Source organism: Armigeres subalbatus, unplaced genomic scaffold (assembly GCF_024139115.2).
Source record: "Armigeres subalbatus isolate Guangzhou_Male unplaced genomic scaffold, GZ_Asu_2 Contig937, whole genome shotgun sequence".
NCBI classification, from domain to species: Eukaryota; Metazoa; Arthropoda; class Insecta; order Diptera; family Culicidae; genus Armigeres; species Armigeres subalbatus.
In genome coordinates this window covers 1,062,629-1,123,084 of record NW_026943741.1, presented here as the reverse complement: position 1 = coordinate 1,123,084, position 60,456 = coordinate 1,062,629, and the positions used below count along the sequence as shown (strand labels likewise).

Sequence of the window (60,456 nt, the reverse complement as noted above, 5' to 3'; positions counted from 1 at the left end):
ATTATGCTCTTGTGCTCAAAAATTTGTTGAAAACATTTTTGAATTTCATGACAGTTATATGAAAATTTATTATTTTGCCACATTTTTGACAACTATAATGCAATATTTCAAATTTAATCTATTTTATAAATCTAGTGAATTTGATAAATAAAAAAACAAAATAAATTCATACATTTTGCAAACTTTGCATTAATCTGCAGTGAGTTACAGCGCCCTAATGGTAGCGTGCCGAAGGATTCATTTATGCCCACGTCCTGTGTAGCAGAGGAATCGGTATTTTGGTTAGACAACGTTTTCTTGAAAAAATCCCCCCAAACTTATTCTAATTGCATATTTTCTATGATATCATTCTCCGAAATACGCTCCGAAATTCACACCAACAGAGCGAAGCATACCAACGACGACGATCTACAAGGACTAGGCGTTCTCCGCTTTTCCGGAGGGGTACTTGTAGCTAGTCGTGTCGGCAAACCTCGGCTCATTTCAAAATAACGTCTGTTGCCGTTCGGTCGTGGAAACATTTTGCACTTCTGCTACTTAGTATTGCCAGCAACTAATTGCTTCATGACGAGTTTGGTTTGCGGTTTTGAGGAGCAGTAAACCGCGGTCAAATCGGTCTTTCATCGCGTACTACCGTCGGAGTGAGTTAATCAGTCGAGGGAACCGCACATTGAGGTGTGCAATTTTGGTGCCACTGCAGCCGTCCAATTAGTGTTTCCTCTCGTTAACAGGGAACGGATCAAGGCTATTTATTCGACGTTCTGAAGCCTTCAACGCTAAATACCTCAAGAAGTGGAATAAGTGAGCAAAAATGGGTGCCTTGAAGAAAATGACACGCTGTGGAAGTATAAGTACACTGTTCGCGGTTCTGATAGTGCTCTTTGGCGTCAGCTCATCAGCTCTGACTACTTTCGGCAAGTCCAACACACAGAATCAGGCTCCGCTGACAACGCGGGCACCAGGTTGGTTTAGTTATTATCGTCGGACTTCTATTTTTACCTATGAATTTATTTAGCAGAAACATTCTAAGTTGGTTGGAAGAATTTTTGGTCGACGGTTGAAACTTATAACTAAAAATAACTTCAGAATAAATTAATATTCATAAAACAGTCCAAAAATGCTAATTATTTCAAACTTTACATGCCTAATTGCTTTGACGCTGATTACATCACATGGGAATGCTTATAACGGCCATATGGTAGGCCACCGATTGCAATTTCATCGAGATTGTAGATCATGTTGATTTGTACGTTTCACGCCAAGGTGTCGTTTCGAATTTCTGGGAGCTAAAACGTTAAATATGCGTTGCATTAAATTAATTTGAACAGTTATTTTACAGCATGCGATGCTCGAAAAACACGTAGAAAATGTTTGCAAAAATCGTATGTCTCGCCGAACAATCTGACGCTTGATTTGGACCTTTCAAGCGTTACACGAATCAGCCAGATCATCTTTGTTGGAAGCTATGTGTTCTAGCTTGAACAGCATTGCTAGCATTGTGTGCATCAGTTCGTTCTGTTTCACTGAGTCGTACGCTGTCTGAAAGTCTTAAAGTGTTATGAATTTGTCATATAGTAAATAAGTTTTCCGATAAAGATGTCCACCAACTGGTGCAGTCTGCTAAACCGAATTCGACAGAATACCTTGTACGCGGTATCGAAGAGTGCTATAATACCTCGATAGTTACCACAATCGAGTTTGTGTATTTTTCTTTATCTTAGCATTGTCCGAATTATTCGCAATAGGTTCCTATCGACAGGAAAACCTGTCCAATTGTTTGCTATTGAAAATTGGCTAGATCGGACTTATGGGATCAGAAGTTATGGCAAAATACGCTTATAAACACTCTTTCATATTTTTATTTTCATTTCCATTTAATTAGCATTCATCTTCAGTTTGTTTCCTCATTTATTCCCTTCGCACGCATACCAGGAATGACAGTATTATTGAACTGTGATGAACCTCTGGTCTGTTTTCACAGGATTCTAGTAATAATTCTCCTCTTTCAGAAAATCGAGCGATCAAAATATTCTATCGGTTAACTTTGAGTAAATTAGGATTTATTTTTCCCTTTACATAAAGGCTACATCTACACCGCAAAAACAAACTTTTTAAAGGAGGCCCGAAGGCCCAGTTGTAAAAAGTTCGACTCAGCTTCTAGAATTGAGGTTATGAATGTGTGTGTGTCTGTATGTGTGTATATGCGCAAAAGTCAAGCTGTTTTTGGCACTTATCTTCAACCGATTTTCTGACAATAAAGAATTCGCATTCGAAAGGGAATCTTGTCCTATTATTTTCTATTATGGGCTTATGGGCTTAAAATTTATAAAATCAAAATACTATTCTTATAATATACAATAAAGAAACATTTACGCTAGGTGGATTTATCAGGGCATTTCAAAGTAATTTATTTAAACGAATGTGTTCTTTTTTCAGTATATTCTTTAATGATAGTTGTTAATCTATTTTGTCAAAATTCAATGATGTTTGAAAGGTTACAATTTTGTTAAATGCATTAAATATGGCTACTATTATACGCGACTAAAGCATTCAAAAGTTTGGTTTTATATTTCAAATGAATTATTGCACCTTGTAGTTTTTCCAAATTGCTGCGAAATCACTGTGAATGGCTTCGATTGTTTGTTCAGATGATCGTGCCAAGCCTTCGCCTGTAATTTTACAATGTTCAGTAATAGGGGAACAGGTGGTAAAATGAACACGTTAAGGACTTGCGTTGAATTCAATCATAAAACGAGGATAATTTGCTTGTTTCAGCAATTTAACTCATATTCTTATTGCACTGAAAATTTTTTTCGCTAATAAACATTATTTTATATTATTTTATTTTAACATCGAAATTTCGTATGTACAAAAATAGTGCAGGTAAAATGAACACTGCCTGGTGGTAAAATGAACATCGCTTCTTAAACCCTTTTGAAACATTTAATTTTCTTTTTTTACTTTGGCACTGTACATACAACTAATTGAAATTACGAGACCCTTTTGAAAAATCTGGTACAACTTTTGAAAAGCTTTTATTTATCAAATAAAAAGAAGGAAAAAAGTTTTAAAATATCAATTATTTTTGAATTTAATTTACATATTCAAAGTTTTATCTTGGTTATTTGATATGGTTTGTTTCTTGAACTTCCGCTTCACAATCGCACAACTTTTATCATAAATTTGTGAAAGTTTGATACAAGTGTTCATTTTACCCCCATACGTGCCTTGTGATAAATAACTCTTCCTCTAACTATGCAAACCAATAATTTTACTATTTACCCCTGCAACATCTTTGTGAAGGCTGTCCTATTTGCCGCTGTGGTTAGAACAGGTTTGAATCAATGTTATTATGAATTTGTTAAGAATTAAAGCTTGCGGAAAAATTGTTAAAAATTACATCAGACCCTATTTTTACGGCCTCGTTTGATATTTTGGATAGTAATAGCTATTCGTTCGGTCTCAAAACCAAAATATTAGCTCAGGCACCTTATTTTATTTCGAGGAAAACGTGTGCATGATGAACATACGCCTAAATAGTGTTTTAATATAAATATAGCCAACTGTTCATTTTACCACCTCTTCCCCTATGAAACTTCATTATGTCAAGATTATGTGCAATTTTGGTGTGATATGTAAATTTTCTGATTCCCAGCTGTCACAAGACTTATCATTAGAAATTTGATGTCCTTCGAACAGATTATTGTCAAAACATGCATCCAACACTTCTTGCAAGTTTCCCAAAATACCATAGTAGGACAGCAGGCCTTCGTTTTTCAGAATTATACGGTTTGCAATTAAGCAGCGACAGTGACGTCCGGTGAATCCGAATTGTGTCTGTCGCGAAGCACTCGCTGCCGCCCAAACTTCAGCCAATTTTGGATGACGTGCAGCAACGTATAAACCATTCATCAAACCCAACAACAAGTGAAGCGATGCTGGTGGACATCCTTGACAATTTCTGCACTATCCTCACCACAGAGAACTGGATGATGAACACAGTTGAAGAATTTCTTCGCATTTTTATCTTTTCCTCCTGATGATAACCATTCCTCAGCATGTCTCTCAAACAGTTCTTATGTACGGTACAATACGCACACGGATGAGATTCACTATTCGCCATAACTTCTGCCAATATTTTGATAACTTTCATGGAGTTTCAAATGATTAACCCGTATTTCGTGAATATTCTCATAATTTTCTTGAACATTCTGTGCCAAAGCAATCACGAATACGATGAACACCTTCGTGGTTTCTCGTGGTCTTAAATTGAAGTTCATCAACCAAGAAATTGAAAAATGAACTTGATACGTCAATCTACACACTTAACTCAATTCACCGTATTCGGTAAATTTTACCGAATTCTCAACAGCAGAACTGTTCGGTAATTATTTTACAGATTTTTTGTAATTTTTTCCATTGTTCAACTGTCAAAATCACCGAAAATCAGTAAAATTATTTACCGAACAGTTCTGCCGTTGAGATTATTTCGCTAAAATTTTACCGAATTCGGCGATTTATTTTAAGTGAGTATGAAAACAACCGTTTCCAAGGAGTTTTCAAAACTATTAAGACGCCTGCTTTGTGAATGATATGCTAACTATCATTTGAGAGTGAAATTTGCTACCGTCGCCTACTTATATTACTAAAAATTTACAAATAAATGTCTTTTTATACTCTTATTATATAGTAAAGGTGCATATAGTAACTGCGGTTCAAACAACACGTGTTTTACGAAGTTGATTGGGCAATTTTAACTGAAATTTATTAAAATTCCTAATTCCTAATTTTCTTAAAATTTCACCCTTAGAATATTTTGACCGCATGATTTCCAGAAAGGGGAGTATTTGTATTAGAACCCTGTGAAAACAGATCGGAGGTTCATCCCACACAGCAAAAACTTATGAAATTTAAACGTCATGTAAACGACATCACAATACATGAATGTAAAGGCATTTCCTAATTTAATATTAAGTTAAAGATCATGCACATGATAAAAACATGTATAAAGACATACATTTACACCGCTTTTCAATTATTTTTACGCTGGCTATATTTATGTAACAATCAATTAAATGCAACGTGATTTTACACGAATAGGACTAAACATTTACATGTCCGATTATCAACTACCATTGACAGTGATAAACAAAGCCTCTCCGGATTCATAGTTGCCAAAAGCTCAATATAATACAAACTGCTCAATTTTGGTAGGTATTTATTTTAATTATCAACACAAATATCTACATGTACTCGTTATTTTTTCACCTAAAACGGATCTTAGTTAACGGGTTGATGATTACAGTGCCATCCATTTATAAAGCACTTTAACATCCAAATTCGATGTCAAAATTACTTCGAGATTTCAACATTTCAAATTTCATGATGTAATTGATACATTATTTAGTTTTGTAGAGCATTGAGTACCTTCTTCTATGGATCATATTCTTCTTTTGAGAGGGTTTCTCTCATAATTTGTTAATAATCGGGGTTATGCTACGTTTAAACAGAGCAAGTGAATTGAACAAGTCGCTGAACGTCTACACATCTTTGTTCAATTCACTTGAATGAAATGAAAGCTTCCCTTTTATTCACGAAAAGGGATTGTCTAAACGATTATTTTTTTAAATCATTTAAACTCATATTTTTTGAGTGATGTTATTCGGAGTATTCTCCATTGTACATCGTGTTTACAATTGCACAATTGAGTTTTGGCTATAAATATTGATCTGTATTGAAGGAATCAAAATATTCGGTGCCAATTTGTTGTTTGTTTTTTCTTGTTTTCTCGGAAATCGTGTAAAATAAATAAATACATTTTCTCGAGCATACGATCCAATTGTGTATCAACAAGTTATTTTTTTTATTTCGATATGCAATTCTATGGGTTGACATGAATAATCATACCTTATTTCGATAGCCAAAATAATGTTACTACAAAGTCTTAAACTAACTGCATAGTTTCATATTTTTGAATAAAAAGAAAGGAAAAAGCAAATACTAGAATATGATTTGTGGTTTTGAGCTGACATGTAGTTAAACCACCGACAAACCGACGGGCCTCTCTGATTCCAAAATTGGCAAAAAATAATACAATCGTTTTACTCCGAGTGTAGTAACTCGTTCTGTCATTACTAACATTAACGTTCATTTGATAGAAAAAGTCCAGAAGAAGAAAAAGCAAAATGCGCGCAATTCACCAGCTGTTCGACGTCAACAATATATGCACGTTTCAAACAATCTACACAGCGATGTAGATAAAAATAATCAAGTAATAAAAAATCTTTTTTGATGCTTAAATCGACGTTGAAGACTTTACGATCATTACACACATTTTCGAAAGTCGAATGTTTTTCATTTGGCGAACGAATCCTATCATAAAATTCTCGATATTTATAATATCTAATATTGATTATTATGTGGGAGCTGATGCAATAAATTAAAGAGTGCATGACCAAGTTTGACCGCACACTTGTGAGAGTTGTTGTGAAAACCATCACACAGATGGAGCTAGGTAATGAAAGGAGAGTAATTGCCAAGAAATTTGAAGAACTGTATATGGGAAGGCACGTCGGTTTGTCGGTGGTTAAACTACAAGAAACTGTCAAACATAAAAAAAACTCATGATTTTAAGATCACAAATATTTTTCTTCATTCATTCAGTTCCATTCATAGTAGAAGTAAATGTGAGAAGAATATTTGAAATATTATAATTATAAACTGTATTTTTGGGTGTAGCATTCATGCCTATTCAAAACTGTTCTGTACTTACACGAATTGATATCAATATTTTTTATCTTCATCCAGATTTTTGTTTGGCAACCCTTATAGCTACATTCGTTGTTCGGTGCTTGTTACCGTTTTGTTACAACTTTACTGAATCCAAAAGTTCGTGCGGTGTTTACTTATTAAATAATTCTGGAATGAAATTGACCAGATTAAATAAAAAAGAACCTTTGTTGCAGAGGCTTGAACAAAATAAGGTAAGTGAAACATTTTCAGTAGATATACATTCGTATCTAACTGTATTTCGTTTGCCTCTAGACGATGGACACACACATCATGACGAAGCAACATTTGCAGGCTGAACAGAAATGATACGTGGATTCCGAAAAAGATTTTGAAAAAACGATTTATAATATATTGAAATGAGTGGAAATATATAGCATTAGAAGTAAATTAGTCCTTTATATTGTTTCTTATTATTTTAATTGACATCCGTGAGCAAGCAACAAGAAGCAAAGCATACAATTTCAACGACGAGTAATTTTCAACTATGACCATCGAGATGGCAGAATTTAAGCGAAGTGTAAATTTACACGAGCAAAATTTCAATCCAGTGGTGTTTATTTTTCAATTTATATTCATGTTCCAAATATGTGCATGAAAATGAATTGAAAATTACATTATAATTTTAACTGTGTAGTCTACAATTATTTTACCAAAAATGTCATTCGGTCAAACAGTTCCTTTGGCTGAAAAACAATTTCGTGACGGTCTCAGATTTGAATCTACAGAATGACCTCCTATCTTCCCCTGGACGTAATCCTACGTTAAAACAGTTGGCTGAATTGCTCAATTGACAGAAAGGGTGATTTGGCCGAAATTCGTTCGAAAGTATCGTTCGGCTGAATTGAAAATTTTGTCAAAAAAAGTCGTTTAGCTGGATATGTCATTTGATATAAAATGCCATTTGACTGGCTAAATGTGCCTTTCTGTCAAACGACCATTTCTCCCAAATGGCATTTTCGGCTAAACGATCTATTCGATCAAATGACTTTTTCGGCCAAATGGAATTTTCAGCCAAATAGCGGGCTTGGTAGTCATATGGCTACTGCTTCTGCCTCATACGCAGGAGGTCGTGGGTTCAATCCCAGGTCCGTTCCATTCCCCTACTTTGTATCTTTCTCTTTATTTCTCATGTTCTAGCAATCGCTAGAACTGGAAATGGACTTCCATACCGTTTCCATTACTATTCCTATACCTTCAACTTGAGTATTCTAACAGTAATCTGCTAGAATTGGAAATGAACTATAGAGCTCGTTTCCTACATCCAATTAGAAATTCCATCAGTTACCTTCTCCTACCTATCACATTGGCAGCTCGTTAACCAAGACGGACCTCTGCCTCTCCAACCTAACCCAGAAATTCCAACAAATTCCGCATGAACTCGTGGCAAGTGCAGAGGTATATTCGGCTTGCAGTGGGCGAGTGATTGCATCATCATTGACTTGACTTGACATTGACTTGCATTCTGACGTGGCAGGCGCCAGTATGACCTAACAAATGAGATCACCAGTACTTGTACATTGAAGATGTGTGCTAGTCCCAAGCAAACATCTGTTGGTTCCCTGTGCAAGAACAGCTGATCTGGTCATAATGGAGTAGCAACTACGAGCAGTCAATCAAGCTCAAGCTCAAGCTCAAAGCAAACGACCATTTCGGCTAAATGACATTTTCAACAAAAAAAAACTGTCAGGGCAAACAACTTTTTCGGTCAAATTACCAATTCGGCCGAATGAACCTTTCGGCTGTTTGCCGCTTTCCGCCAAATGTTATTTTCGATCGAACCATTTTCGACATAATACCGTTCCGGACAAATGTTTAATTCTGTCTAATGGAGTTTGCCTACATGTTACTGCAGACAAACGATGTGTGAAAGAATAGTGCCAATTCATTCGGATGTCTCTTTGACCAAACTGCGTTCCGTTTGCCGCATAACCGTTTTGCCTCAACCAGGCCTGTCATAACTTTTTAAAAGTTATGCAATCAACAGCTTTCATCTTGGTCATACAACAGCCCACTATTCAAATTAATTCAACACTCAACTGTTATCTTCACATTTTCAAAATAACAGGCATTTTTCCCAGAATGGCTAAGAATTCTTTAGCCAAAAACTGAACACGATTTGGTTTAGATTAAACTTTTTCTTCATATTTCTTTTTTTTTTTATTTTATGAAGAACTTGGAATTCTAAGGAGTTTTTCATACAGGCGTAAGCGATTTTGACATGGGCGTAGCCAAGATGGGGCAGGGGGGCCGTCGCCCTCCCCCCCCATAAATTGTGGAAAGATTGAACGAATACTGAAATGAATTCCCTGAAACATGTGCACTTTACGATCCAATCATATACAGAAATAGGTGGTTGAAATTCAAAAGATTCCCAAAACTTATTAGGGCATCCAGGATCCATAATATATGAAAGTTCAAAACAACTCGAAACATTTCGGACTCAAAAATTCTCCTTGAAATCCTTCTAGAAGCTCCCCTGGGAACTTCTGAATTCCTCCGGAAAGTTATCCACAAATTCCTCTGAAAATCGTTCGAAAATCCTTCTCATGTAATTGTAATTCCTCCTTATCTAGAAACCCCCACTAATTTTTTTTTAGGAAATTCACGAGGAAATTCCTTGAAGATTTATTTTCTTCTCTCCAAGATTTACTTCTAGATATTTCTTCGGTTATTCTCTCTTCAGGAAAAATCCGGCATTTCCTTCAGGCATGCATTCGAGAGTTCCGTCAAGAATACATACGGAATTTCTTCCCAAAATTCTACCAGAAGTTTCTTCAAAAATTTATGACGGAAATCCTCCGATTTAGCTCCATAATTTCACTTGTAAATCTATAAGAAATTCTTTCAGAAATTCTTCTAGGGACTTCTTCGGGCATTCCTCTCGGAACTCTTCCTTTAATTCCTCCGGGATTACTTCCAGGAAATTTTCCGGGAATACCTCCAAACATTCAATAGCGAAATCATCTAGCATTCCAATCTGGAATTCTTTTCGCAATTACTTCAGAATATCCTTCAAGAAATCCTCTAGAAATATCTTCATGAATTTCTCCTGGAATTCGTTCAAGTATTTCCCCAGAAATTCTTACAGGTATTTTTTCGGGAGTTTCTTCAGGTACTTCTCCAGGAATTCCTTCAGGAATTTTCCAGGGAGATTATCGGCGGAAGTGTACTAGAATTCCTTCCGGACTTCACTCGGAATTTACTTGGATATCTGCCAAGAGCTCTTCCAGAAATTTCTTCGGAACAGTCCGCAGGGATTTTCTTCAGCAATTCATCTTTCAGGATTTTCAGGATTTCATCTGGGAATTTCTGCATTAATTCCTCCTGGTATTTTTCTGGGAATTTCTTCAGATATTTTTTCGGAAATTCCTTTAGGAAGTTCTCTAAGAATTATTTCAGGGAATTCCTCCGGAAGTGCTTGTGGGAGTTCCTCCGGGAGTTCTTAAAGGAGTTTTTCCAAGAAATTCTCCGGTAATACCTCCAGGAACATTACAGGGAATTCCTGGACGATAATTGGCAGGAATTTCACGGGAAATGGGATTTCGGAAGTTCCTTCAGAAATATTTCTTCTCTTCCTCTAGGGTATTCCACCGGATATTCCTCTGAAGTTCCATCAGTAGTTTAGCAATTCTTTAGGCATTTATCTACAAATTCCTCCAGAAGTTGCTCGGAAAATTTCTCTGGGAGTTCTTACGGGAATTCCTCCGGGAGGTTCTTTTAAGAATTCTTCCAGGAGTTCCTCCTGGAATTCTTACGGAAGTTCCTTTGGGAGTTCTTCCTAGAATTCTTACGAGAGTTCCTTCAGGATTTTCTTCCTGTAGTTCTTCAATAAATTCCTCCAGAAGTTCCACCGGCAAAATGGGAAATCCGAAATGGAAATCCGAAATGGGATTTCGGAAGTTCCTTCAGAAATATTTCTTCTCTTCCTCTAGGGTATTCCACCGGATATTCCTCTGAAGTTCCACCAGTAGTTTAGGAATTCTTAAGGCATTTATCTACAAATTCCTCCAGAAGTTGCTCGGAGAATTTCTCTGGGAGTTCTTACGGGAATTCCTCCGGGAGGTTCTTTTAAGAATTCTTCCAGGAGTTCCTCCTGGAATTCTTACGGAAGTTCCTTTGGGAGTTCTTCCTAGAATTCTTACGAGAGTTCCTCCAGGATTTTCTTCCTGTAGTTCTTCAATAAATTCCTCCAGAAGTTCCACCGGCAGTTCCTCCGAGAATTCCTCTGATAATTTCTCCGGAAATTCCTGTAGAAAATCCACGGAGTTCCTCCGGAAATTACTCTGCAAGTTCCTCCGAGAGTTCCTTTTCAGAGAAACACCCGGAGAAACTGCCGGTGAGACTCTGGAGGATTCTCGTAGAATCTGCTGGTGGATCTCCGGAGGAATTCCTGAAGGAACTGCGTGAGGAGCTCCCGTAAGAACTCCCGGAGGAATCTCAGGAGGAACTCCTAGAAGAATTCCTAGAGGACCTCCCGGATGAGCTCCCAGAGAAACTATCGGAGATTTCCAGCTTAATTTCTGAAGAAAGCCTAAATGATTTCCTGAAAAAAGCCTGAATAATTTCCTGGAATAGCTTCTGGTGGAACTCCCGGAAGAATTTCCGGAGAAACTCCCGGATGAATTGCTGGTGGAATTCCCGGAGGAACTCTCGAAGGAATTCTCTGGAAGGATTTCTTAAGACATTTCTGCCGTGAATTTTCAAAGGCATCCTGGGGAAACTACCAGAAGCATTCTCGGAAACAAGAGAATTCATCTTATAGACAAATCTCGTCTAGCTGAAACCTTTGTTGGGGTTTGTAGCTGGACCATCATCATCATCAGAGGACCTCCCGGAGAATTCCCTGAGGAGCTCGCAGAGAAATTCTCAGAGGAGCTTCTGGTGGAAAATCTATATAAATTCCTGAAGAAGCCTAAATAAATTCCAATTCTGCCGAAATTCCCGGAAGAATTTTCAGAGGAACTGCCGATACTGCCGATAACTACCGGAATTATTTCTCGAAGGAAATCCTAGAGAAATTGGAAATGCCGGTGGAACTCCTGGAGGAATTCCAGGAGGAATTTTCGGAGAAACTCCTGGAGGATCTCCCATTGGAAATCTTGAAGTTTCACCGGAATTCTTTCAGGATTTCATTGCGAATTAATCTAGGAATTCCTCCGAAAATTCCATTGTTGATTTCATTTTCGGTATAATTTCTATATAAATTTCCGGTGGAATTCCTGGAGAAATTCTTTGAAATTTTCACAAGAAATTATTCGAAACAATTCACGGAAAATTTTATGGAATTTACACAAGAAATTCGAAGATTTTTTGTGAAATTCTCAGGAATGTTTACTGGAAATTCTGCGGCATTTCCTCAGAATATTCTTATTCTTAAAAAATATGGGAAACAGCACGAAATTATTTGAATTATTGCAGAGAATTCTGCAGAACTTATAAAGAAGTTCGTGAAGATTTTCTTGGAGTAAATAATGGTGGAATTTTCGGATCAATTCCCGGCAAAATTTATGGTGGAATTCCTGAAGACACTGCCGAATAAGTTGCTGGAGGCATTCCTAAATAATCCCTGATAGAATTTCGGATAGAATGCCAGGAGCAATTGTCGAAGGAATTCCTGGAGAAAGCTTGCATATTGATTTTTCTGCCTATTTTATAATAAATATTATTTCAGAGAGGATTTGTTTAGAAATTCAGATGTATGGTTCTAGTTTTCTTAAACTTATGGAAGAATGCATAAGACAAGACTTATTGAAGAATGCAGGATTTTTAGAATAATTGTTATAGCCGATTTTATATTCTTTCTGAATACTAAGTTCGTTAATATTTTTCTCACTTTATTTAAAAATATCTGATGAGCAATAAATCACGCATTTTTAAATCCATTATTGTTTTAATCATTATTGTTTCGATTTGGTTTGGATTTGGTTTCATGTGTTAATATTCATGTGTTTTTATAAAACTACTATAAAACTACGATTTAGAAAAAAGTTGCGCCCCCCCCTCTCGAAATCCTGGCTACGCCCATGGATTTTGACACAATCGGTTACCGAGATTCGCAAGCAGGGTTCGCAGTTTCCAACAGATAATAAATAATAAGTTAATAACGTAATAACGATGTTTCTTTCTTGAAACATTTCAGGTACATTATTCGCATCAGTAAACGGTGTTGAGAAAATGGAAACTACTTACTGTGTTCAGGAAAATCAGCGAATAGGCTTGATTTTTTTTATTGAAGGGCTCGATTTTACCAGTATATTTAACAGATTTGCAGGAACTGTTTTCAACATACAGCAAATTTCCGTATTCTTCGAAAAAAAACATGACTTGAAATTGAAGATGATTGGATTCCCTGCGTTAATAAAATTGGTTGTATTAATAATAAGCATCAATACTTCTGGAGTATTGAACGTTTACGTACGTTAAGTTTCTTGGTACATAATGCAATATACAGGGAAGTATCGCCATAACCCCTGTGATTGCTTTTCCATTCTTAGAAGTGTTTCAACGTCTGTGTTCTTTTCCATCATTGACGGTGATCCATCAGTTGTAAGGCCACTCAAGTTTTCAAATAAGAGTCCAAGCTCCTTCAAACATGTCCGTCAGGTATTTTCCGGTAGTCGTTCCCTTCATTTGGAATGAAAGCTGCCAATTCCTCCGTGATTCAAAATAGATCATAAGTTTGAATACAGCTACCTGGGCCTTGTTTTTGACATCAGTATTTTCATCGATTGCGAGCAAGTAGAATTTGAAGCAGGTGACTTATTCACGTAGCGCAGTTTTCAAATCTTTTGAAAAACTTGGTCAAAGCATTTACTTTTCACTAATACTACTGACTTTTTCCATAGGGCACACTATGTCCACATTAGCCGATATGCATTCCTTAACAATTTCCCCGCCCTGGAAAGGTTTCATCCGTATTGCTCACTTACTAATTCCACCCATAATTTGAATCAATAATGGCGTTTCAATTAAATGAACGCCTTGTCTTTGAAGATCTTTCAATTTTTGTTTTCGTTCTAATTCAGGTAAGGGAGCATCCATAAACTACGTAACACTCAGAGGGAGGAGGGGGGTTGCTGGAAGTGTGACAATCCATACAAAAATTTTCAATGATTCATACAAAAAATGTAACATAGGAGGGAGGGGGGTTGAAAATGGTCAATTTTTGCGTTACGTAATTGATGGATCTTCCCTAATATCATTTTTCGTAGAATGCTTGATCTCGTAATGCTGTTTCGGATAATATGTCGTAACCTACGGCAATTAATTACAAATAATATAATAAAATATAAAAGGAACTTATCGAGCCTGACAGAAAAGCTTGCGGGCCGGTTTTGAAGAAATGTTTCAAACATGCCGCGGGTCAATAAAAATTGAGCCGAGGGCTGCACCTAGAGGTGTGCGACGACGACGATTTTGCATCGGCGCGCCGCTGTCAAAATTTTGTCACGCCGCTGATTTGTTATTTTCCACGCCGATTCAAATTTGTAGAAGTCCGCAGAATTTTCAGAGCAAATTCCGAAGATCCAGTGTAGTTTTCGTAAAATTTCCTGATTGATATCCTTACAACATAACGTTGAAACTCCAAAGATTTTTTTTCGAAAATTCTAAAGAATTTCCTGTTGAAATTTCGAAAAGCTCTCCGTAAAAACGAAGAAAAACTTCGAGTGGAAATACCGAAGGATTTTCCGGAAGACTTCCCGTTGAAACCCGAAAAAGTTCTCGTTGAAATATAATTTTTGAACGCCGAAAACCACGAGGCCGAAGGTTGTTTGACCGAGTACGCCATTTGACTGAACAAATCATTTGGTCGAAAAGGACATCCGGCCGGGAGAACAGTTCCTCTGGTTGACAAAGTCGTTTGGCCGGAAATGCCATCGTTGGTAGACTGATCATTTGGCCGAAACGGATATTCGGACGAAAGTGTCATTCGGTCATTTTATCGAAAAAGTCGTTTGGTTGAAATGGTTATTCGGCAGAAAGGACATATTCGTGCCAGATGGCTCTTTCTGCCAAACTACCATTTCTATCAAACATCTTTTTCGACCAAATGATCTATTCGATCAAACGCCATTTTCGATTATTCGGTCACTTCGGCAAAACGGCATTTACAGACAAAGGACCTGTTAGTGCTAATAACTTTTTCGACCAAATTACCAATTCAGCTCCATGTCCCTTTCGGCTGTATGTCGCTTTCGGCCAAATAAAATGTTCGGCCAAACCATTTTCGACCTAACAACCGTTTCGGACAAACGTTCAATTTGGCCAAGTGGAATTAAAAAAATGGTTTTCCTCAGAATGACTTTCGGTAAAACGACGGGCAGACCCGTTTGGCCGTAGACCACAAGGCCGAAATTTTTGGCCGAATATGTAGTTTGGTCGGAAATGTCATTTAGACGAAATGAACATACGGCCGTAAATTTCATTCGGCCAAATTGATCATATGGCCGAAAAAGTAACTTGTCTAAATAAGTCATTTAACCGAAAATCCCGTTTGCCGAAATGGTCGTTTGGGTAATTTTTTTATCTTTACTTCCGTGAATTTTGAAATGACTTCAGTCCACCACCGTTGGCTTAAAATTTCATTTGGGCATACGGCCGAAAATGTCGTTCGGCCGAACTGATCCTATGTTCGAAAAAGTCGTTTGACAGAAAGGAAATTTGATCGAAAATGTTGTGCCAGATGGCTCTTTCCGCCAAACTACCATTTCTATCAAACATCTTCTTCGACCAAATGATCTATTCGATCAAACGATATTTCCGATCATACGGCCACTTCGGCAAAACGGCATTTTCAGACAAAGGACCTGTTAGTGCTAATAACTTTTTTGACCAAATTCCCGTTACTTTTGTCATTTGGCCAAACGGATCGACATTTTTGATCATACACAATCAGTTTTTATTTCTGGAAAATCCACACAGCCGTGTGCCCAACAATCAAACAGATATCTTAGCATATAATAAGTGGCTTTCGGTTTGACAGATATCTCAACAAAAAAAATGTTTGCTGGGGATCGGCTGTGTGGATCTCGGTAAAAGTTTAACAAATTGCTAAGATCTATCGTGGCACCTTCCGCAAAATGGAATTTTCAACCAAATGACCTATTCGCCGAAACGACCTGTTGGGCAGAAGGCTTCTTCGCTTTCGGTCAAATGAAATTAACGGTTTTCGAATCAATAATCGTTTCGCTAAAATATTAATTTCGGCCAAATGGAATTCGGCTAGATGATTTTCAGCGTAACTTATTTTTCGGCCAAATAGCTGTCCGTCGAGTGATTCTCGGTCAAACGACCCTTCCTCTTTTTGCATTATTTCCCGTGAAATTCTTAAGGGCAATATAAAAGTATTTCCGGTGAAATCTTAAGAAACTCCCTTAATTTTCCAAAACAAATATGAAAGAATCCCGTGGGACTTCCAAAGAATGTCTCATGGAAAATCCAAACAATTTTCCTTTAAAATCCAAAAAAAATATTAAACCCACTTTTTGAACAGTTTTCTGTGGAAATTCGTAAAAAATTCAGGGAGTTTCTCATGAAAAGTTCTAAGAGTTTCCCGCGGATATTTCGAAGAATTTTCTGTGAAAATATTCAACAGAATTTTCGAAGAGTTTTACCAGGCTATTTTGAATAATTTTCTGTAGAAATTTGGAACAATTTCCCGTGACAATTCTGAATAATGTTTCATGATTATTCCGTAGAATTTTCTGCTATATTTTTTGAATTCCAAAAACTACATTCTACAGGAGGAAACTTTAAACTAGTTCCCGTGGAAAATTAGAAAATAGATTCCATATGAATATTTTGAAGAAAAAACTTTATCTGGGGACGTATATATTAGGGTTCTTTCACAAATTACGTAATGCTAATTTTGCCGATTTTGAACCCCCATGCTCCCCTCGTAACAACTTTTGTATGGAAGCTTTTTTTTGTATGAACCGTAACGCTTGGCCTGACTCCACCCTCCCCTTATACGTTACGCAATTTGTGAACAGCCCCTTAGATTGTTCCGACGATATTCAAAAGATTCTCCCGTAGATATCTTGAAAATGTCTCGGAAAAATTAAATAAAAATCGAATGCAATAAAAAAAACGCCACGCCGATCCATTTAGACGCACACCTCTCTGAGGAAATTCCGAAGAATGTCTTATGGACAATACAAAGAATTCTCTGTAGAAATCCAAAGAAATTCTTTCGAAATTCCGATATTTTTCGTTGAAATACCGAACAGATTTCTGTTTAAAAAAATCACGTAGAAGTTCTGAACAATTTTGGTTAAAACACAGACAAACAGACATAACAGATTGAACATTTACTTATCAAATTCATCGTTATTCAAACACTAACGACATTTATTGTTTTTACTTAGTTAGGCAAATCGGTGATAGTGAGCAAATGTAAAACTAGAGCAAATCTGATGCGCGCGCCACTTGTGACCGATTGGCCAATTAATGATTTTTTAAATTAGAACGATCATGAGTAACATGATTAACATTGGGAATTCCGAAGCATTTTCCATAGAAAATTAAAAAAAAAAACGTGCGAATTCCATTGAATTTGCTATGAAAATCTCAAACAGTTTGCTGTTAAAATCGATTTTTAGTCGATGTCCACTTTTTGAACAATCTCCAGCGAAAATCTGAAGTATTTTCTGTGTAAATTTCGAAGAATACTCAATAGAAATTTTCCGTGGATTTTCCGAATATTTTCCTGCAGAAACTTTTCTTGGAAATTCCAAAGTGCTTACTTGGGCACTTCAAAGAATTCTCAAATCTTCAAGGATATTCGAAAATAGTTTTCAAATAAATAGGATAAAGTGCCCAATAGTGGACCCTCGATCCATTTTTGCATTATTACAGCACAATTTTACTGTGAAATCCCATCGGGAGCACCTACCTCACATTCCTATGATTTGATTACATGCATTAGAAATGCTATGGAAAGTAAAATTAGCTAATTTTTTACAATTCTATGAAAAATAATCACGAAAGTGTCCATTTTAGGAATATTTTTGGGGGTCCATAATAGGGAAAAAGAACGTCCCGAAACGGAACATAAAAATTAAATGAAGTGTCGACTATTGGGAAGCAATTTTCTATTATGGATGCCCAAAGGGTTTACTATAGGGCGAATTCAATCAGACTTTAAAATATTAATTTTAACGAATCATGAAAAAATGCAGAAAAAATCTTTAAGAAATGAACATAAAAAATCCGGCTAAAATGGCTTCCGGCGTGACGCCGAAAACGGCGCCGCCGCCGACCAAAATTCTGACAAACGCCACCACCGCTGGTTTCCGGACCGGCACACACCTCTAATTCTTAGTGCAATCAATTGATGAAGATTGTCATGTTTTTTTGAACTTAGTAACTACTATCTACTAAGCTATTTGTATATTTTGATTATAATCAAGGATTTTCGTAAGTGGCTCTACTACGTTGACACTAAAAGCTACAACCGTACAGTCGAGCACGCACGCTGTTGTATTTTGCATAATATTGTCGAAAAATCTCGCTTGTTGTACACAGCTAGAGTGAGTTGGCTTTAGGAACTCCAATTTAAAAATAGATCAGAATGGCCGGCTGACATTTACGATAGAATTTTAAGCAGCCTTACACTGTTGTCTTTTACTCGTTTGTTAAGATTTGTGTTACTGCAATAGGCAGAGCTTTTCTCGCAGTTTTCTATGTAACCGATTGTCGACAACAAAATCCTATTACAAATACAAAATTAATACTTGAGTCAATATAACTTTACTCGTGACACAAAACGATCCTCCATATACAATCATATTTGTAAACACCCCACACCAATTCTCATGAAATTACGCGACTTTGACCCATTTGCGGAACTTCCGCACACCAATGTCGCAGACTAAACATGAATTTCCCCTCCTCATCGTTCGAAAAAGCACGTGCTTTCCGTTTATGAAGCACAGCTACAATGCAAGAACCGAAAGAGAACGAAAAAAAAGTCTGGAATCACGCAAAACTGCTGACCTCCTTACCACACTCACCTGAGGAACCAAGAAGAGTCTAACCTTTGGTTGCTGACTTGCCGAGTTATTTTTATGCTAATTTTTAATGTATACGCCTTTTTATTTTATTTTCAAAAGGCCGTTAATTAAACCTGCTGTGGATTATAGCGGAAGGAGTGTGCCCGTGCAGCACCATTCATGAAAAATCGTTGCAATCGTCGTCGTCCACGCCTGGAAAACCTACTCAACCGCGTGCAAGTTCAGCCTTCTTCGTCCGAGTGGGCTCGATTCGTTTATGTTGATAAGACACTCGCAAGGCACCTCGCCGGGCAAGTGCATTCGCTAGTCAATGGTCACATCGATCCTCGGCCCACTCAGTTGCACTTGTAGCTTAGTAGCAACAGGAAGTGCACTAATGGGAAAGTCGGAAAACTGCCGATGGGGAATACAAATTGGCATTCGATTCTCGTGACCGGTCGGATGGTAATTTTCAAAGTAAGCAAGGTATAAGGTCACCGGCACGAATGAGATTTGCTTATAATAAATGCAATAGTCTATAAAATTGAAATGGTTTCAATGCGGTCAATTCTGGAGGTTTCAACTTTGAATCTTCTAACGAAGGAAAGCAAACACGCACAACGTTCTGGTTATGATTTATTATACGTGTATTCGAGAATGTTTACACTAAGTTGTGCCACTTATAACTTCATGAATTAGCCCAAAATCTTAATGAACTTGCTCCACGTGCCACAAGTTGTCACATCATTATAATTGATTATGCGTATACAGACCGCGAAATAATTGCGATCCGAACCTAGTCATTAGCCCTCTGTCTGCTCGCTCGAGGCAATGAAACCCCATCCGCTTGAAGAATACATATTTAAGGTGAAACTGCCCAGAATCCAAATAAATTCCAAACAATCCCAAAACCTCCCGTAGCACCTATGAGAGGTCGTAGAGTTCTCTGCATCTTTCTCAAGTAGGTGTCCAACCAACCATCCTTCCCGTTCTTCAGCATTCGCAAAGACGTGGCCAGGACAGATCTCGACTATTGGATAGTGCATTGCTCCCATCTAATACATAGTGATTAGTCCCAAATGATTATCTGTGGTAACGGATGAAAGTGATGCTACTCTTATACGATAGTATAGGCTTGTACCACCTACGAATTTGTGCGAATTGCTCAATGCTAATTTTCTATAAATAATGTTTCTAATATGAGTGGGCCAAAATATGCCCTTAGTATTTGTAATGAAGTCACGAGAGATTTGAAAACGTCTCAACGTTTGAAAACGTCTCAATCGGTAACCATTATTAAATTATTCTATAATTCTGGTTTTATCTTTTTGAAATACTCATCAAAATATTGAACATAATCAGTGATTATTATTAATCACTTTATCATCGAATCTGATTCATCGTTTTCTATACGAAAGCTGAGAATCAGGAATACAATGTTTGCTATTACACGCATTAGAAAATCAAAACACGCCAAGGGTTAACCGAATAAATCCAACTGATTGAACCCACCCTTTTGAAATGAATGAGCGTGACGAACGATTAATAATTATTCAACCACAAATCGGTACGGGCGAAGGTGGTGGACATTTGAATTTAGTTCCTGTGCAGACCAAATGAAACACTGGCGAAGGTAGAGTAGAGAGAGACGGTAAGATTGGTCGGATGTACAGTTAAAAGCATAATAGAGGCCAATATCGGTGCGACAAATATGGTAAACGCTTATAAATAATGGGCGGCGCCAAGGGACTTGTATCTTCCTGCTATTTATGATCGTCGAAGTTGTTTTTCCAACATTTGGGTTGCATATTGAACCATTTGTTTGCTCTACGAACAGTTTGACAATGCATTCTCCGGTATGGTGATCAGAAACCCTGTTTACGAGATCAGCCCAAACTCGGCCAGTAAATCAACAAGGAAGGGCAGAAGATCAAATTAGAAAAGGATAAGGTCTTCTGGAAAGCAAATCAGAACTTTCGACGAAGCCATTTGAAATTTTAAAACAAACCTGTAGCCAAAATCGCGTTGCTCGAAACATTTCTGTCGCAATTTCGAGCAAGTGTTTGTACCCGAGGTCAAGTAAAATTGTATCTCGAATGATTTTAACTGCCGTAGGACTCCGAAGCATGTGTGTACAATACATACATTACCTCAACGTCATGAATCTTAGTTGTTCATATACAGTTCCTCAAGAAGCAGAAGACGCTGATAAAACGAAATACTACAGTTTTTGGGAGGGTTATAGACAAAAGGTCAAAGGGACGAAATGTCGGAAGGCAAAAAGTTGGAAGGCAAAAGGTCCAAATGTCAAAACGTCGTTGTTAAAAAGTTGAAAGGGAAAAAACGTCGAATGAGACACTCCTTCTATTTTCTTCCTTCCATTCTGTCTACTTTTATCATCCATATATTTTTTTTCTTTCTTCCTTTTCTTCTACTTCCCTTCTTTCTGTTTTCTCGTTTCCTTTTTTCTTACTTCTTTCTCCTTTATTCTTCCTTTTTCCTATTTCCTTTTTCTTTCTTCCTTTCTCTTTCTTCCTTTTTCTTTCTTTCCTCTTCCTGTTTTTTTCATCCTTCTTTTTCCTTCATCTTTAATTATTCTTCCTTCTTCCTTAATTTTTCTTCATTTTTTCTTCTCTCTTTCTTCTTCCTTTTTCCTACTTTCTCCTCCATTTTCTCTTTTACCTTCTTTATTTTTCTTGGATGTTCGCTTTAGTCTTGACCTGGGCCCAGGTCAGATTCCTGTCGACTGCCTTTTTTTTGAGGCTACGTCGCCATGAGCCCCTGGGTCTGCCTCTGCTCCCGAGCAAAGCTTGAGAGCAAATCGTTAACTAATTTTGGTCGTTTTAACGGTTAAAAGATCAAAATCTACAGCAGAAAAATCTTACTGTGACATCAAATCGAAAACTATTCCTGCTATCGATGAGAGCAAATCGAAAACTTATTTTGATATTGGTTCCGATAACAGAATAAGAACACAGTTTGATGTCAGATCATACAATTTAGAAATCAACACCAAAATGAGATCAAAATATGTAATCAGTCATGATGATTCATATTTGGAAACAAATTATGATTTCAATTTGATGTCAACATCAAAATATGTTTTCTATATGCTCTCATTATGTTTTCAGACTTTGCTCGGGCTGTCTTCCAATTACGATCTCGAAGTTTTGTTGATACCATCGTCGGGGTGACAATTTGTCAAATGGGGCACTGTTCCAACTCCATATAGAATACTTGTAGAGTAAATATAATGTATCTAAGGGCAATTTATAAGAGACCCTTTTGAACGATTTTGTTATCCGACCTCCAGACTGTCGGTGAGGGCGCTGACCCTTTTTTTCTAAATCAAAACCAATTATGCTATTGTTAGCATGGGTTCATGTAATTGCTGGAATTCCAATTAGTTTTTATTTTATCTAGAAAATCTATTTTAATTAATCTGCTCTACAAGCTGTAGGCTGTAGTAAAATATCGTGCATGAATGGGTACAACCATGTCAGTCAAATACATCATTGTTATCCAAAATATTGGTTCATTTTGATCTTCAATTTCGTAACGGAAATTGCGCCCTGTGATCAAACCGTCTGGCACAACTGATATGACAGAAAATTAATTAAGTTCCGGTCTGCGTTTTTTGGTTAATTAAAACAAAATTAATTGATTGCAGCACAGCGTGCAGATAAAAATTAATTTCTCAAAAAGCAAAGGCAGAAGATTGCTCCGATAAAGCAGTTACAAATATTTAATATAAATTATGTCCTACTGGTCCTCAAAAGAATACATCGGTTTTGCTTTTCTCTTACAACAAAGTTGGAATGGAATGATTATAGTCGAAGTTGATATTTGTCGACGAAATTGATTTAGGAATGGGACCTGCCTCCTGCGTCTTCTCCAAGTTACTCCAGGGTTTAACCTAATAACAAGCGTTATTACACTAAGGTTTTCATCAACGAAAATCTATCTAGAGGTCGATTTTCAGAGAGGCAAAACCACTCCAAGCGTCGCATGGATTCAAGTATTTGTGGTGTAGCAAAGGTAACAACTACTGTAAACGTGATGATTCATCTGAAGTCTTAGTCAAAATTGTTGCATCTTCCATCACAAAAAATCAACCTGTTGTCAGTGCTTCAGTAAACCTATTCGATCTTTTCAAGTCAGCTGCACTGCTAAGAACCAAAGAACCAAAGGAACCAAAGACAAAGCTGTGTTTTTGTCGGAGAAAATAATGACAAAGTTCCGAAAATTTTTGTCAGCAACAAAAAAGAAGACAATCTTGTTGCTAACTTTTCATCCCGTTATTTTGCATTATTTCTCGGTAACTTATTCAAAAGGACGTATGTGATTTTGTAAACAAAGATTCAAACGTCGATATGGCCAATCTGATTAATGTGACCATACGTCCCGCGTTTCGCGGGACAGTTACGCATTTTCACTATTTGTCCCGCGATGAAAAGCGTCCCGCGAAACGTCCCGCATTCAACTTATTTCTAGATAATGTCCCGCGAAATACAGAAAAATAGAATACATTATTATCTAATACTTAGTATTTTAAACGAAATTATTAGATTTTGAAAAAAATATAATTTTGACTAAGACTAACGTTTTGTAAGGCAATCATATGGATCATAGAAATCAAGATTAAAATGTTCTCCAACGACTCAGACTAAATTATTTCTATAGTTTGTTTTACCCAAGTCTTATACCCTGGGAATCTTGTAAGCAGATTTTGCTTCCATGTATTTCCTGCTGCGTAATTGCTTGGATTTCGACACGGAACGTCAAAAATTCCACTCCATTTAAATGCCATGCGAACCAAAATCTTGCGGAAAATCTGGGAAAAGTGTTGGGAAAACTCAAATTCTTAAATCTTCTCCAAAATTAAAATCAAGCGTGAGTTAAACACCATCCGACTCATGGCACAGAGAATCGTTCATGATTCGACTCGCGGTTTGCATCATTGCTTGATTTCTGCGTGTTGTTCTCCGTCGAATTAATTAAAACAATGGAAAATCAATCTAAAGGTAACTTAAAATACGCTTTTATTGGGATTTGGTGCTTTTGACGCGAAATCTATTTTGGCAAAGCCGAAAACCTCATTAATAAAGACAATAAAAAAAAATATTTTGGCGAATAAGCGGAACGATGCGATTCTGCATGCAAAACTCAAGCACGATGCTCTTCCTGCATTTTATGAGCAGATATGTATTTAGTATCACCTGTTTGGAAATAAATTGAACCGTGGACCATTTTCCTGACGGTGGAAGCTTCAGCCAGAATAGACTTTTAGAAAAATATGATCTAATTAATTCATAATCACAGTATCTACTTTTGATAGGTATTTTAGAAAGAGTTATTTAGGTTATTCGGAAAACAATTTTCGAGGTTCCATACCTATCATTGCTTCTATCGCTACATACAAACATATTTTCTAACAAAATTCTATACACAAGACGATCAACAGCTGAAAGTCATTCAACTGCAATGCTTTTTAACTGCAATTCGATGGTTGCAACAGTTTTGCAGATATTGGACAAGGAACCGCTGAACTTCAAAATTATACGATACTCCATGGCAGCTACATTGAGCTGCACATTCAACGTTTGAAGAAAGCTTTGACTTCTAAAATGAGTTGCCGTTAATCGAAAAGCTAGCAAATTAAGCATTGGTAACAAATTAAAAATTGAAAGATTTGATTGAAGGGTTATTACTAAAACATATTAAACTATGAACTTTTTTTGTCCCGCGCTCACACAAAATGTATCTGGTCACATTAAATCTGATGGCACTCTCACGCAAACCAACAACACCCACAGTAGCCGAAGGCTTTCCCTACCTGTCTGTGGAAAAGATATTTTAGTTACTAGATAAAGATTGTCGCTGTCGTCGCTGTCCGGAACATCTTTTGCCGGCGAGGATAGGGAGCTAAATGTCAAAGAAGGAAAATCCATACGATTTGACAGCTTGGTACCCAACATGTTCCGGACAGCAGAACAAAGGGAGCCGAAGCAACAATCTTTATCTAGTAACTAAAATATCTTTTGTCTGTGGTGATGGTTTGCGTGGGAGTGCCATCAGACTGGTCATATCGACGTTTGAATCTTTGTTTACAAAATCACATACGTCCTTTTGAATAAGTACCCGAGATTTCTAGAGCAAATTTCGGTTTTATGCTATCACAGTTTCTGCTTTTATGGAAATATTCGAGAATCGAACAATGATTACAAAATTAGCATCGTATTTTCGGAAATATCAGATCATGCAAGGCAAATGATTCTTGTCATATTGTGTTCGGGTTCTGATAAAGGTTTGTCGCTAGATGCGTTTGTCAGTAACAAACTCTGGTATGGGGTTGATTTATTGATATTTTTCGGTGAACAATAACTACGCCATTTGTTTTCCTGCGTGATGTTTCGATCTACTACCTTGTGTCGACCATCTTCAGACGACTTATTTATTGAAAACAAAAAAATTACATAAATTTAATTACAATTATTTAGAACGACACTTTACATTTAACACAACACACTTTTTTTTCCACTACAACTGACATTTCAATCACCGCAGCAATTTCCACCTCGTTATCTGCTAGGCGATTACGTACCACTTGCAAGTGGAGTTGAAGTTGTGGTGTTTGTCGTCTATTTGTCTCTCTTCGTCGTCTTTCGTCATTCGTCAGATTTCGTAGCTTAACCACTAATGCATTGTAGTCCGAGTTGAACATTCCACACTCTCGCTGGAGGTTGACTGTGTTGTGTTCTCCCGCCAGTTTGATATGGAATGTCTCCGCCGTCATCCTGCTTTCCTGGTCGTCGATGCGTTCAATTATTTTAGTTTTGTCAAAATTAAAGTTGTGTCCATCAATCAGCGTATGTTGTGTTAATCCCGTACGGTTGTCTTTTCGTTTTACGTCATTCCTATGTTCTCTTATTCGTATGTCGAGTTTCCTTCCTGTTTGTCCGATGTAAACTTTTCCATCTCCTGTTCCACATGGCACGGAATACACCACGTTTTTCTGCTGTCCTGGTGGTATGGGATTTTTCAGTTTGGAAAAAATCTCGGTACTTATTCAAAAGGACGTATGTGATTTTGTAAACAAAGATTCAAACGTCGATTTGTCCAATCTGATGGCACTCCCGCAAACCAACACCACCAACAGGTAGCCGAAGGCTTCCCTACCTGTCTGTGGTGATGATTTACGTGGGAGTGCTCTCCTGTTCCAACCTTTCCATAACGATGTTGGCTATCACTGGTGATAATGGCGACCCCATCGGTACGCCGAAAGTTCGGGTGTAGCATGTTCCTTGGTAGTTGAAGAACGTGGAATCTAAGACAAGTTTGACAGTTTGTATGAAACTTTCTTTCTCGATCAGTGTGTTTTCGGCTACTTCATTCCACCTTGCTTCAATACACTCGATTGCTTCTGTGTAGCGCGTGACGTAGACGTAGACCAAATACTCGTAGTTTTCAATGAATTCCATGAAAGACTACAGTTTACAGTGGAAAAGGAAGAGAATCAAAAAATAAAATTTCTCGACATGATGCTCTCAAGAGGAAATGGGATACTGGAAAAAACTTGGCTACCGAAACAAGAAAACGGACGATATCTGGACTACAACTCAGAGAGCCCGTTCTCGCATAAACGGAACACAGCCATTGCTCTAGTAGATCGAGCAATCAAACTAACCGATGCTGTCAACCGACCAGAAGCCATCAACACCGTAAAAGGCATTCTGAAATGTAACAATTATCCAACATGGTTCATTCAGAATGTCTTAAAGCAACGAGTGCATAAGCACTACAACGGGTTGCAGGATATAAGAGAGGAAGAACAGACCAAATATGTTCCCTCACCGTATGTCCCATGCCTAAGCGAGAAACTACAAAAATCCTTAGGCAAAGTGGATTAACGCTGGCTGTTAAACCAAAAAATAAGGTGAAAATAACATTTTTCCAAACTGAAAGATCCCATACCACCAGGACAGCAGAAAAACGTGGTGTATTCCGTGCCTTGTGGAACAGGAGATGGAAAAGTTTACATCAGACAAACAGGAAGGAAACTCGACATACGAATAAGAGAACATAGGAATGACTAGGGATCCTATAATGAGAGATATGCGAAAGCGGCCATTGTAAGCCAATCGAGCATTGAGAACTGTCAAAACGTGAGCCAAATGAACGTTGTTATTGCTGCAGATTGAGACGAGGTTGAGAGGTATTGAGATAGATTTTAAGAAAACTTTCATCAAATAAACAATTTGTTTTACTTTCGCGAGTAGAAGTAATCTAGTTTATGTATCGTGTTTTGCCTATTTATATTGCACTTTTATTTTAGTGATAATGCTTATTTAAACACTGTAAGTGGACAGACAAACATATTCAAAATTGTTATCAAATGAAAAGTCATATACAAGCTTCAACATTTTGGGCAGCGGGAAGTGCTAGAAGCGTTTGCTAACAAAAGTAACAGCGTTGCTAAATCGTCTGGAAAAGTATTTGCATATCTCTCATTATAGGATCCCTAGGAATGACGTAAAACGAAAAGACAACCGTACGGGATTAACACAACATACGCTGATTGATGGACACAACTTTAATTTTGACAAAACTAAAATAATTGAACGCATCGACGACCAGGAAAGCAGGATGACGGCGGAGACATTCCATATCAAACTGGCGGGAGAACACAACACAGTCAACCTCCAGCGAGAGTGTGGAATGTTCAACTCGGACTACAATGCATTAGTGGTTAAGCTACGAAATTTGACGAATGACGAAAGACGACGAAGAGAGACAAATAGACGACAAACACCACAACTGCAACCCCACTTGCCAGTGGTACGTGATCGCCCAGCAGACAACGAGGTGGAAATTGCTGCGGTGATCGAAATGTGAGTTGTGGTGGGAAAAAAAAGTGTGTTGTGTTAAATGTAAAGTGCCGTTCTAAATAATTGTAATTTAATTAATGTTTAATTTTTTTTAATAAATAAGGCGTCTGAAGATGGTCGAGACAAAGTAGTAGACCGAAACGTCACGCAGGAAAACAAATGGCGTAGTTATTGTTCACCGAAAAATATCAATAAATCAACCCCATATTGAGTAACGGTGATTAAACCAATCAATTATAGTAACAAACTCTGTTGATGACAAAGAGTATATTGTTAGGCGTTGCTCGAATATTGATTCCCTGAAAAAGATTATGGTTTTTTTACCAAGACAACTTATGAAACATTAGAAGTCATGATGCAAAAACACTTCCCGTGTTCTATCATCAACAGTATATATATATATCTGGGTGCTGCGGATAGAGCCGCTTTTCTGCGCTCAAGCGAGCAGAGGGATATTTTGAAATAACTCCCATAAACAAAATTATTTTGCAGTTACTTGGCTGTCAAACATTTCCCGCTCTTCGAATTTCTCTTTCCACGCTGCATGAGGGCGCACAAATGCGCTAGACTCTACATGACTTTACGATTGTTTACATATATTCATGCTCCAATCAGCTGCTGAATCTCGTGAACTTTCGTAACGAGTGCTTTTTAGTTGCATTCCCACTAATTTTCCACTCGAAATATAATGTGAGAATATTTTTGTTACATAGAATACAAAACTCAAACAAAGTTTATTTTTATTTTTTCCCAAAATAAACAATACTTCTCAATATTAGATCCGAAACGAACATAGCCACAATCTTCAATGTTTGGCTCCGGCACAATAGAAAATTTTGGCTTCAGTTTGACAACCAAATCGATTCTATCCGCACCACCCAGATATATATATATAGTATTCATGACTCTCGACAACACAGGCACTAATTTTTCTCAATTTTTCTTGGATACGCATACGAAACAAGCGACAAAAGAGAACCAACGACAAAGCTTTGTTTTTGTCGGAGATAATAATGACAAAGATCCGATTTTTTTTGTTAGCAACAAGACAATTTTGTTGCTTACTTTTCATCTCTTCAGCAAATTTCGGTTTTAAGCTATCATAGTTTCTGCTTTTATGGAAATATTCGAGAATCTAACTCAGATTACAAAATTAGAATTAGAATTATTCTCGGAAATATCAGAGCATGCAAGGCAAATGATTCTTGTCATATTGTGTGTGAGTTCTGACAAAGGCTTGTTGCGAGGTGCCAGGGCAGCAGGGACTATGTCCAAGGGCTTGACGATCCCTCCCCAGGCCATCTGCGAGTTGTGGCGCCTGCCTAGGATGTGGTGGGGTTTGACAGTGGGCCCTGTTAAACCTCTATAAAAAGCTGCATGTATCCGCAAGTAGGCTCCGCCAAAGCGACCGTGTGCCGCTCAAAGCGCACAAGCCCAAGTCCTGGTGTTAGGTGGGCCGCTAAACAGCCCTGACACGATGGCCCTCCGGCGAGACAGGAGGTTTGCGCAGGCCCAATAAGCCGCCTGGAAAACCAATAATTACGAACAATATAAGAGATAATGCGACTCGATATAATCGGCAAAGACATAGGCGACGAATAAAGGATCACGATTGGAAGCTTGGAACATGGAACTGCAAGTCGCTAGGTTTCGCAGGTTGCGACAGGATGATCTACGATGAATTACATCCCCGCAACTTCGACGTCGTGGCGCTGCAGGAAATCTGCTGGACAGGACAGAAAGTGTGGAAAAGCGGGCATCGAGCGGCTACCTTCTACCAAAGCTGTGGCACCACCAACGAGCTGGAAACCGGCTTCATAGTGCTGGGTAAGATGCGCCAACGCGTGATTGGGTGGCAGCCAATCAACGCAAGGATGTGCAAGCTGAGGATTAAAGGTCGTTTCTTCAACTATAGCATCATCAACGTGCACTGCCCACACGAAGGGAGACCCGACGATGAGAAAGAAGCGTTGTACGCACAGATGGAGCAGACATACGATGGATGCCCACTGCGAGACGTCAAAATCGTTATCGGTGACATGAACGCGCAGGTAGGAAGGGAGGAAATGTATAGACCGGTCATCGGACTGGATAGTCTGCACACCGTATCGAATGACAACGGCCAACGATGCATAAACTTCGCAGCCTCCCGCGGAATGGTAGTCCGAAGCACCTTCTTTCCCCGCAAAAATATCCACAAGGCCACATGGAGATCACCTAACCAAGAAACGGAAAACCAAATCGACCACGTTCTAATCGACGGTAAATTCTTCTCCGACATCACGAACGTCAGCACTTACCGCAGTGCGAATATTGAATCCAACCACTACCTCGTTGCAGTATGCCTGCGCTCAAAACTCTGGGCTACAAGACGGTAGACTAGCCCAAGAATACGCGCAGCAGCTGGAAGTATCACTCCCAACGGAAGAGTAGCTAGGCGCAGCGTCTCTTGAATATGGCTGGAGAGATATTCGATCCGCCATTGGTTGTACTGCAACCGCTGCACTTGGTACGGTGCCCCCGGATCAGAGAAACGACTGGTATGAGAAGAATGCAGCATGGGCGAGATTGCTGCAACACCCCACGAGAGCGAACAATATAAACAGGCGCTGAACAGACAAAACTCGATTTTCCGGAGGAAAAAGCGTCAGGAGGAAGATCGAGACTGTGAAGGAACGGAGCAACTGTACCGCTCCAATAACACACGAAAGTTCTATGAGAAATTAAACCGTTCACGTAAGGGCCACGTGCCACAGCCTGATATGTGTAAGGACATAAACGGGAACCTTCTTACGAACGAGCGTGAGGTGATCCAAAGGTGGCGGCAGCACTACGAAGAGTACCTGAATGGCGATATGGCAGACAACGGTGGCGGTATGGTGATGGACCTAGGGGAACGCGCGCAGGACATAATTCTACCGGCTCCGGATCTCCATGAAATCCAGGAGGAGATTGGCCGGCTGAAGAACTACAAAGCCCCTGGGATTGACCAACTACCAGGAGAGCTATTTAAATACGGTGGTGAGGCACTGGCTAGAGCGCTGCACTGGGTCATTACCAAGATTTGGGAGGAGGAAGTTTTGCCGCAGGAGTGGATGGAAGGTGTCGTGTGTCCCATCTACAAAAAGGGCGATAAGCTGGATTGTAGCAACTACCGCGCAATCACATTGCTGAACGCCGCCTGCAAGGTACTCTCCCAAATTTTATGCCGTCGACTAGCACCAATTGCAAGGGAGTTCGTGGGGCAGTACCAGGCGGGTTTTATGGGCGAACGCTCCACCACGGACCAGTTGTTTGCCATTCGCCAAGTACTGCAGAAGTGCCGCGAATACAACGTGCCCACACATCATCTATTCATCGACTTCAAAGCCGCATATGATACAATCGATCGGGACCAGCTATGGCAGCTAATGCACGAACACGGTTTTCCGGATAAACTGACACGGTTGATCAAAGCGACGATGGATCGGGTGATGTGCGTAGTTCGAGTTCTCGATTCCCTTCGAAACCCGCAGAGGGTTACGGCAAGGTGATGGTCTTTCGTGTCTGCTATTCAACATCGCTTTGGAAGGGGTAATACGAAGAGCAAGGATTAACACGAGTGGTACAATTTTCAATAAGTCCGTCCAGCTATTTGGCTTCGCCGACGACATAGATATTATGGCACGTAACTTTGAGAAGATGGAGGAAGCCTACATCAGACTGAAGAGGGAAGCCAAGCGAATCGGACTAGTCATCAACACGTCGAAGACGAAGTACATGATAGGAAGAGGCTCAAGAGAAGATAATGTGAGCCACCCACCGCGAGTTGGCATCGGTGGTGACGAAATCGAGGTGGTAGAAGAATTTGTGTACTTGGGCTCACTGGTGACTGCCGAAAATGATACCAGCAGAGAAATTCAGAGACGCATAGTGGCTGGAAATCGTACATACTTTGGACTCCGCAAGACGCTCCGATCGAATAGAGTTCGCCGCCGTACCAAACTGACAATCTACAAAACGCTCATTAGACCGGTAGTCCTCTACGGACACGAGACCTGGACGATGCTCGTGGAGGACCAACGCGCACTCGGAGTTTTCGAAAGGAAAGTGCTGCGTACCATCTATGGTGGGGTGCAGATGGCGGACGGTACGTGGAGGAGGCGAATGAACCACGAGTTGCATCAGCTGTTGGGAGAACCATCCATTGTTCACACCGCGAAAATCGGACGACTGTGGTAGCCAGAATGTAGGACAGTAACCCGGCGAAAATGGTTCTCGACAACGATCCGACGGGCACAAGAAGGCGAGGTGCGCAGCGGGCAAAGTGGATCGATGGAAGATGACTTGCAGACCCTCCGTAGACTGCGTGGTTGGCGACGTGTAGCCATGGACCGAGCCGAATGGAGAAGGCTCTTAAATACCGCACAGGCCACTTCGGCCTTAGTCTGAATAAATAAATAATAATCACTTATCACAAACAATGATGACTGGATGAGGAGAAGATACAATTTTTATCGTTGTTTTGATGTAACTAATCTTTAGCGAAATGCATGGGCAAACGGTGGACCAAATGTCCGCTCAGGATCAATTGTATTTTACACCGATGGTTCAAAGCTGAACAATCAAGTTGGAGCAGGCGTGACTGGCCCAGGGATAAATATTTCGATTCCCATGGCCAAATGGCCAACTGTTTTCCAAGCTGAAGTTCAGGCTATTCTTGAATGCTCTAAGTTATGCTAACGCAGAAATTATAGGCATTCAAATATTTGCATAATGTCTGACAGTCAAGCAGCATTGAATGCTTTGAAATCAGCAACATGCAGATCTAAACTAGTTTGGGAATGTGTTCAGTCACTCTAAACCATGGGTAACTAAGTGAACCTGTATTGGGTTCCTGGTCATTGTGGCATTGAAGGCAATGAACAAGCTGTTAGGTGGGAAAGGGGGGGGGGGTTTGGGCAACAACAAAAATCGGACACTTTTGAGGATTTTCAAAACATTATTTAACAAATCCGATGAGTTTTATTGATTTTTTCCATTCTAATATTTATTTTTATTGTCCCCCCTTGACCTTTTGGAGACAAGTAGGACATAATTCAAAATAAATATTTGTAACGGCCTTATAATAAGGGGAGTTATTTATTTCAGAAAAATATTGTAACAAAATGTGTTATAAATTTTGCTGGTTAGTTGTTAAAATAACAAACTTATATCAAAATACCTCTAGCCGTAACATAATTAAAACAGAGGTTGATACCTTCATATCAACATTATAACAAACGTTGATATAATTTTTCTGTACAAAAATCTAGAACAAATGTATTGCTATAACCCTCGATATTCTTTCTATAGCGTTACGTAATTTGTGAACGGTCCAGTAGAGCTTCAAAGCTCTGACTATCTAAAAGATGCTCCTAGTCGAACTATATCTCGAGTACGACGCCACGCCACCCCACGTCCTAACGCCAAATGCTCGGATGAGCAGCTGAAATTCCCTGATTCCAAATGCTAAGACTGTGCATCCTCGAGTCACCACGACTGTCGACTGGGGACACATAGTGAATCATCATCATCCAATAAATTGTATTTTCAAAGTGTTTTTCAATAGTCTACACCAGTGTTGTAAAATGTCATTTGCATTCGTTTGTATAATTTTCCCAGAACTTTTTCCAGAAGGTATCTATCAATTCATGATGTATGACGAACTTATAGCTCTTAAATGTGCCTACAACTTTGTCTAACAAGACATTGATGTAAATATGTAATCTGAGGCGTGGGAGGCAAAATGTCATTCAAATGACATTATGTCAAATGACACGTGACATTTTGGACAGTTTTCACTCTCCAGCCTCAGATGATATATTTGGAGCAATGTACCCTTGGACAAAAGTACAGCCCTACTGAAGCGTTATGAGTACATCTAAAATTATGGAATAAGTTTGGCTTCTAAAGAAAGTTATGAACAAATTAGTCAAATGACATGCAGATGACATTTTACAAGCCTGGTCTACACTTAAAATAAATTATCGGGTTTGGTAGTTCGTTTACTGACTTTTCAACAGCTGAACGATCGTAAATCTCGCTCGCCCCACTAAATGTCAGAATACCCGAGCAAAGTCTGAAAACATAAAGAGAGCATATAGAAAACATATTTTGTTATAGATATCAAATTGAAATCATAATTTGTTTTCAAATATGAATCATCATGACTGATTACATATTTTGATCTCATTTTGCTGTTGATTTCTAAATTGTATGATCTGACATCAAACTGTGTACTTATTTTGTTATCGGAACCAATATCAAAATTAGTTTTCGATTTGCTCTCATCGATAGCAGGAAGAGTTTTCGATTTGATGTCACAGTAAGATTTTTCTGCTGTGGATTTTGATATTTTAACCGTTAAAACGACCAAAAGGATATCATCCTGAGTTATCAAAATTAGACGATTTCACAACAACAAAATTAGTTATCGATTTGCTCTCAAGCTTTGCTCGGGTAATTGATCAGTGAATATTTTTCCTCCTTACCGAAACGGTCGGTACCAGTGAATATTTTCCATTCTTCGATTATGAAAGATACACATTTTTAAGAAAAAAAAACCTTTCTGAAGGGATACTGACGACATTATTAATTTATTTAGTCAACATTTGAATAAAATGTTAAAAGTATACGAGAAAACATGGGGAGGGGATCATGTGTCCCTGGGGATCATTTGTGTCCAGTTTCCTCTACAAATGATTATTGGCTTCAAAAGAAAATAAGGTGACACATTTTACCCAACTTGGTACATATTTCCGCTATGTTGTCCTATGTGCCTCTCTTACTAACTGTTAATAATAAGTTGATATCAGTTGTACGTATCACCAAGAATCATGACTCCGTAAAGTGCTGTACACGCCTTAGCCATCAAATAAACGAATTAAAAAAAACACAGTGTCCTATAATTGCTTGAACCCTTATCTACATGAGACTCTCCATGGGACATTTTCTCGTTCAGGTAGTGTAGTGGCTATTGCATGATTTACGCCGCAATGTAAATTATGATTAAACTCAATTAGTTCACAATTAATTTGGCCGTTGGCCTGGGAAAATTAATTGCCTCTGTACACACCACATAGTCAAAGAATATGGAAACCGTTCGTTTCGGCGAAAAATCCGAGTAGTGTGGCGGCTATCTGATTGCATTTGATCAACTTGGTAATGGAAGGTTTACTCTCAGTTTACTCATTCGTGGATTCAAAGGTAAGAATTTGCTGCACTGACTGCCACAATGCAGCCCGCCAGTATAGGCCAAAGAGTTTTCGATAATTAGTAGGTAAATGCAGCGCGAAGAAGGTCGGCCACTGGAACAAGGCTCACATCATGCTCCGAAGCGGTATTATGGTGGTCTTGTTTTCTTATCTCTAGTTGTGGTTTAATAACGTTAATTTTTCATTACATGCTACTATGTCCAAACAACAATGGAAAACTGAAAGGACTCATGTTAGAATTCCGTAGGAACAGGATTGCCGTGGCATGTGACCATTATAGTGCCAATAAAGTGAAGTCCTATACGTCCTTTTTGAACTTAATTGGTCAACGAATTTCAAAAAGTATGACTACGTCCAATTTCTTAAATAATTTTTTTCCAATTTCGTTTATTTGGTAGGCTCAGGCGTGTATAACACTTTACGGAGCCATGGTTCTTTTTGATATGTACAATCAATATCATTTTCTTCTTTAAGAAATGTTTGAGGTACATCATAGCTTGAAGCCTGTCGCGTCATCTTTAAAAACGTAGTAAGGATTTTGTTTTGAGGCGGCGAGGAATGGTTTCTAAGGAATTAAGTTTGATTTTCTTCATCAAAAGGCAGTTTTTCTAGTCCGAGCGCATACTGATTTTTGTTTTAAAACAATAGACATTAGGAGTCTAGTTTTCTGGGGGTTATTATTCCGTATTGAGTTGTGCACCCTTGGAAACGCGAGTAGACCTAAAATTGGATTCCGGAAGGCTCTTTAAAATCAAGTTTATTGTCTATTCGTTTATTCGCCCAATATGTCTTGGTTAAAGTTATGATTTTTCTCAGACGTCCCTGAATATATAAATAATCAGGAAATGAAAGTACAGTCATTTCGTCTACCCAACATCTAATATGACTCATTTGTTTTATGCTTTATGCATGATAACAAAGTTGCTGGCTCATCTCTCGATAACAAAGTTTAAGAGGTTTCTTGCTTCATAATGTATAATCACGGCATTTCAGCAAATTTTATAAATTAATTTTTGGCAACACTATAATGAACTACCTTGCACGCAAATTGTGTCCTAAAGGCTTCAAGTGGTCAAGGGAGTAGAAAAAATGAAATAATTAGGAAATAGTTAAAATTTAATACAAAATGCATGAACATTTATAAACATACTTTGTATCTTTCAGCATTGAAAAAAAAAAAATTTTTGCCTTTCTCATATTGTCACATAAATATGGTTCACTATATCTAATGTATTTCAACCTGTATCTCAAAACTACAAACTTCCTACTAAAAAACATTAAAATCCTTTTCTATTTTTAATTATTGTTTCAGTGATAGCCAAAGAATGTGTCAACCATGCGGACTGTGCCACGATAGTTGCTACTAGCTGCGTGCAAGCCGCGGACGGAAAAATGCGCTGTCTTTGTGGAGACTTCGAGGCACCCGAGAATGGATACTGCAAGGCCAAATACAAAGGTAAGTACCAAAAATTGAGCCATCCGCTCCAGTCAACGGCTATCATATACCATTCATACGTTCAACCATGCTGGGGGTTGCGGAATAACTGGGACGAGTCCAAGGTCCACTTAGAAGAACACACAGGAAATTCGCCAAATTGCTACCGAGATTGAACAATTGCTTGAACCGGAGCTTTCAATTTGCATTCTTCATGGCGAAACGCTCGGTTGAACGACTGGCATGGCTCAGACTTCCGGGGGGAAAAAGTTTCCGAACAACGTTGTTCATCGGAAACCTAGTTAGAAATATAAACACAAAGAAAAACTTTGAGGTACCTTTGCCCTTGCCCAGCTCAACTCTCCCTCTCGCGAAGGCACTAACAACATACCACAGCGTCAACGTGTTCATCACATTCAACCAACAGTATTATGAGGATCGGTACACGGAAAGTGTTGGCATACATTGCCGGCTATTAGTCATGTAAGTTGTATCGTCTGCCAAAAATGTAGTGTACCAACGGAGAAAAACGCTTGTATGTGGCAAATTGGTCTGGAGCACATAACATGCACGGAAGATTGCTGATAAGTAGTGCGATCCATGGATGGAGCCCGGACCTGCCTCTCGATGGGAATAGTGAGCGGGGTGGCGACTAAGATTTATGGAGTTCAACATTGTAGGTAGTACTCACGGTATGAATATGTGGTTATGTATTAACACTTATCGTCCTAAGAGGGAGGAAGAGGGGGTTTCACCTACACAATATATCGATGGCTAGGAAGCATTCGAACACCAACTTTGACAAAACAGTACCGCTCCTATTCTGTTGTATCTAAACTTAGTCCTCGATTATGTTGGGTGTATGTTTTTACGATAAGGAAATGTTCTAATGATATACGTTTATATCATTTACTTTTCAGAGCTACAATTAGAGCAATTTGAGCTATTCAATTCATGCAGCAGCCCGATGAAAAACGCGAGACACCGAAATCCGTAAACCTAATTTTTGTAACCTTCCTACAGTGTTTGATTCAATATGACCTGAATCGCACTTTCAAATTGCAATAACTTTCTATCGCAACTATTTGGAAATCTGACTTTTCCTATTTCCTACTTTGTTCCTGAATGTTGACCTACGGAGATCCTCAAGGGATCTAAAACTCAATTTTACTGTGTTCGGGTCAAATTAAGCCGGTTTTGACTTAGTTACTTACATATTATCCTAATTTATATGGTCATATCGACAGCTATAATATATTTTCCAAAACTGACCTCAGATTACCGCGCAAAAACAATCGTATTGCTGTTTTTGCCCAAAATGTGCCAAAACTATTTTAGAGTTGATGGAAAACGTGGTGCAGTCAACAATTCTAGGTTGTTCACACCATTTTGGAGTTCAAACCCTCGGTGGTTTAGGATAATTTGGCCGAGTGCCGTTTGGCCGAAAGGGTCATTTGGCGAATTCCGTTTGGCAGAATAATTGAAATACGTTTCTTTATTAAGTGTGTGAAGTGAGAAGTGAGTAGTGAGTGGTGAGAAGTAAAAAGTATTTATTTATTTTATTTATTTCAGGAAATGACCTGTTTGTAGTGGGAAGTAAGACAGTGAGTGTTGACAAATGAGAAATGAGTAGTGTGAAGTTATTGGTAAGAAGTGAGATGTGATAGGTGAGAAGGGATAGGTGAGAGAGCAAGTAGCAAGCAATACGAAGAAAGGTCATCTCTGAATGAAAAATAAATAAATAAAGGAAGAAAGAAGAAAGAAGAAGGAAGAAGGAATAAGGTAGGATGAAGAAGCAAGAAGGAAAAATAAATAATAACGAAGGAAGAAGAAAGAAGGAAGTAGGAGCTAAGAAGAATAAAAAAGGAAAAAGGAAACAAAAAGAAGGAAGAATTAAGATGGAAGAAGGAAGAAGGAAATAGGAAGAAGGAAAAATGAAGAATAAAGAATGAAGAAGGAAGAAGGAGCCAGGAAGAATAGAAAAGGAAAAAAGAACCAGCGAGAATAAAGAAGGAAGAAGGAAGAAAAAAAGGTAGAAGGAGGATGAGAAGGAGAAGAAGACAAAAAGAAGAAGTAAAGAAGAAAGAAGAAGAAAGAAGAAGAAAGAAGGGAAAAGGAAGAAGGAAGAAGGAAAAATGAAAAAAAGGAAGAAGGGAGAAGAGAGAAGGAAAAAGGAAGAAGAAAGAAGGCATATGGAAGAAGGAAAAAGCAAAAAATAAAGAAGAAAGAAAAAAAAAGAAAGAAGGAGGAAAGAAGAAAAGAGAAGGAAAGAAGAAGGGAGAATGGAAAAGGAAGAAGGGTGAAGAAATGAGAAAAATTTAATTTATTCCCTAAAGTGCTTTTTGACCTCTCTAATATGCGATTTTTTTCAATACATTTTATATGATGCACAAGAAAGGCATCATCGCCACACCTTAGGCAAGCCCCACAACTCGCAGTTTTCTGGGAAGGTATCGTTATGCCCATGGACATATATTGATTGTGTTCGGATGCTTTCAAGAGGTTCCTTGTAGCAGACACCGTTTATGGTAGAATTGCTCAAAGCTGAAATTATTTATTAATCAGTAATTTTCATACTCTTAAATTTTCGAATTTACCCACATTAATTTCCTCCTCAATTCTTCCACACTCGAACTCGAACTACGATTCAGAGCCAGATGACCGGTTTTCGTATCTATAGGTAACGTATTTTTAGGTTATAAATCTGATAAATATATCACGTTAATCCTATATCGCAGCTATTCCGCATAGTTTTTTCCGTAGTACGGTTATAGTATTTAGATAATTAATGGCTTCCTACCTTTTTAGATTTAAACAAATTCACTTCATATATTCAATAAAGAATTCAATAAGTTTATTCTAGCGATCACGTTGATTATGCTCTCTACCTCTTATCGATACAGTTTGTTTGTTTTACTATATTCATCAAACCCTCTCCCCGGACCAGAATTGTATTCAGCATCTGTCATCTGCCCGGAGTGCTGCAGTGGTGCCAGAACATCCCCCGCCCCGTGGGTCCTGGGTATATCCTCCGGGTCGCTCGCAGGATTCACGATCTGCCACTTCCATAACAGCTAGTTTGACAACCGGTCGCTTCAGATCTCTACCACTCGCTGTCCGTACCACAGCTTGCCGCACTCTACCATTGCTTCCAACAATTACTTCGACAACCTTCGCACGGACCCACGTTCTCCGATTACCGTCAGCTACGTAGACCAAATCTCCAACTTTCACCTGCTTAGACTCTTCAAACCACTTGGACCGTCTGTTCAGGGTTGGGAAGTATGATATTTATCCATTGAGTCCATACTGCATCCGAAAGAAATTGTGATCTCTGATAGCTGCTCTTCAATGTTTCTGCTAAGTTCATCGGAGTATATAATAGACCATGGCTCCCGGATGAGTTCCCCAAGATAAAGTGGTTGGGCTTGAGCGTCTCATCATTCGCCGATGTTTGACGCATGTAGGTCAGTAGATGAGAATTTATAAAGCCTTCCGCCTATGCTAGGACCGTTAGTAAAATTTCGTCGTAAAACTTACGCTCGTATAGCCTCCTTGACACTCCGTACCATCCGTTCCCATACACCACCCATGTGTGGTGCGGATGGCGGATTAAAAGACCACTTGGTACGTGCATCGGAAGAGAAGAATGCAGCATGGGCGAGATTGCTGCAACACCGCACGAGGGCGAACGAGGCACGATATAAACAGGCGCGGAACAGACAAAACTCGATTTTCCGGAGGAAAAAGCGCCAGCAGGAAGATCGAGACCGTGAAGAAACGGAGCAACTGTACCGCGCTAATAACACACGAAAGTTTTATGAGAAGTTAAACCGTTCACGTAAGGGCCACGTGCCACAGCCTGATATGTGTAAGGACATAAACGGGAACCTTCTTACGAACGAGCGTGAGGTGATCCAAAGGTGGCGGCAGCACTACGAAGAACACCTGAATGGCGATGTGGCAGACGAAGATGGCGGTATGGTGATGGACCTGGGAGAACGCGCGCAGGACATAATTTTACTGGCTCCAGATCTCCAGGAAATCCAGGAGGAGATTGGCCGGCTGAAGAACAACAAAGCCCCCGGGGTTGACCACCTACCAGGAGAGCTATTTAAACACGGTGGTGAGGCACTGGCTAGAGCGCTGCACTGGGTCATTACCAAGATTTGGGAGGAGGAAGTTTTGCCGCAGGAGTGGATGGAAGGTGTCGTGTGTCCCATCTACATTAAGGGCAATAAGCTGGATTGTAGCAACTACCGCGCAATCACATTGCTGAACGCCGCCTACAAGGTACTCTCCCAAATTTTATGCCGTCGACTAGCACCAACTGCAAGGGAGTTCGTGGGGCAGTACCAGGCGGGTTTTATGGGCGAACGCTCCACCACGGACCAGGTGTTCGCCATTCGCCAAGTACTGCAGAAATGCCGCGAATACAACGTGCCCACACATCATCTATTCATCGACTTCAAAGCCGCATATGATACAATCGATCGGGACCAGCTATGGCAGCTAATGCACGAACACGGTTTTCCGGATAAACTGACACGGTTGATCAAAGCGACGATGGATCGGGTGATGTGCGTAGTTCGAGTTTCAGGGGCATTCTCGAGTCCCTTCGAAACCCGCAGAGGGTTACGGCAAGGTGATGGTCTTTCGTGTTTGCTATTCAACATCGCTTTGGAAGGAGTAATACGAAGAGCAGGGATTAACACGAGTGGTACAATTTTCAATAAGTCCGTCCAGCTATTTGGCTTCGCCGACGACATAGATATTATGGCACGTAACTTTGAGAAGATGGAGGAAGCCTACATCAGACTGAAGAGGGAAGCTAAGCGGATCGGACTAGTCATCAACACGTCGAAGACGAAGTACACGATAGGAAGAGGTTCAAGAGAAGACAATGTGAGCCACCCACCGCGAGTTTGCATCGGTGGTGACGAAATCGAGGTGGTAGAAGAATGTGTGTACTCGAGCTCACTGGTGACTGCCGAGAATGATACCAGCAGAGAAATTCGGAGACGCATAGTGGCTGGAAATCGTACGTACTTTGGACTCCGCAAGACGCTCCGATCGAACAAAGTTCGCCGCCGTAACAAACTGACAATCTATAAAACGCTCATTAGACCGGTAGTCCTCTACGGACACGAGACTTGGACGATGCTCGTGGAGGACCAACGCGCACTTGGAGTTTTCGAAAGGAAAGTGCTGCGTACCATCTATGGTGGGGTGCAGATGGCGGACGGTACGTGGAAGAGGCGAATGAACCACGAATTGCATCAGCTGTTGGGAGAACCATCCATCGTTCACACCGCGAAAATCGGACGACTGCGATGGGCCGGGCACGTAGCCAGAATGTCGGACAGTAACCCGGTGAAAATGGTTCTCGACAACGATCCGACGGGCACAAGAAGGCGAGGTGCGCAGCGGGCAAGGTGGATCGATCAGGTGGAAGATGACTTGCGGACCCTCCGTAGACTGCGTGGTTGGCGACGTGTAGCCATGGACCGAGCCGAATGGAGAAGACTCTTATATACCGCACAGGCCACTTCGGCCTTAGTCTGATTATAATAAATGGTACGTGCATCGGTGAACGTTTCGGAGCACTCATTGTTTATGGTTTTAATCTGCTCAACTAACTCATTGCTTGCCCCAACAAAATTAGTACCATTGTCCGAAAATATCTCTACTGGAGACCCTCGCCTACGAACGAATCTTCTAATGGCCATGAAACACGAGTAAAGACGACCAAGTATCTTTTCTCGCAGCGACGTCCAACAGCAACTTCTAGCGGCCCTAGGTAGTCAACCCCTACGTAACTGAATGGTCGAACAAATGGGGCCAGTCGTTCTTCCGGTAGCGGCGCCATTCTTGGATTTTGAGGTTGGCACTTCATCACTTTACAACGCTGGCATTTTTTCATCACTTTATCCACTGACGATCTTAAGTTGGAAATATGGAATCGCTGACGTACTTCGTTGACAACCGTTTCGCGATTGGCGTGTCCATATCTGATATGGTAATCCTCCAGTAGCAACTTTGTTAATGGGTGGTCTTTTGGTAGTATCACCGGGAACCTAGCGTCAAAGGTTGCATAACTCGCATTCGCTGTCCGACCTTCCATCCTTACGACGCCAAACTCATCAATAAACGGGGACAATTTATATAGGGGACTGGTTTTCTCGACATTCAATCGTTTGTTGTCTTGCTGTTCTTCGCGATTATGCAAAAGGATTCTTGTTTCGTCCGGATAGTAATCACTTTGCGCCACGCGCCACAGGTAGAGTAGAGTGGGGCAAGAGTGCGCGTGGGGTAAGAGTACGTTTTCGACTTTTTAAGTAATAAAAAGATCAACTAGCAGCACTGCATCAGTTTGACAGGTATTCTGGCCAACTATTATCATGTGTAATTGTAAACGATTTGAATAAACAACAAGGGAGATATGGAGTTAGATAACTTTTTGGTCATATTGCTAAAAAAAATGGATTTCCGCAACTAGTATTTCATTACCATATATACGTTCAATCAGGTGAACATTATACCATTTCGATAACCTATTGTATAGAGTACTTTATGGTACAGAACACCAATCCGGTTGGTTTTCCAAGAAGTCAAAACCATTACTTGAATCATTTTGGGACTGTGTGGTAAAAGTACGCAGGAACCGGTGGGGCAAGAGTACGCATATGAATCTTCAAGTTATGATGTCAAACCCGTATCTCCGGCCGAAATAAGACTTCTTCCAAAGCGTAAAGATCCACAACTAAGAAAAAGAGACATAATTTGAAATTATCACAAGTTTTTAGGATAAGTTGAAGTAATTCGGTGTTAGAAAGGCAAACAAAGCACTGAAGCAAAATAATGAAATTGTATTAGGACTTTTTGTACAACTAAACCTAGTTAGAAAACATAATTTCATCTAAATGATAATTTCATTTAATCAAAAGATACATTCATAAATTACGCAACGTTTAGCTGGGAGGGGTTGTGAGATGTGTGACGATCCATATAATATTCAGAGGATTCATACAAATAGTGTAAGATAGGGGGAGGAGTGATGAAATAGCCAAATTTTACGTTACGTAATTGGTGGACTTTCTTTAAGGAATATGCCTTTGTATACGCCACGCGAAACCTGATATATATTTTTACCTCTGTAGTTTTCTGTATATCTAAAAAACAATGGTTTTTCGTATGAAAGTGCACATTTTTAAGACCCTCTCCCCCTTTTAGAGTTACGTAATCTTTAAACATTCCCTAATATATTCACATTAAACATCAATTAAATGTTTTTAACTCTTATTTGTGTTAATATATACTTAAAGCACATGATTGGATAAATGCGTACTCTTACCCCACCCGATGCGCACTTTTACCCCACCGGTGGGGTAAGAGTGCGTTTTTCACTTGTCTTGCAATAAGGGTTCTACTTAAACGAAGCTCAATAATTTCAGTATTTTTTCCTCTGGGTAACATAAAGGAAGATTATATGAATCATCGACACTGATATGATATGCAGAAACTTGCTTCATAAGGGCCACATCGTCGATTGAAAACTAAGTGCGTACTCTTGCCTCTACTCTACTACTGTTCAGCTCCCTGATACTCATGCTGGCGAAGATGAACAATTTTCGCCGGCACTGTACGACGAAGAAGCTTTGAATGGACTTTGCTTGGGGGCTGTCCATAAACCACGTAGACTCTTGAGGGGGGGGAGGGGTTTCGAAAAAGTCTACGATAGTCTACGAAGGGGACTCTACGTAGACTTTTTATTTTTTATTTTTTATTTTAAATGATTTATACAGCAGCTTTGTGCGAAGATCAATGAATGATCGAAGATCAAAAATGTAATGAATTTTATTGAAGTAAAAGTCATGGATTTCAGCAGGAAATTCTTCTGTGTTGAGCAGGAGAATTCTCTCTTCTATAAAAACTTTCGAAAAAATTTCAAAATCTTCATTTGGATTTGCAGTTTTTAGAATTTTTTTTATTTTCGGACGGATTTTGGAATATCCAAGAAAAAGTCTTTGGAATGCCTAAAAGATATTCTTTGGAACTTGTAAAATGAATTCTTCGAAATTTCCGTGAGAAACCCTTCATAATATCCACTGGAGATTTTCTGGGATGTCCTCGGAAATTTTTTCTTAATTTCGTAAATTCTTAGGAATTTTTGCAAAGAATTCTTTGGACATATAAGCAAAATTCTTCGAAATGCCCGTGGAAGCTACTTCGTAAATTTCTTCGGCAGTTCTAATCCAATTTCTTTAGAATTATCGATGGAAAATCTTCGAAATTTCTAAATAAATTGTTGAAAACTTCTACAAGAAATTATTTGAATTACCCACCAAAAACTCTTTCCACAACACAAAATTGTATGCAGTTTTTGTAAAAAAAAGGCTTTGTAATTTTAATGTAAATTTATTCGAATTCTATTCGAACTTTTTACGAGAAATTTGCAAACTTTTGGAATTTAGAATAGAATTCTTGGGATTTCAACAGATGATTATTCAGGGTATTGCATGAAATTTTCAAGAAAAACATCGGAATTATCACGGAGAGTCACGGTTATCACGGTTATTGGGAGATTTAAAACTTATTGGAATGTAGACTTGATATTCTCGGAATTTCAACTCGTACACACTTAATTTATTTTAACGGGCTCGGTAAACGAATTACCGATTTCTCAACAGCTGAGCTCTCGGCAGTCTGCTCAGTAAAAAGTTGAACCATTTACCGAGTGCTCGGTTTGCATTCTTATTATGAAATATCAAAAAATACCGTATTGATCTGTAACAGCTACTGAGCACTCGGTAAAAAAAATCCGGATGAGTTTTAAAAAGAATACCGACCTCTGTTGAGAATATTACCGAACAAATGTAATTGAGCATTCGTTTTCCTTGGGATAAGCAGAATAAAAGAAACAAATTTTTGATCGAATTGAGTTAATTTATTTAAAAAATAGTAATCTTTCCAACGGTTTTAAACAAAACCGATTGACCCGGAGTAGATTGCTCTTAAACGTAGTCTCATATGTATTATTATTTAAATGGGTCGAAATTGTCCGATGTCCGAATTCCGACGGGTTTCCTGTGCTCAGGTGGATCCATCAGAAGGAAGTTGATAAACAAACCAAACGTGTACTTCGTGGTTGGCAACTTCCGCTTCAGACCTAGCGGAATGCTGGCTTCCTCTGTCAGGTACTCAATCGGACCAAACCCGATGAATGCAGCCCACATTCCTGAAAATTCAAGTAGATGTTATATATTTGCTGGCTTCAAAATGGATCGCTTCTACTTACCGAAAACTCAACCACAATGAAAATATTATTTGGTCAAGCAAAACACGCGCAAAAATGAAGAGAAATAATTGCACAATATGGCGCCACATCGAGCGTCAAGTGATTCTGGTGTAAACTGGGGTCGGTAAAAGTATTACCGTAAATTCAGCAAAGTATATTTTGTTTCACTGAGTACTCGGTATATTTTTTGACAACTTCAATCAGAATTTGTTAAACAGAGTAGCTCGGTTATTCATTTTACCGATATCTCGTAAATTTTAATGCATTGCTGAGAGGTCAGTATAATGTTTTACAAAACTTTGTATTTTTATTATAATTAACTGACCTCTCGGTTGAAAATTATTTTTACCGGGTAAAATCAGTAAAAATTATTACCGAGCTGAAGTTCTCGATTTAAGTGTGTACGGAGCCAGATGACTCGACCAATTCGTAGAGAACACAAAAACATCCTTCTCTGGCATCCAAGCGATTCCAAGGACTCGTTGCTGTTTTTCTTCCTTGCTGCCATCAATACATAACAATCGCTGCTCGCATACCTCACCGAGATTGCGCAGGACCACGTCGCTGTTGCTGACCCAATTTCGCATATTGAAGCCAGCCTTCGAGTGGATTAGCTTCACTTGCATTGCCCGTTCCGTTGCTTCTTCTGGCGTGTCAGCACTATCAAAGTAGTCGTCCATGTAGGTTTTCTTTTTGATCGCTGCTGCCGCCACCGGAAACTCCTTCGCATTTTCATCCGCATTACGATGCATAACGTACTGCGCTATGCATGGCGAACAAGTAGCGCCAAACGTTGCGACGTCCATAATATATATTTCTGGTTCTGACTGACATCAAAACGGAACAAAAATCGCTGTGAATGTGTGTCCTCTCTTTTGATCCGGATTTGATGGAACATTTTTCGATGTCCCCCAAAAGCAATCCGTCTTTCACGGAATCTGCTCATAACACCCGGTAGCTGGGCCAGCATATCTGGACCTTTCAGAAGTTGAGAGTTCAACGAAACCCTTCTACTTGCGCAGCCGCATCCCATACGAGTCGCTTCTTGTCCGGCTTCCTTGGATGAGCTACTACATTAAGCGGCAGGTACCAGACGCGACTAGGATCCACCAGCGCCAATTCTTCATTTGTTGCCCTATGTGCGTAACCGTTTTCAACGTACTCACGAATTTGCCGATGAACATTAGTTCGTAGTTCGGGATCTTTCGCCAGTTTAGATTCTAGGCCTTTCATCCTCTTAATTGCCATTGGCAAGCTGTCGGGGAACTGTATCCTGTCGACAAATCGACCATTCTCGCGAACTGTTGCTCGCTCTAATATTGCTCTTTTCACAATTGTTTAGCTTTCTGTGATAATCCTTCTCACCCCGTTTTCGAACTTCGCGCTGTCAACCACTTTGAGACGATGATGAAAACAAACTTATTTTATTGTTGACTATCGAATTTGCTGATTGTCAGATGCAAGGCCAATCAAAATAAGGTACTTCAAAATAAATATTGTATGGAAAAATTAGGTAACCTTACTCAGCAGTAACCTTGACGCACTGCGAAATCGAGTGCGAGATTCGACTGTGATAATCATTTATTTGGGGTTAGTCTAAATAGGAGTAAATGTCGCAATATTTCTTTCGCTCGAACTATCTCAGCTGGTTCTGGTAGTTGTACCGAATTCATTCCTACTTCTTCCATTACGAAATATTTTCGGATCATCTCGTTTAGCTCTCGATCGACTTCAGACTTACAGCCGTGCAGACCCAGAAACTGGTAGGAGTCTTGGTTCTCTCCGCAAGGTTCGTAAATTGTCCATCCAAGAACGCTTCTTACTGCTATAGGTTCGCCTGATTGACCAACACGACTTTCAGTGGACAGTGGTGCAAATAACTCCAAGTTCTGTAGGCCGATGAGCACTTTTGATTCCGCCTCTTGGAACGGCATCGTTGGAATATTTTCAAGGTGTTTGAAATGCTTGCCTATAACGCTCATTTGCAAACTCTGCTTCGGCAGGTTAAGTGCGCTGACAGTGTGGGCAGATGCAAGTTTGTATCGTTCTTTTCCTCCTCTCGCAGAAATTGTTAAGTCAACTCGCCTCGATGAAAGCTCCTTACGGACTACATTTGATGTCCACGTCAACTCCAATGGCTCCGGTACTCCGTTGATTCCTAAGCGTTGTGCTAAACTAGCTTCGATCAAGGTGCGAGACGATCCTTCGTCAAGGAAAGCAAACGTGTCTATGCTTCGAGCACCATGATGCAGAGTGACAGGTACTACCCTGAACAACACAGGTTTCATCGCGACCCGATGAGCCTGACAGTCCGCTCGAACAATGATCTCACGATGTAGCAATGGATGGTGGCGGACACGGCAACCTTCCGCATTACAGTAGTACCTTGAACGACACACCTTATTACCGTGGGGAAATAGGCACACCTCTCAAAGCTTGAATCGTTCTACTACTCTTAGACGATCCATAACGTTCATTTGCCTGAACTTGTCGCAGTTGCGCACACGATGATCTAGCTTCCAACATATTGAGCATGGTTCTTGCGGAAGATGTGTTACTGTCACACTTGGAGTATCGTTGTGCGATAGTATGTGCGCCTTAAGGTTGTGTTTTGTTCTATCAGTGTGAGTGTTCTCTTTTCTCGGTGCCACGAATGTTGTCACCTCGCTCGCATCAACCACGAGCCGGTCCATAAACTCCCCAAACTCCTTTAGCGATGGTTCGTCGAACTCTCGTTTATACCGAACCCATTCTAATTTAATCGATGCCGGTAGCTTCTCCACAAGTTCCTCCAATAGAGTGGGATTCTATAGGTGACTTCGCAGATTTGCGGCCTCGAGGTGGTCGCACAATTGTTGAACCGCTATACCAAAACTCATCAAACTGTCAAGTCGTTCCTATTTCGGTGCTTCTAAACGTCGAACTTTCGCCAGTAGATTTTTCACAAGTAATTCCGGCCGCCCGTACAACCGCCGAAGGGTTTCCATAATTGACAACACCGCGTTTGGGAACATAAGTTTCGTTGCTACCGCGTAACGCGCTTGGTCACGTAGGCACTCTCGCAGACGAATTACGTTTTCCACCGGAGAAAATCCGCACGCTGCAGTCGAATCCAAATAGCTACTATAGAAGATGGGCCACTCTTCAGGGTCACCGGAAAACATAGGTAACTTCTTCGGCCACAGTTGTCTTGCAGCGATTTGATTCGATGAAGGTTGTAGTATTGGTGTTTCTTCCTCACCTAAGATGCGCCCCGCCCTGGACCGAGGCAATGCAGTAATATCGATCACCTTTCTTTCCTCGATAGCTGCTCTAGTTTTAGAAACTGCAGCACCAACTAGCTCGGCACCTTCTACTTCCTCTTCTTCTTCGCTGGATTCTTCCACCGATAGAGATAATCTTCCAGACGTCCGATGCTTCGACAACCATTCATGCGCTTTGGATCTTCCACTGAAGAAGTTATGTTGCGGAAGGGCATCTTCTTCTGCAATTTACTCCTCCAAGAGATGTTTCTCTTCGAGAAATTTCTGCGCCATCTCAAGATTTTATCTGTTGATCGCATTTTGCTGCTGTTCCAGCGCCTGTTCTTTTCGCAGGTGTTCCTTTTCTTCCTCCAGTTCCCTTTGCTCCTTCTCTAACTTCTGCCTCTCCATTTTCTGCTTCTCCTCTAATCGCTGCAGCGCCAACTGCGCTAGAGCTCGAGAGCCGGATGAACTCAAATTCGCAGATCCACCAAGAGAACTTGCACGTTTACGCGTATCGGGAACTTTCTTCGGTATACCGTAGTCTGCTAGTGAAGCACCTCTTTGCGAAAGACATTTTCAGCATCGTCAGGCACTAGTTTGTCTCTTTTACGATTTTCGGCTTTCGATTTTTTTTTCCAGAAGCGCGATTTTAGTAGACACAGCTTCAGAAATTGTCGGCTTCAAACGGCTTGTGGAAGCCTTTTCTGTCTGTACTTTCGCGGTCGTTTTCTTGCCGCCCTTTTTTCGGTTCCGCAGTTTGTGTCAGCTCAGTCGGTGAACGGTTACATTTCGCGCAGTGCCAGGGTCGATTTACTACACCTGGGGAAACATCAGGTGATACCATACCTGACAGGTATCGCACTGTACCATATTGTCCACCGAATTCTTCCGAGGACACATTGCGCAGTCGCTTCCATCTAACTCTGGATCCATTCCGGGTAATCTTTGAGAGTGTTCGGATGCTTTCGAGAGGTTCCTTGTAGCAGACACCGTTTATGGTAGAATTGCTCAAAGCTGAAATTATTTATTAATCAGTAATTTTCATACTCTTAAATTTTCGAATTTACCCACATTAATTTCCTCCTCAATTCTTCCACACTCGAACTCGAACTACGATTCAGAGCCAGATGACCGGTTTTCGTATCTATAGGTAACGTATTTTTAGGTTATAAATCTGATAAATATATCACGTTAATCCTATATCGCAGCTATTCCGCATAGTTTTTTCCGTAGTACGGTTATAGTATTTAGATAATTAATGGCTTCCTACCTTTTTAGATTTAAACAAATTCACTTCATATATTCAATAAAGGATTCAATAAGATTATTCTAGCGATCACGTTGATTATGCTCTCTACCTCTTATCGATACAGTTTGTTTGTTTTACTATATTCATCAAACCCTCTCCCCGGACCAGAATTGTATTCAGCATCTGTCATCTGCCCGGAGTGCTGCAGTGGTGCCAGAACAGATTGTATATATCACGAAGAATCATGGATCCGTAAAGTGTTAGGGGCCCCATACACGCTCCGACGTGTTGTACAACTTTGACTCCACCCCCAGGAAATTTGGTTCGGTCGGAGTGAAGTCGTACAACTTTCCCACAGACGGTCTGACTTTACTCCGTCCCAACCAAATTTCCTGGGGGCGGAGTCAAAGTTGTACAACATGTCGGAGCGTGTATGGGGCCCCTTATACACGCCTGAGGCTACCAAATAAACGAACTTGAAAAAAATCTCTTGGACATAGTACCTGCGAACCCTGCTAGTCTAGAATGACCGTGAAACTCGAAGCGGATAATGAATTGCACCTGTAGGAAGCATGTGGTCTATATAATGCTATCAAGTCTATTCGTTTGTCAAATCCTTTCAACTTTCTTCGGATACTCTCCGTAGGCTTCAAATAAACGCATCATTTAGATCACCTCTCGTTCGTTGGCGCTAATGATTAGTTTTTTCTATTTCTTTTTCTAATATTGAAGCCAACTCCACATTTTTCTCTGTTGTCAACATTGAAGTAAAAGTGGCAGTGTGAAGTGCTTGCGATGAGAACCACTTCTCCGAATTCGCGTTCTAGATATTTTTGGCCTTTCGGGCCATCTCCCACCGATAATCTTCGATTCCTGGTCCAATTGACGGGATCTGCATGAATGTTTTTTTTTTCGACCACTCTTTACATTGTACTTTTTTTTTACTAAATACACAGTTTATCCCTTGCTTGAATCTACCAGATTGATATGGCATGCACACTCATCGTATCCTTTTTATTACAGGTCTTAACCACCTTTGCACCGACACCCTGCAGTGCGACATTGGAATGATTTGCGCGATAAAGAACATTACCAAAACTACCACGCTAGTGACCAGTAAAACCTTTATGACCAGTAACATGCTGCATAACAATAACACCAACTATAAGATGTGCCTGTGTGATAAGGAGATTGGATACGTCGAGGATAAGCATGACTACCGCCACTGTAGTGGCGCTATTGCTGCGATCTTTTCCTCGCCCCTGCTGATACCAATGCTGACCGCTGTCTTCGGCTGTACGATACTCCGGAAATTAAGCAACTACTGGCTTGTCGACATATAAACTCGATTTTCGATTGATGCTCTGAATCCGCTTTTATCATTACGCAATATAACACACAAATTTAGCTTTAGGATAAGCTCTTCGCTAAGTATAATTGTGATTGCTAACTCATGTGCTAACACAGATGATAAAAAAACAAGCTTAGTGCAAGTATTTTGCCTTGAAATGGACCGAATTTCCTCTCTCGTATATGAAACAAATCATGCCTTTATGTGATCTACGTCTGCACCATCCAAAAATACGAAAAACATATTGCAAGTACTAGACAGTAAGATTAAATCGAGCGCCAAGCTGTGTGTATTTTTCAAGTATCTTAGATCATAGTGAACAAAAATCATAGATATTTTTAATGTCGCTTTTCTACTGTAGTGCAAACAAAAATGACAAGGCAATTCATATTTGTACTGATCTGCACATTATTCGGATTGAGAAACATATCAAAATTCTTTTATAGTAAGACGAGAAAAAATAGGCTAAGAACAAGACGTACTTTATTATCCCTAAAGTAACATTTCAAATTAAAAAAGCTCTCGTTTGGTTTCGTTCGAGTAGCACATTCGATTGAATCAAAAATTAGGATAGTGCATCTTCTGTAATTCAGATTATCATAAACATATTTCCTAAATATTGTGGCTTTGTGTAGATAATGGAAAAAAATCAAGAAAATCACATAAAAATAAATCTACGATAAAATTCATTCATCAGTTTAGCATTTTAGACTCTATTTATTATACGAGATAGAATTATACATACTTCAAATAAAATTTAAAATAAAACATTGGATTTCAATGGCAGTTTGATTCTTTGATAAATACCCTTTCTGATCTTATTCAAATCAATTTTCTATTTTTTTTCATATTTCATATTTCCATTTTTCATAATTCATATTTCCTCCCATCCAGGAATATCCATCGATGATTTTATCTTGCAATCGAAGAAATTTCTTCTAAAATTCCCATCAGCTTTCCTACGGAAATTTCTTCACAAAATCTTACAGGAATGCTTTCACAAATTCATTCTGAAGGATCTCTGTGCGATATTTTTAAACGAACATCCGGAGGAATCCGGAAAAGAGTTCTCTTGAGAAAACTTGAAAAGTTTTCATATGAAACCCCGGAAGAGATCCAAAAAAAATCCAGACAGACCCTCTGGAAGAGGGAAATATTCTGTCATGATATCCGCGATTACTTGTGGATCTTTGGTCGCTGTGGCGTTTACCTTGATGGCCATTCCCTTGTACCGTCTTTTGCCCTGCATACTGTTTATTCACCTCCGGATCTCTGTAGCAGCCTGGTTCTCATGATAAAGTGGAGAAACTCTGTCCATGATTTATTTTATGCCTTTCTGATAATTTGTCGACAGTTGTTGCGTGCTGCTTAATCAACTTCTAAAGTGAGGACCATATCGAGATGATTTTTCGGTATTTTTTTTGCGCGTTCAATGGCCCGGAGAAGTTTTCTGCGTGATTTGTTCGTCGTTCAACCACTGCAGTGCAGTGGTTTTCGGAATGTTTGATTGATGAAGCTGCGTTATTAATAACTGTAGTAAGGATCGAGATTGATATAGGAACACGAGTATCAAGTTCAGATTTAAACCTTATGTGAGTGACGGGGTACCTGGTACCAATTCTGATATTGAAACTTAAATAACTTGTTGTAGGTAAGTTCAAATACTAATGAAACTTTCGGACATCTTGTAGAATGTTGAGACGAAGCGATGGGCAAACTTTGAGGTCTAGGTTGCGATTAGAGCGCTTATTAGGGTCGAGAACTATTTATACCCCTTGAACGGGTGACGGGATACCTGGGTACCCAACCATATAACAGTAAGCCTGTATATTTATATGAGTGTTTGATTATTTTTTTTTTCCTAAGCAATGGAGGGGAATCTGCTCAACAGACATCCTGGGTTGTCCATGAAGTGTGGGGTTAGGGACCACCTTCGACAGCAAAAGAGGGAGACAGAACTACATGCTCGACCCGCTAAACCGTTTCCATTGCCGCCAAGCCCAAAGTCCCTTCGGTTCAACCAGAAAGTAATACTTCATAGGGGGCAGTGCACAACGCACCCTCGAGGATAGCTGCGTGTCCTTGCAACACCGAACATCGTGACTAGCTTTTTTAGAAGAATACCATGGTATCGTGCCAGCGCATTGCCGACTTTCCAAGTGGCCATACCACGCCCTATGTCCTCGGAAGGTGGGAAGGGTCGACTTCGCGCCTCCTTCCCTCTGCACGACTGGTATCAAGAATGATGATGCCGCGTGCACCTCAAATTGACCTCTCTGCGATAGGGTCTGTTCGCCATCACACAGAGGGATTTGCCGACGCGGTGCCTACGCCTACCCCAGCCTTGACGAGGACCCCTTTCCGTCCTCGGGCCCGGAACCCGCACGGTTGACCGACGCTGCGAAAGCGACGATACCATGTTGATCTTCGCGCGCCACTTGTTCGATAAAAGGATCGAGTTCGACCACAGAGCATGACCACCGGTATGGCCTATGAAGCCGACTCCGAACCCTTGGTCCACCTCTTGTTTGCGCCAGAACTAGCCATCGTTGAGTCCACGCGTCACCTTCTGTGTAGCTCCGAGACGATTTGGACGATAGCCGATAAAACGACGTTCCAGCCAACTTCATATTTACACATCCTCCGAACTAGGTTGTCCGGGGTAGTGTCCAGACCACATGTGGCAAGCATGTGGTCACGCATTGCGCGAAAACGTGGGCACACGAACAACACGTGTTCCGCCGTTTCCTCTAAACCTGCGCACAACAAACACTCGGGCGAGGCAGAGCAAGCCAGCTGCGTTACCTGCACTGTGATTTTGCAGCACGCTTAAACGCCGGGCACTTCGAACCCCCCATGGAGTGCTTGCTGTTCACAGCTTTGCTGGAACAAATCAAACAATTGGGAGGGTTCGTGCAGCATTGTGCCTTATGTCCCTCCAATCCGCAGCGTCGACAGAGCTTGCTTCTGTCAGGGCCTTTGCAGTCCCATTGCTTGTGCCCCGGTTCCAGGCACTTGAAGCAAACTTCGGGTTGCTCGTATATGCCCACAGGGCACACCGACCATCCCACCTTGACGCTCCCTAACTTGACTACCTTGGAGGCATCCGCTGCAGATAGCCGAATCAATGTTGAGCAATGGAAAAATTACAAAAATCTGTAAATTAATTTACCGAACAGTTCAGCGGTTGAGATTTCGGTAAAATTTACCGAATACTGTAAAATGAGCTAAGTGTGTAGATTCACCTCCGTCGTGAGTGCCCTCACGTTGACCGTCTCGCCTAGGACTTCCTCCGCCAACTTCTTGTAGGCGGCGCCCTTTCGCGAGACGCCCCACTTCAGCTCGAGGATCATCTCGCCCATCTGGGTATGTCTTATTTGACGTACGTCGGTGCCGCGTTCACCGAGCTTGACGTCACTCCTCATCGCCTTCAAGACGTCCGAGTACTTAGCCTCATCCGTCTTGATGACTAGGGCATCGCCCCTGGAGCGGTTGGCGCCTACCCTAGACTTCTCGCTACCCTCGTTCGTCTGGGCCTTCTTTTCGGCTCTTGACGTCTTGGGTTTCCTCTTTTCCTCTATTTCCCTGGTCTGGGGCGGCTGAGAGTTCTCAGCATGCCGTAACCCCTTACCACCGTCTTTCCTGGGTGGACGGACCTTTCCAGGTCCTTCCTCCCCGGTTTGTGGAGGTACCTGGCCGGGGTTCAGCTTCCCAGCCCCACTACCCTTGTTCGGGGTAGTAACCCTCCGCGTTTTGGAGCGGCCCCCAGGAAGCTCATCCCCTGGAGACTGTCTCCCCCGTTTTTGTGTCTGCTCAGTTGGAGCAGTGACCCCGACGTGTCCGCGAATAATTGAGCCTCAGTCTGGGTAGACTGTGGCACCACCGCCTTCGCTGGCACGCCCTCGGTCGATTCGACCTTGCCCGAGTCCGCGAATCCTTGGGCGTCAGTCTGGGTAGACCTGGACTCCGTGGATTTCACGGGTTTACTCTTGGCCTTCCCGACCGCCCTCTCCAGCTTGGCGTCCAACATCGACTTTCGAAGTTTCAGCAAGCTCCTCTTAAGGTCCTTACTGATATTATGCTTCGATGACGCAAATTCGATTATGGCGTCCAGCTGTTCCGTCGCCACCTCGAAGGCCGAAAGCCCATCGCGTTTGCGGTTCATCGCCTTCACAAGCCATGGGCCGTCTATAACCTCTACCGGCGTAGTCTGGGAGATGATTAAGTGACCCACGCTGGCGCTGCGCCCCGAGCTGCCGACTATTGCTTCTGGCCTCCTAGGCGGAGACCTGAACAACCCACCTCTTGAGAAGGGGTTGTCGCCTACACTACTACCACTAATTGAAGATTTGACTTGGTTTTCCATTTTGGTCCCACGAGTTGCTCGGGAAGAGAGGTCCACCATGCCAGAGCCCAGCATGACGCGGTAAGGGACAATTACTGTGGAGGGTGCCCAGGTACCTCACAGGCTCCGTTAAAGGCCTAGCTTATTATTTCACCCCCCTGGCCATGCATCCCCTCGGCACGGGTCGCTAAACGCCTTGGGATTAGGGGTTAGGGACGATGGTCCCTTTGGTCGCACCCACTCACTCTAGCTGATGTCAGAAGGACAACAGTGCCCAGGCTGCACTACCAGCTAAGTACAAAACCCTTTGCTGGCGGTCGATTGTCATCGGAAGACCCGTGGAAGCGTGAGATTGGAACTTGTGAGGACCAGAGCTGTGTAGGTCGCTCCTTCCCAGATGTCAACTCACCATTTCGCAGCCCAAGTGTTTGATTATATGAATCTTTGCGTATGTCACTGGGACAAAGGGTGCTCAAGTACATGTATGTATTTTTGGAGGTGTGAGTGTTTTAGAGGCCACCGGGTGGCCACCTGGAAGATCCGGAACATCCACAAAAATGGTCAATTCGTAATTTCCCTCGTAAAGCGACGGGATGTTTTTAGAACCATTTTCTGCTAAACCCCGAGTAGGGAATTGATGCTTTGGCCCATTTCTGGCCTTTGTGTCCACTGGGTGGAAGAATATATTTCTGGAAAATCATCGGAACAAACGATGATTTGACGAATCTGATGGCTCTCCCACGCAAACCAACACCATCAACAGGTAGCGGAAACCTTCACCTACCTATTGATGGTGTTGGTTTGCTTGGGAGAGCTATCAGATTCGTCAAATCACCGTTTGAATATTAACAAATTTTGTTCACAAAAACAGATAAGTCGTTTTGAAAATTTTGTCTTGAACTATACAAAAAAATTAAAACTTCCATACAAAAAGTGTTACGAGGGGGTGGGTGGGGGTCCTAAACAACAAAATTATGCGTTACGTAATTTTAGAAAGAACCCAAAATAGTCAATTCGTAAACTCCATCTTACAGCCACGGGATTTTTTTAAAATTATTTCCTGCCGAACCCTGAGTATGAGTAATTGATGCTTCGCCCAAGGCTTCGTCCTACATACGGACCATTGTGTCCACTGGGTGGTCCTCTGGAAGATCCGGAACATCCGTAAAAATGGTCAATTCGTAAATTCCATCGTAAAGTAACGGGATTTTTTAGAACCATTAGAACCACTTCAGTTCTTCTGAGTTCACAAACACTGTACGGCTCTTGCTACCGTTTTTCACTGAGTATTTTCAGCTTCTTTAAAAGATTTTCACAGTGGTTTGCACTTCAGTTCACCTAAATTCTACACGGCTATTGCTACCGATTTGATGATTTTTTTCTATCACTTTTATATTTCTGTAGAATTCACTTGGATTTTCACTCCGAATTATACAGTTACCGTCGCGAGGTCCCTATTCGGGCGCCAGTTAAAGATTCCGGGACGGAAAGTTCTTTTTAAAAAAGATACACTCGAGTTTACTGCTAGACTAAGACTAACTTTATTTTCCCTGCTCTGACTTAATTACAGTTCAACCTACGTGACCAAGAATGCTTTCTCAGCACCACACGATCAAAGTCCCAATCGATCGTATTCGATAACTGCTGATGATGCTCGTTGCCGCTCCATGCCCAAGTAGCTTTCGCTTACGTTGACGACCGATGGAATTCGGCCAAGTCCGGTTGGTTACGGTTGTAACTCGCGCTTTATTGAGCTAGTCAACAGCACCTCCTCCGTTGAGTTCTCGATGAAGGATGTTCATACGAATGCTGATCAACGCAAAGAAGAAGAAGTAGAGATCGAGTTGATTCCGTTCAAGGTAGATGAAGATTACGAGGAATAGGAGACGGAGCCATCGGTGGCTGATGACGAGCAACAATTAAATGTGAGGCGATCAAGGAGACAGAACCAAGACGTTACTCCTCGACATTTGCAAGAATTCCAACTACATTCTGCCGGAGTTGCAGTTTGTGTTATTGAGAAACCAGTCGCCTTCAAGATTCGGGAATGGCGGTCGGCGATGAATGAAGAAATGGAGGCTCATCGTCGAAATGGAACATGGTGGAAGAGGTATATTCGGCTTGCAGTGGCCGAGTGATTGCATCATCATTTACTCCCCTTCCCTACATTGACTTGCATTCTGACGTGGCAGGCGCCAGTATGACCTAACAAATGAGATCACCAGTACTTGAACATTGAAGATGTGTGCTAGTCCCAAGCAAACATCTGTTGGTTCCCTGTGCAAGAACAGCTGATCTGGTCATAATGGAGTAGCAACTACGAGCAGTCAATCAAGCTCAAGCTCAAAGCTCTCAAGCAAAAACTGATCTTGTCTATGCTGTCATAAGTTGAGTTTTCCAGGTTCAGAAATGTCAATCAAGCATCAAAATCAAGAAAAGTAGTCATCAATGTCTTCTGCTCCTCGTATTTCACATTTTCTACATCTACCCGTAAGCAATAACTAGTGTTGTCTATGCTGGCATGGATTGTGTTTTCGATGTTCAATTTATGAATATCAATTTGTTCTAAAAATTAAGACATATAGATTTAAAATAGCCTATCAATTTGGCACAACAGGAACAACCAAGCTATCATGAGCTGAGTTTTCAAGGTACGAATGTTAATCTTTTCAGAAAATGATAACTTTTTAAATTCTATGAATATACCGAATCTGGCAACCTACACCTTCCAAACCTCCGAACAACTTTGTAAAAGACAGTGATTATACCAATTATATTTCAAGAAAGCTAACCCAACTAGTAGTCACAAAAGACACCAGACCCGCAGTAGATTTCCTTAAAACTTCCTCAAAACGGCAATCTTTCCAGCCTTGCAGATTCCCTGATATCTAACCTTTTTAGTAGAAATTCTGATCTACAATACGTCATTAATTCAAATAATTCCGATATATCCAAAACATCTATTAGCCACATTCTTCAGCACCGGAAAGTCTATTGCCTCTAACTAAAGTGATCGTTTCCATGACATCATGACATAAACCGATTTGTAACATAAAATAACCTGTTTATTATGGTACCTAGTGCTAAAATCATGATTCCTTTCATCCGTCAATAACACATGTATAAGCAATCGAATAGAGATAATACTCGTAGCACTTGAAACAGCGCATCTTACCGCACGGACAAGGAGGGCCCCATTGTAACACCTTCGCTTGACAAACAAAAGACCATGACCGGTTTAATGAAGAAAATCAAAGTTCTTCGTCAATACCGCAACCTCAAAGTGTCCATCCCTCAATCAATATCCAATCACTATTTCTCAATTCAATCTATTCAAACAATCTCCATAGTCCAACCACTAGGAATAAAAATACACCCTCTCCGAATTTAGTTACAACCCTTTTCCAATACCCCAAATAAAAATTACACAATTAAAAGGAATAAATCCACGTCACATCCATAAAATCAATACACAATACAACCTTCAAAACAATCTTCCAAATATCAAATCGATCTCCAATCCAACACTTATTCCCCAAATGCAAACTCCATAACCAGTCTCAACATTTGCTTCATATCTCCTCCATTTCTAAAATCCAACTCTGATGCTCTCTATACGAGCCCAAAATCGAATTAAAAACACAAGCTTTGTTCCATTTTTTCATTATTTTCTTCTATTCAACTGCATCAACCATCCCTTACATCTCACTTATACCGTTCAAACTTTTTTCCCATTCTCAACTGTAATTCACTTTTTACAGTTAGTTTATAGCAATTGCTATTTTGTCGCCTATTGGTGTTCATCCATAAAATACTTTTTTTTTACCAATTCATTGGCAAAAAATTCCATTTATTTTTTTTAGTTGCTTTGCGTCATTTATTTTTTGCCACGCTTTTTTCATCATTTCGCTACTTTTTTTTTTTATTCGTCCTTTTTTTGTATCATGTCGTTAGCAACTTCCATTTATTTTTTTCTTAGTTGCTTTGCGTCATTTATTTTTTTCACGCTTACTCTGTCCAACTTTTTCCCAGTTATTCGTTTTTTTTGCCATCTCATTAGCAACATCCATTTATTTTTTTGTTGCTTTGCGCCATATATTTTTTTCACGCAATTATCTCAGTCTTTTTTTTCTCTCAATTTTCATTTATTTTTTTATCCCGGTGCTATCTTCGCATATACATTTTTTTTTACCTTTTTTTTAATCTGCTACCGGCTGTGCCATGTGGTAACTGTACCAGCCGAATGCTGGTGCAGTTACAAAAGCCAAATCCGTCCTAGCACAAAATCGCAACACATCCGTTGCGTTCAACTATATCCGACTAACTGCCTGCTCTATCTTCGCTTTCCTTGCTCTCGCTTACTGTCGAGTCCAAATTTACTCATTTCTATTTTTACTCTCTTGTCTCTTTTCCCGAGAGAGTGACAGTTCCAAATTTGTAGTACGCGTTCACGGTGTTGTTTACCGGGACGATACTGAAGGGTGTGATCCGTGAGCTAAACACGGTAAGAAATATCAAATATATTTTACGGGCTATTATTATTTCTTATACATTACTACCACACCTGGGAGCTCCCCAACAAACAACGACAAGCTACAAATAATCATCTAAGTTGAATTATTGTT

The 60,456-nt window shown here is 40.2% G+C and overlaps 1 protein-coding gene across 2 annotated transcripts; it reads left to right on the top strand.

The window, feature by feature from the left end:
- Nucleotides 1-483: 483 nt before the first annotated feature.
- On the top strand, nt 484-52,254 carry LOC134204833 (uncharacterized). Of its 2 annotated transcripts, XM_062679629.1 has the most exons (4): nt 500-641; nt 713-962; nt 36,221-36,364; nt 51,159-52,254. In XM_062679629.1, the coding sequence occupies exons 2-4, from the start codon at nt 812-814 to the stop codon at nt 51,476-51,478; spliced, it is 615 nt and encodes a 204-aa protein (XP_062535613.1). In that variant the 5' UTR covers nt 500-641; nt 713-811; the 3' UTR covers nt 51,479-52,254. The 2 variants fall into 2 exon arrangements, with proteins under 2 accessions (XP_062535612.1, XP_062535613.1); XM_062679628.1 differs by having other exon boundaries at nt 484-962.
- The last annotated feature ends 8,202 nt before the right edge of the window (nt 52,255-60,456 follow it).

Coding starts and splice junctions, on each gene's coding strand:
- LOC134204833 (XM_062679628.1), top strand. CDS start 812: ATGGGTGCCTTGAAGAAAATGACACGCTGTGGAAGTATAAGTACACTG. Junction 963..36,220: donor GCTGACAACGCGGGCACCAG/GTTGGTTTAGTT, acceptor TTATTGTTTCAG/TGATAGCCAAAGAATGTGTC. Junction 36,365..51,158: donor CTGCAAGGCCAAATACAAAG/GTAAGTACCAAA, acceptor TTTTTATTACAG/GTCTTAACCACCTTTGCACC.